The sequence below is a fragment of the Hyalella azteca genome, unplaced genomic scaffold (genome assembly GCF_000764305.2).
Source record: "Hyalella azteca isolate HAZT.00-mixed unplaced genomic scaffold, Hazt_2.0.2 contig12411, whole genome shotgun sequence".
In the NCBI taxonomy this organism is placed as follows: Eukaryota; Metazoa; Arthropoda; class Malacostraca; order Amphipoda; family Hyalellidae; genus Hyalella; species Hyalella azteca.
The window spans coordinates 27,268-88,530 of NW_025942371.1; the positions used below are offsets into that span (position 1 = coordinate 27,268).

The window sequence follows — 61,263 nt, forward strand, 5'->3', positions numbered from 1 at the left end:
ATACAACCGAAGTACAAATAACAAAGGCTTACGTAAATTTCTTGACATATTGGGTAATATTTCAGAGTTAAAACAAAGTTATTCCTACTAGAAATTCGTGAAGTACTTCTAGCTGACGTTTCAAGTCAATGAACTTGGGAAAAACCAGCAAAATACACGCCTTTTATGATGCAGTTTAATACTAAACGTTTGCAAATTCTCAAAAATTAACTTGCGAAACGTCGCAGCTAAAACTTGACACGCAACGGCACAACGCGCCAATAATGTTAAAATCTTTCGTTAAAGCATTGAAAAAACAAATGACTTTCATTTACCTTAAATTGAAAAAATTTATTGAAAAAGCACAAAGTTTCGTAAGAAATTATTGTGAGGGAACATAACTAAACAAATCCAAATGAACGGTCGATCAACGCGCATCCATAATATGAACAAATTTTATACGCGCGCTCCAAGAAATTCATTATAATACGAGTATCAAACATAACAAAAACCGTCAATCATTACCCAATATTCAACGCCACGCATTCAATACTCACAAAAAACTCTCAATTTAGACTTTTAATAAAAGTTTATTTTCCAGGCGATAACAATTGGTGAGGCGAAAGTCTTGACTATGCTTTCAATTTATTTTCTCGAGAACAGGTGCTTCTAGAATTGTAATGTAACAGCCTAGTCCAGTAACAGTACAACTAATAGAAAAAGTCTGCATGCCATACGTCGAAAATAGCATCTTATGAACCAAACCTTTCTTACTCAGCCAGCGCATCGCGTATGAAGTGAACTGGCGAGAAATATCACCGATACTATAAGCGTAATTATATCAAAATTCTGAAATAATTCTCGTTCGTAGACAGAAGATAATGAGCAAGAAATAAGCTGGGGGCTCTACATGCAACACACTCGAGAGTTGAGTGGAGGACGCGTACGAAGTTAGTATTGCATTAGACATTAGTGTCGGCTTCGTTTCTCTAGATTATACAGCAAAATTGAGTTTTGCGAGTAACAACAGTTGAACTTTTGAGGCTGTTTTAATCCATATTTTTTTCAGTTAGGTGGAAGAAATTGTCATTTCATTTAATCAAGGAAACATGAAATATAAAATTATTGTTCTGTCAAGAAAAGGCATTTTGATTTCGGCATCTGACTTGCCTAGAACAAAAAAAAATTAGATCAGTACTCACTGCAGTGAGTGACAGAGAGCGCATTTTCTCGTCCGTCCGTGAAGTCACGGACGGACGGACATGGCGAGCACAATAACGCCTTTTTCCCATAAATGAGTAGATGCAAAAAATGAGAAAATGAGCATAAATGAGAAAATGCGCAAAGCGACAGCATTGGCACTATCATAACAGTTATACCTTTCAGTCGGACGATTACGCAGCTATCCTGACTTGTATTTTGTTCAGAAGAGCCTTTGAGAAGTACACATGTAAATAAATGCGACTAGTTGAGGATAATTAGATAATCAGTGAAGCATTAACGGACTAAAAGCTCGTGTTACGTAAATATTAGGTGACGTAGCAGAGATACGAAGTAGTGATGGTACCATATTGGTGTTTCGAAACATCGGACACATGCAGGCGCTGGTGTCTCAAAACACTCGAGTTCAGCGTCATTTGAGGGTATCTAAAAACTTCAGTAAAGGAAAATGCAGCCGGGTACAAGTTATCAGAGGGCATTAAAATGTTTTTATTAGTTATATGCTCCATACAACATATACAGGGAGCGAAGCTTTCTGTTGAAGTGCAGATCAACTGTCCACAAAGACAGAAATCATACAACGAAACTAAACGTAAGTAAACCTTAAATCTACCTCAAGATCGGCATTGAGTAACTTACAAAGAAAATAAATGGCAATCTATCCTTCATCTTATCGAATGAATCATTTTCTCGTCTCGCAGGAAGCACGAGAAGCAGCCATGCTTAAAAACCCATTGTTGGACGATCATTTAGTACAAAAACGTGTAGCTGTCAGAATGATATATAATAAAGATTATATAATTCTCAATAGCAGAGTAAAATAAAACATTCGAGTGAATCTCATAAGGAAAAGAAGGGAACATTTCGCCACAAAGCCAAGAAATAAAATGTTAATAAATTGGTGAACACCGTCTGTGACTAAAAGACTTATTCCATAAATATCAACTAATCGAATGTTCCTTGATGCATTTCAACAAACTATATCCCATGCATTAAAGAAACTGCATTTCCTCATTGAGCCCACATCTTAAGAAATAACAGACATCAAACTACTCCATACCAAACCTGGTTAACACCACCGTATAACCTGTAATCAATGACCTTTTTCAAATTAGCTTTAATAGCTAATAAACCGTAACGTAGCCAAACGTAGCCGAAAGTTTCCCCAGATGTTTATGCGAAAAAGAACAAATTTCTTTCCACTTTAATACAAAGCTTCAGTAGAAGATGAAAAAGCTTCATCATGACGAAATTTCCATCATCGCGCAATTTCCATTAACACGCTATTTCCATTAACACGTTATTTCCATTAACACGTTATTTCCATTAACACGCAATTTCCATTATCACGCAATTTCCAGAATTAACATCGGAATATCACTCCACTATAATAGGTCAGCTCGATAATTACTACCAGACTAGCTATTATGGGGGATTGGTAGTAAATGGCTATCGTGTAATTATGAACGACCAATAATCTTCACCATTGCACATACATCACGCGTCACTACTCTATAGTGAAACATAAATTCAAGGAAGTAATTAGAAGTAATGAGCGGACACTCGTCAGTGAACAACAATCTTCCTACACCTGTTCGCTGGCGGTAGGCCGAGCATTAAAGATCAAAGAATTAGCACAAGTGACAACATATCCACGTTCTGAACAGCCCCCACCCACTCAGAAAAATGAATAGCTTATATTGTCCAAATAGTGACCCGAATTCATACTCACATCACGAGCATAGAGAGGACGTAGCACTCTAATGCTCATTTGCCGGGCTAAACTGGGTCAGGATGACTCACACTAGGGCTAAAATTGCTTGGATATTTGGACAAATCCTCATTCATTACTCTACGTGCACAACATGGAACTCCTGATGGGACACCTCATCAAGCATGACAATAATCTTGTCACTATATAGGGAGAATTAAACTGAAGTTTAAAAAACCCCCGACGAAAAAGTAAAACCAATAGTCAATCAAGTCAGGCAATAAAAGGAGGATAAGAGTAAGCAGAGCAGATAGCTACAAGCAGTCTGCCTCTGGAAGTATTTTTCACGTTAGAAAATAGTGTGTTAAGGCATTTTACAAAAAGAACATTGTTCGCAAGCCCAATACACAATGAGGCTCGCACATAAGATATTAAGAGGAATTTCGTATGACAAATTTACATTAGTTCATGGAAGAAAGTGGAGCCCCGGACACTGGGCTCGAACACAGATCATTATGGGATGCAATGGTGTGAATAATAAAAACTATTGGGTCAACTAGACGCAATTGCCATTAGTAACATATGGCAATAATGTATCAATGAATATATTTACTCGTGGTACCCAGCAGAATTAGTACACACGGGACTTTCGGCATTGATTTGAAAGGGGAGCCGATGTAGGCGGTGTGGAGAGCGTTCGATGACGTGCAGAAGGTGAGGAAGAGGGGCTCTTCATGGCGTCTAAACCATGTCAGGATGAGCGGCTGACATCTCAGGAGCGATGCTGTCATCTGAAAAGTATTATAAAGATTGTAAAAAATGCCGACTTAAACTTAACTTTGAGTAAGATGTGATAAGGAGCTTTCAACGATCATATATAATGCACAGAAAAATTTTAAGGAGAGCTAAAAATTAATTTCAATAATACCAAAGGATGAGAATAATTTGTTCAACGAAGTGTAAACTTTGAAACCTATGCAACAAAATGTAGTATAAAAGCTGACGTGAAAGAATCCGTTACACTTGTGAAGATATTTAGATATCTCAATGCAAAACCAGAAACCCAAGTGAAAATATTCAAAAACCATTCGACTTCGACTGCATCTACAAGCCAGTTATGACATTTAATTCATATCTTTATAGTAGGTCAACATTGTAAGATGATTTGTCAATACTTTTACTGACCTGATCTTTCAAATGATTAGATAATCGGCGAATAAAACGCTATAGAGGCTACATACAAGATATTTGGACTAAATACCGCTATACCTGAGGCGGGAGGATCAACCTGCAGAACCACAGCGCTAGAAGGACCGCTGGCTGGAGCCACGTAAGGCTCGACGTCGCTTCTATCTCTGTTCTTCTTGCTCTTCTTCTTTTTGACGCTGCGCGTGACCGAGACAACCTTCAGCTGATCGTCCAAACACTCGTCAGCTGCGGGCTGCATTGCGGCCGCAGCCATGGCGGCTTCAGCATCACTTGCATAAACGTGACCGTCAGCAGAGGCATTGATATCGCTGTCAGCAGATGAGTGGACATAACCATCGGCCGCCCCGTGGACTGTCGCAATATCAGCACTCGCACGCCTGCTGCTGTCCGAGCTGACGGCTACTACTCCATCTTCGCTGACATCATCGTCAGATAGACGCCCGTACCTGTAGAGAATTGCAATAAATACCCACTGAAAGGCTAATACATACGCATAAAACGATGACAAGAAAGTAATGAAAGTTCAAAGTTCACTAATTTTGATGGTGGCACGCGTAGATTAGCCACAAGGCAAGAAATGATGTTCACGGCAAACTCAATCAACAGCTACTTGAAATTGTGTATTTATACAACTTTTGTAGGGTGAACTAACACAAAAATAAGTGGGGAATAACACGCAAGTCAGATTTATTTGGAGATACTGAATGATAATCTTGACACTGAATATTGACATTATTAACATGACAATCTAAAATTACAAATAAATTACTTAAGACGTTGAGAATTACTTAAAACTTCGAGAAGATTTGAGTAATAATGCTAGGCCGCCCGGCGTTTGTCAGTGTTTTAATTTATAGCTTTAATTTTTATAGGAAAAGTTTGCGAGATGCCTAGATTCTTCTGACACATTCCAGTTCCAAGCTAATATTTTCCATTTCACCCACCGATTCACCCAATGTAAAATATTACAACTAGCGAATCGCTTCTCTCAAAAATTTTATTAACATTAATACTTACAGGTAAATAAAATTTCATTCCCCCACTACCTCTGAAATCTTGATTTATCACCCTCAGTTTGAGCAGCAGTGCATCATGATATAATACAGCTCACCGCTGGTGACGCCTGGGATTGTTTTCTCGAGCCAGGCGGGTGGCCCTGGCAAAGGGGTTCTCTCTGTTGTTGGCAAAGGTGCCGGACGACACCTGGGTGGCTTGCTGGAGCAGAGGAGCCCTTTCGGTCACGTGGTCCAGATCCTCGTCATCGGAGTCGTCTAGAGGCTCCCCCGCAGTCCGCACTTTCTGTTTGCAAACCGGACACACACGACGTCGTTTGGTCAGCCATGGGTCGATGCAGCGGCTGTGGTACGCTGGAATATCAGATGCAATTAATTTAGTTAGATTAAAATTCAAACAGAACTATTCAAGTGCACGTGCCCAGCAAACATTCAATACATTGAAAATGAAATTATTAACACCAGTACTAGGGACATGTTAGCAGAAGATGCCTTATAGAAAAAACAAATTGAGGGTCAAAAAGGAAGCTACACATTGAGAAGAAGTGGATTTGAAAATATTCAGATGAACATTATTGAGTTTTTAAAAGAGTAAATTTGAATATGTTTCATATAACTGATACTAATAACATAAGATAGAGAAAGTAGTGAGCTTTTAGTAGAAAAATTATTCTCTACCAAAGCGGTCAGTAGAGGGTAGTATAACACAATGTGATCAGACAAACAACACATGAAGGTATAGGTATATAATGCATGCATGAAAATATAATGGAAAAACTCCCAAGATAAGAGGCACTGCACGTAAGAGTTCCTGAGGTAATAATCACAGAACACGAAAGTTCTTACGGTAAAAACCACTGACCACGAAAGTTCTTACGGTAAAAACCACTGACCACGAGATTTTCCACGGACACAACCACTGATCACGAGATTTCCCACGGTAAACACCACTGACCACCAGATTTCCATCAGTGACAACAACTGACCACAAGATTTCCCACGGTAACAACCACTGATCACGAGACTTCCCACGGTAACAACCACTGACCACGAGATTTTCCATGGTAACAACCACTAATCACGAGATTTCCCACGGTAACAACCACTGACCACAAGATTTTCCACGGTAACAACCACTGACCACAAGATTTTCCACGGTAACAGCCCACAAGATTTTCCATGGTAACAACCACTAATCACGAGATTTCCCACGGTAACAACCACTGACCACAAGATTTTCCACGGTAACAACCACTGACCACAAGATTTTCCACGGTAACAACCACTGACCATAAGATTTTCCACGGTAACAACCACTGACCACCATATTTCCATCAGTAACAACCACTGACCACAAGATTTCCCACGGTAACAACCACTAACCACAAGATTTTCCACAGTAACAACCACTGACTACAAGATTTTCCACGGTAACAACCACTGACCATAAGATTTTCCACGGTAACAACCACTGACCATAAGATTTTCCACGGTAACAACCACTGACCACCATATTTCCATCAGTAACAACAACTGACCACAAGATTTTCCACGGTAACAACCACTGACCACAAGATTTCCCACGGTAACTACCACTGATCACGAGACTTCCCACGGTAACAACCACTGACCACAAGAGTTACCACGGTAAGAACCACTGACCACAAGATTTTCCACAGTAACAACCACTGACCACCAGATTTCCATCAGTAACAACAACTGACTACAAGATTTTCCATGGTAACAACCACTAATCACGAAATTACCCACGGTAACAACAACTGACCACAAGATTTTCCACGGTAACAACCACTGACCACAAGATTTCCCAAGGTAACAACCACTGACCACAAGAGTTAACACGGTAACAACCACCGACCACGAGTTACCACGGTAACAACCACTGACCACGAGAGTTCCCACGATAACAACCACTGACCACGAGAGTTCCCACGGTAACAACCACTGACCACGAGAGTTCCCACGGTAACAACCACAGACCACGAGATTTCCCATGGTAACAACCACAAACAACAAGTGCAGGTAAGGTGAGCAGCACTAACCGTGGTTGCAAGGCAATATTCTGAGCTTATCGCCGTCCAGGTAGTCGTCGAGGCATATGGCGCACATGTCGTAGGTGTCCACCCCAGCCTTGAACTTGTGCAGAGGGAGGCGACGGAGGGCGCGCCATGACAGACGGTGACGCATGCTGCGCCGGTAGTCCCGTACACACTTCACAATCTGAACAAAGAAGGGTTTAATTAAGATAAATAATTTAATTACAGTAATTTAATCAAAGTAATTTAATCAGATCAATTAAAATAAATGGATATGATTAGAGGATGTAGAGTGAGAATCAATAACAATTCATAGCAAAAATTTTTTTAAGCTCTTTAAATAAATTAGCATACGAATCAAAACTTATTTTATGCTCTGCAGAAATAAATGCACATTACTACTATTATCCTTTCACATCTAAGGGCATGGAATAACTTGTTAATTTATGAGCTGATAGGAGAGATACACATGAAAGACTTACCATGCAAAGAAGCATGCCTACAAAGCACACAGCTACGGTGATGGCGAACGGCAGAAGATAACTTTCAATGTCAGGTAAATCGGCGCTGATGATCACACCAAACCTGAAAAAATATCAACAAGTATGAGTAGATATAAATTACCAGTTTCACTACAGGAATCTCAAAACTTAAGTCTTAAACTGATTGAAGAATTGTTTGTTGAAAAATTGATTGTTTAGTGTAATGAACAATACATGTATGCAGAAGCTGTTATTTCAGTTACCTTCTATAGTTGAGGAACAGCAACTCGAGGGTATCACCATCAGATTGCCCAATAAACACCGATGGGATTGTGATGTTCTCTGCATCCTTATCACTAGCATTCATGGGTTCTGCCATTACATGTGAGGAGTACATTAATCATAAATAAATGCAAAGTGGGGTAATCTTCAGTAAATCGTATATAACTGCAAAATATCAAGATGTCAAAACATTTTCAAGATGAAGCATTTCTGGCGGAATTAAAAAGAGCTAACAAATCACAATTAATAATTGCATAAAATAAATTCCAATTATTTAGGTACTCACCTATGTCATCTGATCCAATATTCATGACAATGACAGCAGCAAATCCAGCATTCTGTGCATTCTGAACCTTCTCAGCAAAAGTGCAATTTCTTCGGTGAATGAGCACAACCCAGTGGGCATAGGCAGGGGAGATGTTGTCAGGGAAAATCGGGGGCCCTTTGATAGCCTGACAAGCATCGGGTGGGTGGGCCTTCACAAGCAAGCCCTGAAGAATTGCATCAAGAAATGAGACAAAGAATATTATACTCTCTTGAACAGAAAATTTACATCCTGGTTGAGTACGGAAATGAAGAAAGAGCTTGATTTCTTCAATCAAGTAAAGATAAGAATACAAGAAATAATGTGTTAGCTGCCTAGATAACTCATCATATGTATTTGGTCACTTAAAATCTCCACAATGGCTTAAAATCTCCACCAGAAAGACACACACCAACCTCCATTTTGTGTTTGTTGCTACATTATCATGCATTTGAATGAAATTTTTAATGCGGAATACAAATTTAACCATCTTTCCATGTTTTTCTTGAAAGGAGGAAGTAGCAATACCTATTTAATTAATTAAAGTGATTTGATGAAATAGAAGTACCCCGTAAATTGAATCTGGATAGCTACGTACCCTCAACATTTGCATCTTTAAATAGAAGTTACATACCGGTATACAATTTTGTTAAGTGTAGTGACAGTATTTTGTAAATTTTTCAACTGCGATTTACTCCTTGAATAAGCAAAATTTTCAAAAATCCACAGGAGAATATATATATTAGAATAGTTCATACTTTCTGGTAATGGAATGAGATATTTAAATTTTTGCATACAGTACCTATATTGATGTTTGCCCATAAACGGGTTGTGATGGGTAGTACGGTATAGCTGAATCAAGACACAACTGCAGGGATGTAAAATTATTCCTACACCTTGCTAAATATTGATCAATAACTTCAACAAACAATCCAGAGGCTAATTTGAAACCAGAACCTATCTATTCCAAGCTCTTACAAGAAAATAATGGAACATTTTTTAGAAAACCTCTTGATTTGCAGGCAGTTTTATCTCATCAATTACAAAAATATAATGCAAAGTTATATTGAATCCTTGACAGTAAAGATGATTGTGAGATACATACATTAACTGCTTTCTCAGTGAGAGAATAAACAAACCTTGAGACCAATGAAAGAAAGTTCTGGTCCAAAAATAGATGCCATGTCAGCCATGACATCATTTGTCTTGTTGAGGATTCGGTCAACTACCACAACCTCAGCCTTGACATGGGGCACAATAACCCATGACAGCCACTGAAAAATATTTACCATGAAAAATTTTAGAAATAAATACAATCTTATAACAAAGACAAAATTACTGCATTGAATGTTATATATTAAATAAAATAAAGTTGTACAAATATTTCTATGTAGGAGTTGCACATGAATTTTATGTCATACAATGGTCACATTATGCTATCTTTTATAGAAAGAACTCTAATAAAATTGGATAACTGTAGCTATTCAGTGTAGACTTGTATAGAAGCCTATAAGATGAAGATTATAATTTTTTTGGCATTATGAAGATTTTATTCAACAGAAGGACGACTAATCCAGGAATAGAAACAGATTAGTATTAATTAAGAAAGAGTGTAAAGGTGGAAGTTGGGCATTGGACAAAATAAAATCATACTCACCAGCAGTGCTGCAGCTGTTCTTGATAAAAATGTCATTTTTGCTGTCCCTTACATAAGGCCTTGAGCCTTCACCTCAAAATTAACAAGCAATCTGCAGCCCTATTAAAGCTTAAAATACTACAGCTGATTTCTAACAAATAAAAATCAATATAGTATTCATTAGTAATTAGAGTAATCTTGGTATAGCTGCTGAATTGCTCTTGAGGTACCGTACAAGTCGGTACAACATTTCTACAAAATGTTGGAGGACTGTCCCTTATTACCCTGCCTGTCCTTTTTTGCCCTGTTTGACGGTATTCAATCACTTTCTGCACCCTGGCCTTTGTCTTGCATGAAAAAAGAAAAACCACACATTCTTGCCTGAAATTTTACAAAATTGCCCATAAAACTATAGTTTGTATCTGCAAGACTGCAATTTTTAAAAAATCCTATATTGATTTATGTATAATATTCTAGATTCCTAGATCGAATGTAGAATTTCAAACATAATTCTACTAAGATTTAATCATAAGTTTCAAGTTTCGACTTTCATCAGGCTATTCAACCTGGCATATTTGGCATTATTTAACAACAATTGTAGATAAAACAGATTGTTTCACAGGTGATTTCAAGAAATTGCATGCAAATATGTACCATTATTTTAAATTTTTTTACAAAAGTAAAAAGCCAAGAGCCATAGGATGATAGGCACGATTAAAATTAAACATAAGCACAAGTATTTTTCTTATTTACAGGTGGCATTTGCCCCATTCTCCAGTTAGGTAGGCAGCAGTGACCCACTGTGCAGAGAGTGAACGAAGATTTAAAGACCTACGGCGACGCATTATCGGCAAAATTTTCATTTACATGATGTAAAAAATGTGATCATTAAAGGGTTAATGACAGCCTTGCAGAAAAAAGGTAGAATGACTCATTATGACTGTGACAGACAATCAGATACCTATCAATAATCAGACTTCGGACAGCACTTTTATTTTTTGGTATTTTTGCATTAACAAAAGCAGACAGCAACACTAAAAGCAACATGAAATAAATGTGGTGGCAACTGGCAACTGCCACCTGGCATACTATGAAACTAATACATCATTTATACATGCTTTATTCAATATTGCTAGGTAAGTTATTAATGTAACAGGAAATAGATGTTCCATTCTATCAAACAGATGATGACGCTAAAGGTTGAATACGTTGTTCAAATGAATTGATTTGTAGGTATATGCTTTCAAGTTACGAAATACAGGATTGTCGTGTCAGTATTTAATGGTCGCTCTTCACAAAGTCAAAACGGCGTTTTTTGGCTATGCAGTCGACTGCCTGGCCTCTTGTTTTTTCGTCCACTTGAATAGAATACAATACTGAATACACTAATACTAATACAATTATTACAGTAAAAATTTTGACGACTCATTAGAACTGTAATCAGAGGCTTCAGGAGTTTTAGCCCTTTGTGTTGCATTAACGCTTAGACATGTTGACAACAAAGACAGAATCTTGCCACCCTTACCCCCAAAACTCCAACCTTCAAACCCCTAATCACGACAGACCCCACTCTATGACGCACTTCATTTCCGGATCAGTCCGTCGGACAAGAAATCACCGGACAATTTCAATCCAATACCATTCCAATACGTTTATATTTAGAATTATTTATTTTGAATGGAATTTTGGCACCCTCAAATCTAAAATTTCATACCTGAAATAAACTAGTGATTCAATAGCTTATGATTTACCATGCAATGTCGACTGAGCGAGTTGAGTTAGGATGGAGCAACGAGTTTCCGGTTCAAATTCCCATTAGGATTTGAAATTCTATATCTAAAAACGAAGAGACACTAGTTTTTGCTTAATCACCGCCGAAGGCATAATTCCTACTTTTTTATACATCTCCATCATTCGAGAATGAAGCAGGGGATGAGGATATTGAGCTTTGCTTTTCGATCGTCGTTGCCTTTGGTGATTTGTAATCCCGCTCGTGGTTTCCAAACTGCTTCAAGCATATAAAAGATCATTAAAATCATGTGAGGTAGACATAATAAAAAAAACACTGCACTTACTGGTCTCAACTCCGTTTTCTACCGGGAAAGCGTGCACCGCATTTAAAGAATTACCATTTTTGATTAAATGGGCCACATTTTACGAGCACTCCTGAGTAGTGATTACAAAATTGTTCGTAATCGAGTACCTACCACTTGTAAATCCCTTTAGTATGTGCCATCCGGTATTGTAATACTGAATGTCATTAATAATAGATATTAGCGGCTAATATACCTCATTGTTTGCATTATGCATGATTTACACTGCAAATAATTTGTGTTATAAGAGTTTTTATTACGGTATAAATTTAACGACTGACCGCTGGGATAAGGTGGTTACATGCGGCAAAAGTTGTATATCTTCACCAGAGCATCTTATGTCAGTCAGGTAATAAAGATTTATGCGAAGTATAAGAAAACTAACTAAAAATCTTCCACAAACCAATAATATTCGTGTGCCACCTGAACAGCCTTCGCAGGCGCTAGCGATATTCGCACCCGCGTCTAAAAACCAATGCTTTTGGGAAGGGATCAGTGTTGATGAAAACCTCATCCTCTTAGGCCATCTCAAATTTAGAATTATATGAGTGAAAAAATTGGATCATTTTGATTTTATTCGCACAAATTTATAACTCACATAACTCTCTCATGAATCACATAACTCGGATAACTCTCTCATGAATCAAGGAATAAAGTGAAAATAAAAGGAATAGAGAACTGCGCCTTTTTTTAGCTCACCTGAGGAATTATTTTATTCAGCATGCCACATACAAAATCATATGAAATTTTCGAATTCTTCTTAATATAGTTGAACAAACTTAATAACCCACTAAATATTAATATTATTATATTGAGACAGCTATTTTCTAAGCCAAAACTTTCAATTTATTGGAGAATCCAAATTTTTACTTCTTCTCTGACCCGAAATTTGCTGTGTCAGAACCATCCAAATAATTGGACTGCGTATTTAAGAGAAATCCCAATTGAATCTACAACATCAGGATGAATATAAGGCTTACGACAGTTTTTTTATGATATACCTTATTAAGAAGAGACGCATTACATCTGTTCATAATGGCTTCAATCATAAATGTCGCCACGTAATTTCATTGGACAAAAATGCTTCGATTACCTAAAAGTGCAACAAATCTTTTCTTGCATTCAAAAAGATTTATTTATAGATTACTTGATGCAATGAATATGTAAAATGAATTCTACTAACGACTCGGTAACTGTTTGAATCCAGTTGATATATGAAGAATTTTAGTTATGAAATTATTTTTATGTCTGTGCATCGAACATTCACTGTTGTGAATGCACATTCCATGCTGCAGGTGAATGCACATCCGACACAATAAAATCGTTGATAACAAATCGTTCAAATTTATTTTATTTTTTTTTGTTCGGAGCAACTTTGTAGTAAATTACATCAAATTTCAGGAAGATTATAAGACAAAATCAAGATCTGTTTGCCTGAAGAAATCTTTTCGCACTTTTCCAAGGTAAGTCCGCGTTCTTTCAGCATCAAAAGGTGAGGGACAAGACTTTCGTTCGGCGTGAGCGAGGTAGCAGGAGGTCCCATCGTAAGGGGTGTCCCTGTAGGTCGGGCTGATGCTGTGCGACAGCGAAGACCTTCGACTTAGACTTCGGATTCCGTTTGGTACGTTGAGATCCCGTGGCGTTGCGTCATTTTGGAAAGTGACGTCACTGGTTGAAGCTCTTCGGCTCAGAGATTTGCTGTTAGGTGTTCGTGTTTGATGGTTTACTGTCTTCCTGATGCAGTGTAAAAATAACCAACGGTTCACGTCATCTGTCGACTCTGCGATAATGTGTAAGTGGTGGTCGAGAACTTCGCGCTCTCCATCTGGGTTTATGATGGTTACTTGGTTGTGGAAAAGGTGACCCGTCATGTTGTTAAAATCAATCTTTTTCAGAGACAATGGGAGACCCGCTGGACTCCTTTTAGTGACAAGTAAACGAGAGATAGCCTTAGTGTTTTCGACAAATTCATCGATGAGATACAGCTTTAAATGGGCACCATAATATGCCAGCAGCTTATGAAACTCCAAGTACAATCTTACGTTCCCGTATGGATCGAAAGAGTCCTCGCATCTGTCTTCCTCTAAGTACAAGACAGGGAAACTGAACTGTGGCAGTGAGTTTTGGTTGAGATGATGTATTGCCCTGGGCGTGAGACGTCCCAGGTCGTGGCAGTGAAGGGCTTCTTCGACGTGCAGGGAGCACCCGACTCGCCACCACCGCTTGACCAATCCCGCGCCGCTGCCTCCCGACGCGGACAGTTGGTCATCCTGGTCCGCGAAGATCATCGGAGCTGCTTCCAAACTCTGTCGGGTGTGGAGAATTGTCAATTCTCTAGTTTTCCACAATAATAACATAAATAAGTAGTAAAAGAATAATTTTCGATGTTAAATAAAAAATATGAATTTTCAAGATAAATACAATGGCTCGAATATCACCTAATCTTGAAACAGAGTTGTGTGCAAGTGAACTAGTTATAATATGTTCGATAAAAAATTCAATAGGCAATTGATCAATCAACGATTCCTTTTAAGATTTTAGCAGCGTTACAACTTCAGTCATAAATAAAGGAAACTTACTAAAAATGTAGGGACTTGCTTGCAGAACACAGCAATGGTGATTACATGAAGTAATCACTCTTTGAGATGGAAATGTGGTTTCCAAGCTGCTATTTTAGTTGCTTTACTTTAATGTATGATTATATGCGGAACCTGAAAAAGATGAATAATTTGTTTAAATTGGTATTAATATATTTTTATTCCCTACACAATATAAATAGAAAATATATAAGTGCGGGGTAATTAAAAATGTAAATTGCCATATGATTAAAAGAAATTGTTTTCGTATATGAGTAGATTCTGTTCGTTGCCAGATTCCATACGTCGATTGAATATGAATGCACGAACGCGGGAACTAGAAATTCATTCTAATTCGTACGCACATGATCGATCAGAGCAATAAATGAAAATTGAAAATATTAATAATATATGAATGTGAAAATATTAATCGTAATTGCTTTCAATGCGACCTCTTATCTTATTATCTGATCTTTTAGCGATTGATTTATTGGAAATTAAGAGTTCGGTGATGAGTTTGTTCAGCAGCGGCCAAGTTTTAATTAGTTCAGTACTGATTGAATTTGTGTTGAAATAAACTTGTAGCAATGAAAACATTTTCTTTCACTTTAGAGGTAATTCAGCAATACTCAATGTGCGTGAAAAATCGTATATATTACTAGACGAAATCTCGGATTGATTTTTTTCCCTTGTAAGAAGCCTAAAAAACTTAGGGCCCATTACATGTGTAAAGGTCATACGAACTCAAACAGGAGAGTAGAAAAAAAAACTCACGCTTGCGGTCAACTCGGGACTTGCAGTGATTTTATTAACATTTAAGTGAGCAGTACCACTCGATATTTTTAATTGAAAACTGAGATAAGGTAGTGGAACCATTTCCATGTAGTAGAACCAACATATGTTCGGTGATGGAAATAAATCAACATGGACACAAATGCTGAATGGAAGCTCTCATATAAATATGTCCTTTATGACAAGGATTAACCAAAAAAATATAAGTTTCGCTAGTGTTACGAGTTTTAACGAACCACGTAAAAATTCTTCTGTCGTAATGTTTACATAAACATAAAGCATAAGCGTAATCATAAAATTAATATTCTGTTAAGTGTGCAGTAAGTTCGCGTTCCTTGATCATAGCTATTCTCCCAGGAGATTCATTTGCTTCTGATGAAATAAAACAAAGTGCAATTAGTGGGGAAATTCATATCGTAAATCGGCGGAGAAAAATAGAAGTCCAATTAATAGGAACTCAAGAATTTACGAAGAAAAAACTCTAAAGCAACGACATCGTTAAGTAACTGTGGAGAAATACTCTAAAATTTGTGGAGAAATACTATAGGTCCAAAGCAACGACATCGTTAAGTAACTGCGCACGATGTGTTGTGCTAAATTGCGCAACACGAAACCTTGATATTGCGGTATAAATGAATAAAACTTGTGAATAGACTCTTTAATTTTTCAATTGAACGTAAAAACAATTTATCCAAAATTAACCGCGTATTATGAAACAATGTTTTTTAATTATCGCCTGGAACCATCACAGGAGCTATTTGATAAAATGCAATAATACTAGACACTGCACACTTGCGACTGTGATACCGTGCACATCAACTGCTAGCTCAGTACTATACGTAGTGAAAGTGAGTCGTCATTCATCGATCATACAGCATTGTTAATGTGTAGTCACGACAACCACCTCCGGGAGGGGGGCCTTCATGGCGGGGCATGAATGCAATTGCATGAATTGTATAAACGTAATGGCATGAATCGTATGAATGCAATGGCATGAATCGTATGAATGCAATGGCATTAATCGAATGAATGCATTGGCATTAATTCTATGAATGCAATGACATGAATCGTATGAATGGAATGGCATGAATCGTATGAATGGAATGGCATGAATCGAATGAATGCAATGGCATGAATCGTATGAATGGAATGGCATGAATCGAATGAATGCAATGACATGAATCGAATGAATGCAATGACATGAATCGTATGAATGCAGTGGCATGAATCGTATGACTGCAATGACATGAATCGTATGAATGCAATGGCATGAATCGTATGAATGCAATGGCATGAATCGTATGACTGCAATGACATGAATCGTATGACTGCAATGACATGAATCGTATGAATGCAATGGCATGAATCGTATGACTGCAATGACATGAATCGTATGAATGCAATGGCATGAATCGTATGAATGCAATGAACAGATGCAAGACTAGTTTCATCAATATTTTTAATTCATGACCGAAATGTAATCTAGGTTAATAAGGTAAATTGTTTACTAATGCAAATAAAGTAATATTGCAGTGTATTTCAAGTCGAAGCTATCGGGAGGTAGATGAAATGATGGGAACATGAGTATAAAGTCAATTCACGGAATGAATATTTGAACGCGTGAAAATATCTGTTGATGATACTTGTATTAATTGAAATATGTATTTAAATTAATACAGGTATCAATTGAAATATAATAATGTGATATTATTTTTTGTAACCCATAAAAATAGGTTAAAACAGAAGCGAAAAGTTTCCCATCGTACCGTTATTTAACTCCATAAAATTATTATAAAATTCGTTGCGCATACGTATCTCGAAACATTACAAACAAGGAATTGTTGAATACACTCAAGCTCAGATAATATAATTCATCAACATCATCCTAGGCCTCACTGTACTCACCACCTTCCCTCTCTGCTCTCCCCTCGACTCTCCAGGTGTCCAGTGACCAGCCCAGGTTTTTTTCCCCTCAGCTACACCGGAATGCTCTCGAGCGTCGCGCCTCTGGGCCCTGCGATTACAAGCCACGCTCTATGGAGCTTAGCCTGCCGCTGTCCCAGCCCTGAAATATCAAACGCGACGCATGCATCACTTCGCTTTTCGGCCAGTCTCGCCACATTTGAATATCTGGACTCTATACCTGATTGAGCGTCCATGATACACATAAACACACATATGGGCTAATGAAACTTTAACTTATGTTAGGAACGGAGCAAAATTAAGACGAATTTTTATCAGAAAATAAAATAAATGAGAAGTGGTTAGGCAGTTCGATAGATATAAAGTTAAATAATTATCGATAATATCAGAAGAATGTTGAGTGCATTAGTGGTTGGAATTATCTAGTGTGAAATAACTCGAATGAGTATTGATAACCACAAACCAATTTTGCTCACTAAATATTGTAAACTCGTTTCCATTTTTCGCAAAGACTATCTAGCAAGTGATTAAGAAAAAAAAACTGCTAGCTATGAATTTCCACGAATAAAATAATTCTGACATGAGAACAAACTGTCAATGCGTTTTTGCTATAAACCTCGACAAGGCTGGCAAGTTTGCCAGTAATATTCTTAGTAGATCTGAGATTTAGAGCATCTCGGGGGTCTTATTAATATTCAAAGACTATGATACGCGCGTTTAAGAAGCTTTTGAAGAGATCCCGAGCACTGCCGGAGCCTCGCCAATATGCCAGGGCTATGCATCCAGCCCAACGATTTATAAATTTAGTCCTGCAAGCCATAAAAGTTAATGCCCATACTGGTGGTGTATAAAATTTACGCGCACACTGAAGGTTTATCGAAATTTGCTCCATAATGAAAGCGGACGCACTTTACGAGCGCCGAGGCGTTCGTTAAGTTGATGAAGCCCGGAGAAAAAGAATAGAGGGAGGTAGTGGAGGGGGGAGTGAAACAGGGTTAATTAATAAGATGGGGGAAGGATGGTGGAAAAAATAGTATTACAATATTATATGGTAAATAATGAGGGAACTAATGAATGTTTCATGAGTAGTAGGAATAATTCAGGTTAAACCGTATGAATATTTTCAGTGAAGGAGCTCTGTTGAAACCTGCGAGTACCAAAAGAAGTGTTTGAAAATTCGAGGAATGACTTGGGAGTCCTTAACATGCACTGAAGACAACTGATAGTCTGAATTAGCACCAAAGAAAAACCGGCTTGTATTTTTGCAGCAGCAAAGCTAAGTAACGAGCAGTATCAAATCTTGAATTGTTCTGCACCCGATCTAAGTTCGCAATCCCGGTGCTAGCAAAATGTTAAACTCTTCTGCGTGATCTGAATTCAATATAATAATTTTAAAATAATAATTTTAATATAATAATTTATCAGTCGTCAAGGATACGAAACTGATTTACACTAATTATTTTCTGTATTTCACTCAAATCTTCACGCTCCCCAAAAGTTGACCAGCGAATTAATTATCGTCGCTTTCAATGTTAAGTTTTATCATCGTGAAAATCTATTTCTATTCGAAAGAAGAGTTACCGGCGGTAAACTGGCAACGAAAATGCGTTGCATTCGAAAATGTGGAGCTCACAAATGAATATTGGACTACCAAAATATCTAACATAAGTTCAATGACCAAAAGTCCAATGACCAACCAAAAACGCAAACAAACGTAATCATTCAAGCAGTATATCTGTGCCAATTTTTATTCAGCGAGAATTTATTCGTGTGGACGTAATAAACGTCAGCGACATCAAAAATAACGCTTGTACACCAACATCAACAACTTTTCATTAACAGAAGGTACGAACAATTTTGCATCATATTTGCCTGGCTTTGGCTCAGTCTACTCAGGTTTCCGGATCCTACGTTTGCGCCGAGAGGATGCGCTTGAGCGAAGGGTAATCCAAGCTGACAGTTTGTCGCTGGCCAAACTTCTTGGGCAAACGAGGGTGGACATCCGAGGGTCGCTGTGCCTGCCTTGATCCTACCCTCAAAAGCATCTCACGATGATCCCTCCATCAACTTGTTATGAAGTTTGCAACGGCAGCTGGACATGCCGGCCTTTTGAACTCAGCGATGACCAGTTAGTTTTGAAGGGCTCGCTAGATCGCTGGATGGATCTTAGCAGACCTGCTTTTGAGATCGCAACAGATCAACTTATGAGATCGCAACAGATCTGTTTTGAGATCGCTACAGATCTACTTTTAAGATCGCAACAGATCTGCTTTTCAAGCTGCAACAGATCTGTTTTGAGATCACTACAGATCTGCTTTTAAGATCGCAACAGACTTGCTTTTCAGGCTGCAACAGATCTGTTTTGAGATCGCTACAGATCTGTTTTTGAGGTCGCAATAGATATGCTTCTCACTCTGTACTGAAGCTTCGTTGCATCGACTCACAGAACGGCTGCAGAGTTGCACAGTAAATACAGAAACGGGAACGTATGTACAAGAGTGTATATAACTCATGTACACTGTATACACTGTACACTGTGTACACTGTACACTCATGTACATTATTTGAGATCGCATGTACACTCATATACACTCATGTAGACTGTGTACACTGTACAGTGTACCTTCATGTACACTGTGTACACTGTACAGTATACACTGGACAGGCTAATGTTTAGTCATGTGATTACGGGCTGGTGGAAATAGTAACTCAATGAGATAATTAGAATTCGTTTTGAGATGTTGAATTCACACATAATGGAAATAAAAGGAAGAATTGTATAATTTACAGGCTTAAAAGAATGCATTTGGCCTCGGAAAAAATAGCTTCGTTATGGTCTAAACAAGATAAACAAGTGGAATAAATGAGAAAATTCTAATTCTTTTGAATTAAAATGTTTAAATTTTGAATTGTTTTATTCATTAACTGACGCAAATGGCAACAAAATAATCACGATTTACCTAAAGAATGCATCACAAATGGAACGCCAACATTCATATTATTTGACTCGAAGGCTGCAATTACGCTATCGTTGTCAGAGGCCATGAAAATACGTTCGATCAAACGATAATTATTGGAAATTACCAGATCAACAAATTTCTTCTTCATTTCTCAGACGATTGAGAACGATTGCTTGACTGACTTGTGGCACTAAATAATTTTAATTACAAACTACGCTCTGTTGGTAACAACATCCCATGTTGTGAACCAATTACTATATTTTATTCATATACTATATTTTATTCATTTTATTCATATAATAAACATTTTGTTACTTAAAATTAAATTCCAACAAAAAAAAGCCTCGAACATGGTAACTCTTGCAGCCATTGCGACACATCACATCTCTTGCTCTTCCTTATGACGGTTGACGCGATCGCTTCACGCTGGTCTAGCCGATGGTTTTGACAGCTGAGATGCACGAAGGCTCTTCCTGAGAGGAGCTTACCTGTGAGCCTGTTCAGCTTACGGCTCGCTAACTTCTTTTGCCGGCAAACAACATTAAAATATCCTAAGAGTTACAGGAACTTCTTATAAACAGTCGGACAACCGAGAGGGCGGAAGATCTAAAAAATATAACTCAGTACTCATTGCAGTGTGTGACAGAGAGCGCATTTTCTCATCGACGAAAACTTGAGGTCACGGACAGACGGACGGACAGACAGACAGACGGACGGACGGACGGGCATGACGAGCGCATTAGGGCATTTTCTCCACAAATGAGAAAATGCGCTAAAAACGTTCCTCGTTTCCTCGCAAACTGAACGCCCAAAAAGGGAACCTAAAAAAAGTAACGGCGGCACGCGCTGGGGACATTTGAAGAAAAACCGAGAAAAAAAGGATTTAGCGGAGTTGAGTTTGTGACGTAGACCACATGCGTCTTGTGGAACTGGCAGGCAAAATTACGATTTAATTTAGCCTCGTGTTTCACATCAAAGTTACTTGGGCAGAAAATGAAACTATGGATGATAAAAGTAGGTATACGCGCAGATACAATTTTTGAGTCATATTATGGCTGGAGAACCTAATTTTCCAAGTTCACTGCATTCGTATCTTTCTGTCAGAGCAGTCGGGTCGGTCGTATTAACACATCTATCTATAATCATCAATATATTGAAATTACCGACTAGGTTTACAGTATTATTCTGCTTCTATACATCACAATAAAAACTTGAGGTTTCAAACTTGATAACTTTGTTACGGCTATTGGATTATGGATAACAAAAAAAACTGTTTAGTGTTAAAAAAAGTGAGTGTGTCTGAACACAATAAACTCGGCTTGTTTCTAGACACCATTTCTGAGGTAGAAAAATTTTCGTGATAATATTGGTACACTGAATCTGTGGTATAAGACTCGAAATTAATACGAAAGTTTTTTAAAAAAATGCTTTGTCGAAAATATTTACTGATTAATAAAGATTGTGTTCATTATATTTTTTGATAAGCTTAAAGTAAGTAGCACAAATTTTCATTGAAGCAAGAACTTTAGAAAGTAATCCCGCCGTAATCAAACGACCCAAGTAAATCGAAACGTCATTCGTCCATCGAAATCTAGAAATTATGTTCAATTAAATTCCACCCATTTAGCCTGGCTTCAAAACCCATTTGTCAGGTGAGGACAAACTGAGACTGTGTGCCTAGACAGGCTGTAGCTCGTCTTGCAAGGAGGCTTTAAGCCAACACAGGATATGGCCATGGTTAACACGCCTGACTTGTGACCCATCTTAATCTGCATGCGTGTTTGCTAATAGACGCAACAAATGACGTCGTTAAGCATCAGCTTCCTTGCAAGACAACGCAATCGAGGGCTAAGTGTCACATGGAGACAGCGGCTGCCAAGTGTTATCTATAGCTGCCAGCCTCGATGATTTGTCTTTGGTCTCTGATGACGTTTCTTGGTCTCTGACTTTGGTCTCTGATGACACTTCTTGGTCTCTGTCTCTGGTCTCTGATAACGTTTCTCGGCGACTGTTGCTTTGTTACGGACATCTGTTTCAGTTACGTAAATTAGCTCCATCGGTCTTGGTAAGCCTGCCTCTTCTATAATAATTCTGATTAAGCATTTCCTGGCTGTCTGTGGTAAAAATTCATAAGAATTTTACCTGAAATCTTTGACTGGCTTTAATTTAGGCAACTGGCTTCATTTATGCATGCAATTTTGTCGGGCATTGCTCAGTAGGTATCTGCATGATATTGCCATTTTGGCTTTGACTGAGTGCACTAAACCTAAAATTTATGTATGTATATCCCGCGGCTTTCTCCTAAGAATCGGCGCGGCCTAAGACCATACTTGAATAGTCCATACTTGATCTAAGAGTTGATTATTCACGAGCTAAACAAGATTTTCACGACAACTTCAACATCCTCAGTGTTCGTAATTATTACGAATGAGGATCCTACAGCTCCCTAGGAGGAACGTGACTCTCAAGGTGGGCTGGGCTCTCCCCAGCAAACAAGCTTTGCCCAACACGGCATAGCAAAGACGACATTTGCTCTCCCAACAGCCCCTGCGCGGCGTCTGTAAACCGACACTACGGCTTCTCTTGTAGCAGATTTGGCACGGTCTTTAAGGGCCTTAGTGATGAGAGTATAGATCACGCGTCGCTCTCATTAAGACCTGGGCTGTTGACACTGCAAGACCTGTTGAGATCCGTTATACGTGCTAACTACTAATGCGAGTCCAAGGGGTCTAACTTGCCGCTACCAGCTTCTGTTGATCAGGATCTGGGCAGGCTTAGCGCTGTAGTAATTCTCAACGGCTCTTAAATAGGGCATCATGTCATAAAATAATGTCCTAATTTACATTAATGTTACAATTTTTAATAGCATTCATTAATCGAAAAGAAACGAAGCAAATTATCGCGCCAAATACTGTAAAGTTATTTAGTATGCTTATTGTTTGACATTGAAAGAAATATGAGGGGAAAGATCATCTAGATCAGAGCATGCTTTAAAAATTTTCGTCTGTTGAAACTTTGTCACTCAACATATTACTTTAAAAAAATGACAAAGTAAACAAATTTTGAAGGGAAAAATGATAATTGAAAGTCTCATCCGTCTCCCACATAGTCGATTTCTAGTTTTTATTCTCTATTCGCTTGCTCATTTGCATTAACCATCATCATCCCAATTATCTGATCCTCATCACAGTTATCCATCATTGTCCCAATTACGCATCATCATCCTAATTACCTGCTCTCATCATGACCAATGACATCCCCAAGACTAATTAGTTCTAATTAGAGCTAATTAGCACGTATTTATACTACCTCACTTATTTTATGTGTTTTTTTTTTCTAATTAAGATCACTTCATCTCTGAGATCGTCAAGGCATTCAAACACTTCAATTCAATTAATTTAATTGCAGCTTAATTAATTGCGCATGCACGGGCCTTTATTATGAAGGGAAGACATTAAAAATTTTTACATAATATTATACTTTGTGTAAGACGAAGTTAATTGACTTTAGATGCTAATAATAATTAAGAGAATATCATTCAACAGCAATCATAATTTTTACATGTGTGATGTGAACTTAACGCGCGTGCAGCTTTACTTTATATTAGCGAATGGCCTCATCATTAAAATAAATCAATGGGTTATTTTGGTACAAATTGTGAGACACACAAAAGGCGAGTAGAAAGCGGACACTGCACTACCTGATACGCCCTTTTGTCGGGCAAAACTGGGTCAGGATGACTCACTCAACAGCAAAAAATACATGGCTCTATAGGTAGTGACTCACTCATTTACCTGGGGCCATACTTTCAAAACTCGCTAAGTGAACGTAAGTACTTACGCTCTATTTTCTTGTCTATGATTGGTGGATTTTGCTTGAGAGGCCGTCAATGATTGGCTGATGAACTTACGGTCTCTTAACTTTTTTTGAAAGTATGGGTCCTGGAGGCACCTAAGCAGTCCAGCTCCAGGAATACTATTGATGAAACTGAAGAGTTCGCATTTGATGAACCTACAGAACATTTAAATAAAATGATATTTTATTTAAAAATTTTATTATTTCATTTAATTTCAGCATTAATGGTTTGAAGAAATAAATTTATCTTGCCATGGAACAGACCCCTTATTGTTGAAGTACTAATGAGTGTTTCCTTGATCTGTTTTCAGACTGTGCTAAAGTTGCCAGTTTTATTTATTATCGTTCTGGGAACAAAGGGTGATCATAAGATTCTATTTAAACTTGCAAAGAGAAGAAAGTATATTGTCTTGTGGTGGTTTGCTTGATAATGGATCCACGTCACAAGGCCTCATGTGCATTTCAAAAATCTTTAGTGTAGATGTTGAACTTTTCTCTTGAACCCAACTTTATCATTAATTTTCGTATTATTTTTCGTAATTACATTATTTTTATCAGTAGTTTTCGTAATTTTTCTCGTAGTTTAATAAAAAAGTTTGATATTAGAGCACGATCAAAATGTACGTAATTTTATGGTTGATATTGAGTTATAGTTGTGGTATCAACACATGGCGTTCTATTACTAGTGATAGTTGTGACTTATTGATCTATAATCGTGATAATCATAGACAGCCGCGTCTCTAATTGTTATAGATATCGTTACTACGGTGCAATTAATTGTTTTATAAGTTTTATAGAAGAAATTGACACATGTAGAATAGTAGAACTTGCGAATTTAAATAATTGAGATCGTCAAAAAATGATCGAAAACTGCCACAAAATATAATATTTTCGTTCTGAAATGTTCAGAATAAAAATCGCACACAAACGATGACGATTAAGTTGTTAACATTTTTAAAAATCTTAATGCGTTCAGAAGCGTTCCAGATAAAAAGCGCATTTGGACAATGATCTATAAAGTTGTTAAAATTTTCTAAAGTCTTTAAAAATTATTTAGTGAACGGATGTCGTCTTTTGATGCTCAGTTGCACCACGCATCTCGAGAACAAAGCCGACGTCTGCCACTAATGCTGATGAGACGTCGCGCTATAGACACGCTGAAAGAACAAGCTGCTATTACAGCTGTCAGATGCAGCGATAAATGCAGCTGTTATATTCAGCTGAATATCTGACATCTTCTGGAAATTGGTTTAATTGTTAGTGACAGCTTCAAAACGCAAAGGTTTTTTTTATAGATTTTCTGTCTTCATTTTAGCTGTGTGTATCGGGATCGGGAAATTTATGAACATTATAGATAAATATTGGATTACATGAACTTTATTATAGTCTCAGTAGTTATTATTTATGAATATTAAGCGATTAAAGGCGTTGCAAGGTAAAATTTGTCGTGCATCAAACCAAGAAAATTTACTTATTTCATTACCTATATCATAATTTTGTTTATATTGCTAATTAACCAAGAATTCACAAGCAACAAAAGTATAGAAATTTACAATATCTCCACCATTATGGTCTTTCAATGAACATGAAGCTTATTTTCGAAACTTTTTTTCGATGTAAACATAGTGAATTTACTTGCCATTTGCTTTGAAATTATACATTATATTTAAAGTTTATAAGTTTGAGTTTATAGCCTAAATCTGCGCGTAAAATGTACGGCATTTAATTTGCTGGCTGGAACGGCTGCAATTTAAATTATTTGCTGTGCCTGGGGTGCCTTGGGCGGACCTTGCGAGACACATAAAAAAGGGAGTAAGTGAATCATTAGTCGTAATTGAAAATTAGATAACAGTGTATTCCAGCTGTTTTTTTGTGTAAAATATATTGCTTCGGTTCGGTGTTAACAGAAATGATACAGGGCTTCTGAAAAAACAAAGCCCCTATGGGAAAGATAAGATGTAAATATATTTTTTAAAAGTAATAGATATTAGGGAAACAAAAAAGTGGAATGAACGCAAGGAAACTTCACAGGAGTTACAATAAACAGGTCGCCTGGATGAAAAAATTGAATTAATTATCAATTCTCGTCAGGCCCACACTTGCATCTTCACCGTCCATTCATTAAGAGGAGCGTACAGTAATTGGGGATTACTAAATGTCTGCCTGAGAGCAAAACTTTGAGAGGTTGCCGCCGATTCTGTTTGGCGGAGTAGCCGACGCACAGTCAAGCATAATTGAATCAAGAGCAGAACGACAACCTTAAACGACCCGACATGTTAGTGTGATATAGTGAACTGCGAAAGGGGTGAGGGTAAGGGGGTGAGGGTAAAGGGTGAGGGTAAGGGATAGAATTATCTATCGTAATGTATTATTCATCGTAAATAAATATACCAATAAATCTTTATTGGCAAATTTATTTACGACGGAATGATAGTTACTGCGAGAAATAAGTAGTTCTGTAGCTGTTGTGGGGTTTCTTATGACTGGTCCTGATGTTGTTTAGGGGATTTAAGGGGTTAAGATCACAATTGAGGTAGTTCTTAGGGTTGAAGGTTACTGTGGGAATTGGTGAGTGTTGAAAGATTTGGCTACGGGGATCGATGAGGGTTAGGGGAAGATTATTGGCAGTTGGTATGACCTCGATATGGAGTATGGTGGAACTTAGGATTCTGTATTTTGGGGGGGGCAGAGTTGCGTTTTTGAGAGTTACATCAGCCGTGAGGTTTGCTTAGGCGATTTACTCGTGAGGATTTGAGGTATTATTTTTTAACCGCAAGGTTCCGTGCCTCTGATCTTGGGAATAATTGGGTTCGAATCAACTGTGATGTTCTTTGACTTTTCATAGTCAAATTTCAAGCCGTTTAAGCGTCATGATTAAACGCCACTTCAATATCACAATTTTACGATGCCTCATTGACACAAATAACCTATTTCGAGTTGATTTCGTTCACTAACTTACTAAGAAAATTCCCAACCCAAGAACCCGCAAATTCAACGGTTAAGCATCACCTGACTAATTAAGATTTATGAGAAATTAGCCTTAATTTTTGGCTGTGAAAGCGTCAGCGATGAATGCCGGAGCTTTTGGCGCGGATTCTAGAGGATGCTGCTGCTGTGGTGCTAGTTCTGCTGGTGCTGGTGTTGCTGGTGCTGCACTACTGCTGCGGCTACTGCTGAGGCTACTGTTGCTGCTGCTGCGGTGACGAGCTCAGCAATAGAAGTCGCTTCAGTGCAGAAGCTCGCCGCTATCAAAGTTACTTCATTATGGCGGCTTACTGCACTGCTATTGAATTCATCTTTTCACCAGTTAATTAACTCTCAAGATTAGATGGAAGACCATTGTCTCCGCGGCCACGACAGGATCGCTAATATGAACCAACCTTTAGGGCTTCTCAGAGTTCTGAAGTGGGGCTAGAACTGGGCTCTGATTGAGTGGGCTTGGGACTGTGGCTGGACTTGGTCGATTATGGCGCAAGGGAATATGACTTTTTTATCTAAAATCATTATCGAATTTCATGTATCATTTCTAAAATAATGATCGAATTACATATATCATACCCTTCCTGCTGATGAGTTATGTTCATATACATATCTCATCATGCTAATCAATGGCATTACGTACCTAATAAACATTCTTCGGTCCTCATTATGGGTTCACAAACAGAAATATGTGTTCTTATGCAGAAATATGGGTTCACACAAAAATATGGGTTCACATACAGAAATATGGGCTCACATACAGAAAAATGGGTTCAGATACAGAAATATGGGTTTCCTAAAGAAATATGGGCTCACACAGATATATTGGTTAACATACAAAAATATGAGTTGACATACAAAAATGAGTTCACATATAGAAATATGGGTTGACATACAGATATATGGGTTCACATACAGAAATATGGGTTCATGTAAAGAAGTATGGGTTCATATACTGAAATATGGGTTCACATAAAGAAATATGGGTTTTTATACGGAAGTATGGGTTCACATACAGAAATATGGATTCATATACAAAAATGTGGGTTAACATTCAGAAATATGGGTTCACATTTAGAAATATGGGTTTATATACAGAAAAATGGTTTGACATACAGAAATATTGGTCGACATACAGAAATATGGGTTCACATACAGAAATGCAGAAATATGGGGTCACACACAGAAATATGGTTTCACATACAGAAATATGGGTTCACATTCAGAAATAGGTTTCACATACAGAAATATGAGTTCACATACAGAAATATGAGTTCACATACAGACATATGGGTTCAACAGAAATATTTCGTCATTGTCTCCAGGATCGGTTTTTTATATAAATCAGAAATTTTGTTTTTTTTGATCAATTGCGATGTGTGGCGTTTAAAGTCATTAGCAACGAAGTCGTTGCTCTTGTTTTGCTTATTAAGCATTTTTCTCTGGTTATTGCCACGCATTTCGTTCGATTAAAGTGGAAAAATACCGATAGAAAATAAATATAAAAAGACTATGTAAAGAGATTAGATAAGAGCAGTAACGTAGTTAAGTAGAGCAGTGGATTAATCAAATGAGAGGAGTAAAGAAATTGAATATTTCAGTAAGATAATTAAATACGAACAGTAAAGTAACTACATTTTGTTTAAACATTACAGTAATGTGATATTTTCTCGTATTGTAGACGAAGTGAAAGAAGATGGAATAAGGTAATATGTGTTGAATAATAATGATGTATTAATCAAAGATAACAGTCGAAAAATGCAACCGAGATACCTCAACCGAATGCAACCGAAATACTTCAACCGGAGTTGAGGTATTTGTAACGCTCGTGACAAGAACATCGCAGGATAGAATTCAATGAAATAATATTGTTAAATGAATAAAATTATTGTTAATAATATAATCAGATTTTTATTTTATATTCGTCAATTCCATGTTTCGTGAGACTGTTACGCCCAGTGACTTGTTACCGTTTAATCTTGCTCACATTATTATTATATTAAATAATATTATTCTCCACGCAATTCGATGTGTTGCCTTTCCCTATATCTCTAGCTTCTATTTTCCATCATATGATTTTACACCTTTCGCTCCAGACCCTCCACCTCATCTTACTTCTCACGATTTTATTCACCCACTCACAAGCCCCGGTCCCTCACCTTACCTCACATGTTTACCCACACCCCTTGCGCTCTCCCTACCTCTCTCATAACCCTCACAATAACGCACCCACATGCCTCACCCCTCTCCATGCCTTACAATAGAATAGAAGTGTCGGCACTGAAGAAATAGGCCCATGGCCTGTTGCCGATTCTTGAATTTTTCGTGACTTGATTCACAAGTGATCCAGTCTTTGGAACCCGATCTTTCCATAACTGACGATTGATTGAGGTCCGTAATTAGGTCACATTCTTATTGCCTGGTCCGTAATTTGATGGGCATTTTAAGACTGAACATATGCTCCTGCATAGCTTCGTCTAGCCTGTTCTTGAAGGCGTTCATATTCGGATCGTCAACGATGCTATCAGGGAGGCTGTTCCACATGTCGGTGACTCGAAGCGAGAAGAAATGTTGTCGCATGGATGTGTTAGTTTATAGCCGTGACCTCTGGTGTTGGTTCTTGTTTCAAATTCTAGTAATCCTTCTGGGACCTTGTATAAGCCATGAGTATACTTGTATGCTTCAATGAGTTCTCCACGTAGACGTCGATAACTGAGGCTTGGAAGCTTCATAATCTTTATTCTTCCCTCATAGGACTTGCCTTTCAGGACTTGCCTTCGGAATTATCCTTTTTCCACGTCTACTTGAACACTCTCTATTAAATTTTTGTCCTTTTCAAGTTTCAGTGACCACACGACGTTTCCAAACTCTAGGTTCGGGCGCTGGCGCGACAGCAACAAACAACTGCTTCATCGCTTCTGCATCTAGGAACTCGAAAGAGCGTCTGATCAGTCCAAGTTGTTTATTGACTTTATTAACTTGACCTTCAATATGCTTAAAAAATTTTAACTCATTGTCGATATAAACTCCTAAATCTTTTTCCATTGACGACTTCGACATCATCACTCTGTCGTTGCAACCGTGTCTACTCATACTAAATATAGGGAAGAGCGGTTGTAAAGGAAGCGCGAACCAACAGATTATATTGCAGTAGGTCACACGTTTTATCCTCATTATATTCGTAACTTCACTCCACTCAATCCTTTGATAAATCCCTCCATTCTCCTCCCCATGGACAGATCACCTACTCTCAGATCACATCACTCTACCCTCAAATCACTCTACCTTCACATCACTCTACTCTCGATTTACGTCATTCTACCCTCAGATCACATCACTCTTCCTTCACATCGCTCTACCCTCACATAACTCTATCCTCGCATAACTAAAACATCACATTACTCTACCCTCACATCCCTCTACCCTCATATCACTTTACCCTCAGATCACTCTACCCTCACATCACTCTACCCTCACCTAACTCTACCCTCAAATCACTCTACCCTCACATCACTCTACCCTCACATCACTCTACACTCACATCACTCTACCTTCACATCACTCTTCCCTCACATCATTCTACCATCATATCACTTTACCCTCGGATCACTCTACCCTCTCATCACTCTACCCTCACATCACTTTACCCTCACATCACTCTACCCTCACATCACTCTATCCTCACATCACTCTACCCTCACATCACTCTACCCTCACATCACTCTACCCTCACACCACTCAACCCTCGCACCACTCTACCCTCACATCACTCTACCCTCACCTCACTCTACCATCTCATCACTCTACCCTCACGTCATTCTATCCTCACCTCACTCTACCCTCGCATCACTCTACCCTCACATCACTCTACCCTCACCTAACTATACCCTCAAATCACTCTACCCTCACATCACTCTACCCTCACATCACTCTACCCTCACATGACTCTACCCTCACATCACTCTACCCTCACATCACTCTACCCTCAACCAATGCACGTCAGATCAAAGCTTGAGGCCCTGCAAAGCAGCCTAAGGAGGTAAGTAATGAGACAGCTCATTAAGCAATGATCTGTGAGAATGCGGGGATTTTTAAGTAGTATCCTTGTTTTATTATTTGCCTTGCAGAGCATGTAATGTCTAATTAGGCGCCAGCACGCATTTTTGCGGCGCACAATGACGCATTTTTTACGCATGCGATCTCTGAAAGGAGAACAGCTGATTGAAATCCCCGGATAATTAACGAAGAAGATGGGGGTCGATAATGACTGCGTGGTGGTGATGGGGGGGGGTGGGGGTGGTGGTTGTGGTGTGAGTGGTGATGATGTCCGGAGTGTTGTGGTGGTGAAGGTGATGTTGCAGATGTGGTAGGTAGAACAGTTTGCGTCTGGTGATGTTATTGTAGTGAAGATGTGATCAATAGAATTTAATCTGCATTTTAAACAAATGTTCAGATTTCAAGATCAAAGGTACACATTTCGTCGTTTGAAACCAGCGTCCTTTTATTCGAATTAATAATTTTCGTCTTATTTAAATTCCAGAGACACCAACATTTTGATACAAAACATGAAAGCCACCCTGTAGTGTACCTCATACGGATGAACATAAAAAGAACCTAGCCAAGCGTGTGTTAATAAAGTGGATTTTCTTCTCCTAACAACATCAAACACCGCCTCGAAACAATCCAAGTCTATGGAAATTATTTGTTCATTATATTTTATTCGAGATCAAACTAAATTTCTGGGCCGTACGTGCGTGTGTCAATACAAAAAATCTCTTTGGAACGCAAACTGCAAAATATAACAAAGAGACGAGCTCTGCACAAGAGACTGCACGTAATGAAGTTACCCTCAATAAACCACGTATTCATAATGTGAGGGTAAGGAGAGCCCTCGGTATCTCTGATACGAGATGCACAGTCTCTGACCTGGAGCCTGTCGAGTCACCGGCGGAGTTCAAAGTGATTCTTCACACTGTATTGTGAGGCGTGTTTGTGAGGGAAAATTGTGAGGGAAAGGGAGGGAGGATTGTGAGGGCAAGTGAGGGAGGATTGTGGGGGAGGATTGTGAGGGGAGGTGAGGGAAAATTGTGAAGGCAAGGGAGGGAGGATTGTGAGGGTAAGTGAGGGAGGATTGTAAGGGTAAGTAAGGAAAACTGTAAGAGAAAACTGTGAGGAAAAATGATTTGTAAACTGTAAGGGAAGATTGTGGCAGATGATTGTGATAAAGTTAACAAGGGGAGGTGAAGGATAAGTGTGAGAGAAAAGTGTGAGGGAAGATTTTCAGGGTAAACTTTGAGAGGGGATTGTGAGGAGGGACTCTGAGGGGAACACTGTGAGGGAAAACTGAAATGAAAAACGCCGTGTAAAAACGGAATGCATGGTCTCCTTTTAAATATTTATAGTTCAGGTGTCAATAATCAAATAAAAACATTTACTAATAAATTAATCATTACTGCGCTCGATTGTTCAATTAAACATAAAAGTGTTTAATGTCATTACCAATAGAAAAAAGGAAACAAAATTTGATTCCTCTTTTTAGATAAAATAAAATTTAAGGTCTTTCAGGTTTTAATTCATGACCAAACACCCCAATTGTACATGCGACTGCACGTTGTCAGCACTACACATATTTTGTACAACTGTGTTCACTGTACACTGTACAGTGAATGTAATTACAGTGCTGCTGCAGTAGCTGCAATAACAGTAGCACCAGCAGCACCAGTAGCAGCACCAGCAGCATTAATAATAATAATAATAATAATAATAATAATAATAATAATAATAATAATAATAATAATAATAATAATAACAATTTTGAAGACTTTGAAGACAGCACATGTCTGTCCAGTGCAGTGTATCGTTGACTTTGTAGTGCAATACCTCATTCTTATAATTGCGATAAGCACTACGAAATTACAATAATAATAAATATTTCATACACTAAAACATTTTAAATTAGACAAAGAGTATCTTTCTGGTATCCACTACCGAACCTGATCTCTAGCTTCAACCTAACTGTAGATAACAAATATATTACCTACAAACAAGTCTGTAACTCCAATCGCGAATATTTTTGACCGGGAAGCCTAATCCATTTTTGAGATAAACTGTTTCCTTTGCAAACAAGAATTTATCAAAAGGATAAAAATATTATCTATAACAAATCCCGGTGAATTAGTCATCAGGGATCATGGAATCCTTATCAGCAGTCGCTGGCTTCCGGTCCAGCGTAAATGCGTTCATGAAAAGCACCGTGTTACACTCACAGCAATGCGTGGGAATTTGTCAAAATATCCATGCAGTTATAGCCCTTTTGTGGGTCATTCTGACCAATTTTTAGCAGACGTATCAGTGTTTTAAATCTTTCAGCTGTTGGAAATGTGTAAATTTGAAGTGATGTTTTTAGTCCGCTTACTGCAGGTGCTGTGGATGAGAAAGTGTGTCAATATTGGGACAATATAACTCATTTTTTATTTTAGTGAACCTTATCTGACCTTATAGGATATACGTTGCATTAGGCGTGAATCCATGAACACGGGGATTGTTTTGGAGAACGTCACGAAATGATCGTTGTTGCGGTGATAGAAAAGTTGGATTTCATGATAGCGTTTGCTGTGCTACATATGACATGCAGCACTAGCGGGGTTTAAATTCTTAAAAGTTTTTAGAGTTTTAAAGTTGAAGTTTAAAGTTTTTACTACTTTTAAAGTTTCAAAAGTTTAAAGTAAAAGTTAAAGTAGTAGTTTTTAAGTAGTTTAAAGTATTTTTAAAGTTCTTTAAAGTTTTAAAACTTTTAGAACGTTTGTAAATAAAATATTGTCCTTCTGGTGCTTGTGTGTCATATATTAATTTAATTTATTTGCTAATTAACTAATTTAGTTCGATGTTGGCTCACGACTAACCTGATTGAATGAAATGTTTGGTTCGTGTTTTTGCTAGGAATCGTAATCTATATATTTAAACACAATTTTTCTTTGTTTCACATATTTTCGGATATTTTATGTATTTTAATAAGAAAATTCTGAAAATTCGCGCATTCACCATCCTTCACAACGACTACAATGTACACAAAATTTGTTATAATTTGGTTCTTATACAAATGAAGTGAATTAAGCGCAGGCAGCAAAAAAATTTTTTTTTTACGAAAGGCAAAAACTCCAAATAAAATCTACTGTGATTACCTATTAGTATTGGAAACTTAAATTTTAAAAACTACCCCTGAAGTGTCACGTGTTAAATAAATGCGGGATTAATAATATTCGCGTTAACAGATAGATTTTATTAAGAGATGCAGCGCGGGAAGTAGCAGTGCGATACATTGTTATTTTAGTCCGAGCACGGAATGAAGAAAACATAACCGTGCGCTGAAGAATACATAATTCAAGTGGTGCGAAACATAACAACTAGATATAAATAAATATATTTAACGTCTTAGATAACTTAAGAAGATGAAAATGTCAAAAACGCATGAAAAATGGACCAAAAGAGGCATAAAAATGCATAAAAAAGGCACAAAAAACATAAAAATGCATATAGAGATGCACGAAAAGAGGCATAAAGAGAGATATAAAAGTGGCATTAAAAAGGCATAAATAGAAGCATAAAAAGATTAAATTGCAAAGATTTGGTACGATTGATGTGTTCACTCTTCATGCCTGTCTTGGGCTGTGTTCAGAGTGTTCAGTTATTCAATTGTGCTGACTAATGCTGTAGTGTGGCAACTGTCGATGTGTGTTTAATTGTGTTTTGGTGTGTCATGTCGTAGAGCATATTTCTAAGGCAGATAAGACACCCACTTTCCTCCTACTGTTTGGTCTTGGTCTCAGGCACACTGTGCAGGGTTTTAACTCCTACTGTTTAAGGAAGACTGTGAGGAAAAACTGTTAGGAAGATTGTGAGGGAAAACTGTGAGAGGGGACTGTGAGGGGAGACTCTGAGGGGAAGATTGTGAGGGAAAACTGTTAGGGAAGACGCTGTGTAACAACGGAATGCATGATCTCCTTGTGAAGGTTTCGAGTTCAGGTATCATGAATCGAGATAACATTTACTAATAAATTAATTGTCTTTGCGCTCGCTTGTTCAAGTAAACATAAAAGTGTTTAATGTCAATATTCATAGAAAAAAAAACAGTACTCACTGCAGTGAGTGACAGAAAGCGCATTTTCTCGTCGACGAAAACGTGAAGTCACGGACGGATAGACAGACAGACGGACGGACGGACATGAGGAGCACAATAGGGCATTTTTCCATAAATGAAAAAATGCTCTAAAAAACAGAATGGATTCCTCTTATTCAATGAAATAAAATTTAAAGTGTTTCAGGTTTTAATTATGACCAAACGATCTCGTGTAGACTAAACGCCCCACCGTGTACACGTGAAATAAAACATACATGTGAGTACACTATGTCAGTACAACACATATTTCTTGCAGCTGTGTACACTGTACACTGTATAGTGAATGTATCTACACTGTTGCTGCAGTAGCTGCAATAACAGCTGCACCAGCAGCAGCAGCAGCAGCAGCAGCACCAGCAGCACCAGCAGCACCAGCAGCACCAGCAGCACCAGCAGCACCAGCAGCACCAGCAGCACCAGCAGCGAGGAAGTTCTATCACTGCAGTGATGGGTCGTCGCCAGAGATTTACTTAAGGAAAGGAAATTAAAGCAAGAGATTCTCTTGATATCGAGTCTCTGAGGGTGGTAGGAGTATGGGTGGGGAGGCAACAAAACCCTCATATTTTTCTGAGTATACACGTATTTTAGTGATCGAGATGGTAATGCTGGCAGCGTTTACATATGCTCGTCTACAGGTGGTTAGGTTCTCTAATGGGACTGAGGCTTCGACGGGTGTCTATTTAATGAAATAATAATTTTAAGTTCATTTCTTAGTTTAAAACATTTCTTCAAGTTTTAAAGAAATGAGCGAGATTTTTTTAGCGATAGTGACACATTTTTTGCCATCATGACATATGATCACACATGTGACCATATATTTATGTCATATATGTCATTATGACCTATGATCACTGAAAGAAATTAGTGAGACTTTGTCCAAAAAGTGATGCATTTTTTTTTGCCACCATAACTTAAGGTCACTTATATGGTCACTTATCCATAGATCAAGAAAAAATCATGATTCCCATAGTAAATTCGATGATTCATATTCGAGGCGAAGGTCGCAAATTTTTTCAAGTCTCCATTAACGATGTTTTCTTCGGTAATGATGACTAATGGAAGAATTTGTTTTTGTTGAAATTCAACAAATTCATCATCCATCTTTACTATTTTCAAAAAAAGATAATAAATTTTTTAACTTATGAATGTATGAATGAATATCTTTCAGGAATGAATACCCGAAATGAATAAGAAAACAGTGGAGAAGTCTTAGCGACATGACCAGAACATTTGCTCCTTTAAAAATAAATAATAATAGTAATAATAATAATAAAAATAATAATAATAATAATTTGGAAGACTTGCCGTACTATAAAAACTAGCTGAAGCACATGTCTGTCCAGTGTAGTGCACCGTTGACATTGTAGTGCAATATATCATTTTTATAATTGCAATAAGTATTACTAAACTATAATAATTATAAATGTTTCATGCACTCAACATTTTAAATTGAACAAAAAGCAGCTCTCTGATATCCACCACCGAACCTGATCTCTAACTTCAACCTAACTGTAGATAACAAATGTGTTACCTACAAACAAATCTATAACTACAATCACCAATATTTTTGACCGGGAAGCCTAATCCATTTTTGAGATAAACTGTGTCCTTTGCAAACAAGAATTTATCAAAAGGATCAACAAATTATCTATAACAAATCCCGGTGAATTAGTCATCAGGGATCATGGAATCCTTATCAGCAGTCGCTGGCTTCCGGTCCAGCGTAAGTGCGTTCATGATAAGCACCGTNAGCAGTGCAATACATCGTTATTTTAGTACGAACACGGAATGAAGAAAACATAACCGTGCGCTGAAGAATACATAATTTAAGTGGTGCAAAACATAACAACTAGATATTAAATAAAATATATTTAACGCCCTAGATAACTTAACAAGATGAAAATATTGAAAACTGTAAAAGAGGCTTAAAAAATGCACAAAAACAGGCATAAAAAGAGGAAAGATAGGAGACAAAAGAGAGGAATAATAGAGGCATAAAATGACGCAAACAAACTTAAAAAAACATATAAAGATGCACGAAAAGAGGCATAAAAATAGGCATAAAAAGAGACATAAAAGAGGTATAAAGAGAGACATAAAAAGATTTATAAAAAGCGGCACACCAATAGGCATAAATAGATGCATAAATAGAGGCATAAAAAGAGTAAATTGCGAAAATTTGGTACGATTAACGTGTTCACTGTTCAGGCGTGTCTTGGGCTGTGTTGAGGTTTGTTTAATTGTGTTTTAGTGTGTCATGCCGTAGTGCGCAGTTCTAAGGCACACAAGGCCCATTTTCTCCAACTGTTTGGTCTTGGTCTCAGGCACACTGTGCAGGGTTTTAACTCCTACTGTTTGGTCTTGGTCTCAGGCACACTGTGCAGGGTTTTAACTCCTACTGTTTGGTCTTGGTCTCAGGCACACTGTGCAGGGTTTTAAGGCACACATGTCGCTTATGGCACATGGAGGTGCAGCATTTCTCATCCTCGGCGCAGTAGCCGTCAGAGGCACACATCACAGCGCCGTCCCCCAGCTTGCTGAGCTCCTCGCCGCCCGACAGCGTGCGGCCCGCCTGGGGTTTGTTATAATTGTTTTTTACATAATATAATCATGTAAATATATCAGTTTACACCACTAGGAGTCTTTAGTATGGGGGAATATCAGGAGTCTTTAGTATGTGGGAATATCAGGAGCCACTAGCATGGAAGAATATTAGTTATATTTCTTATTGAGGATTATTATTGACTTCTAAATATGGGGGAATATCAGGAGCCTTAGTATGGGGGTTAGAGGCCTTTAGGTTAGTTTTTGCCTAAACAATAATTTACTAATCGTCTATTCAATTATACCGCCGTATTACTATACTGCACTGCAGCTCTACCAAACTATAATGCTACCATAATTCCATGTACTATCATACTACTTCGCCACCATAACACTACACCACAGCATCACACTACCACTCTGCCACACGCAGCACGCACCTTCCTGGCCTTAAGGCTGAGGTAGATGTTGTCGCCCTTGCACAGCTGCTCGAGCTCGCTGGGGCAGCGCCCCCCGTGAGGGTCGTGGTCGCCGGGCANTGGGGGAATATCAGGAGCTCTTAGTATGGGGGAATATCAGGAGCTCTTAGTATGGGGGAATATCAGGAGCTCTTAGTATGGGGGAATATCAGGAGCTCTTAGTATGGGGGAATATCAGGAGCTCTTAGTATGGGGGAATATCAGGAGCTCTTAGTATGGGGGAATATCAGGAGCTCTTAGTATGGGGGAATATCAGGAGCTCTTAGTATGGGGGAATATCAGGAGCTCTTAGTATGGGGGAATATCAGGAGCTCTTAGTATGGGGGAATATCAGGAGCTCTTAGTATGGGGGAATATCAGGAGCTCTTAGTATGGGGGAATATCAGGAGCTCTTAGTATGGGGGAATATCAGGAGCTCTTAGTATGGGGGAATATCAGGAGCTCTTAGTATGGGGGAATATCAGGAGCTCTTAGTATGGGGGAATATCAGGAGCTCTTAGTATGGGGGAATATCAGGAGCTCTTAGTATGGGGGAATATCAGGAGCTCTTAGTATGGGGGAATATCAGGAGCTCTTAGTATGGGGGAATATCAGGAGCTCTTAGTTTGGGGGAATATCAGGAGCTCTTAGTATGGGGGAATATCTGGAGCCTTTAGTATGGGGAATATCAGGAGCCTTTAGTAAGGGGGTTAGAGGCCTTTAGTTCAGTTTTGGCCTAAACAATAATTTACTAATCGTCTATTCAATTATACCGCCGTATTACTATACTACACTGCAGCTCTACCAAACTACAATGCTACCATAATTCCATGTACAATCATACTACTTCACTACCATAACACTATACCACAGCATCACACTACCACTCTACCACACTACCATGCTACCATACTACCATGCGCTATCATACTTCACTACCAAACACTACACCACAGCTTCATACTACCACTCTACCATTCTTCCATGTACTATCATCATACTACTTCACTGCCATAACACTATACCACAGCATCACACTACCACACTACTATGCTACCGTACTACCATCTACTATCATATTATTTCACTACCATAACACTACACCACAGCATCACACTACCACACTACCACTCTACCATTCTTCCATGTATGTACTATCATACTACTTTACTACAATAACACTATACCACAGCATCACACTACCACTCTACCACACTACCAAGCTACTATATGCTACTACATTACTATGCACTACCATAACACTACACCACAGCATCACACTACCACTCTACTACACTACCATGCTGCCATACTTCCATGTACTATATTACTACTTAATTACCATAACACTACACCACAGCACCACACTACTACTCTACCACACAGCACGCACCTTCCTGGCCTTAAGGCTGAGGTAGATGTTGTCGCCCTTGTAGATGTTGTAGTATCATACTACTGCACTACCACAACCCTATACCACAGCACCACTACCACACTACCACATTACCACACCGCAGCACGCACCTTCCTGGCCTTAAGGCTGAGGTAGACGTTGTCGCCCTTGTAGATGTTGTAGTATCATACTACTTCACCACCATAACACTACACCACAGCACCACACTACCACTCTACCACACCACAGCACGCACCTTCCTGGCCTTAAGGCTGAGGTAGATGTTGTCGCCCTTGTAGATGTTGTAGTATCATACCATTTCACTACCATAACACTATACCCCAGCACCAAACTACCACTCTACCACACCACAGCACGCACCTTCCTGGCCTTAAGGCTGAGGTAGATGTTGTCGCCCTTGCACAGCTGCTCGAGCTCGCTGGGGCAGCGCCCCCCGTGAGGGTCGTGGTCCCCGGGCACTGAACACATGAAATAAATTCAATTCATTAATTAAATAGACAACGAATTGATAAATAAATCGTTATAAGTTGAGTGTCTTTTCTGAAATCGAGTAATTAGTGAATAAATAATAATAAATTGAATGCCTTTATTGAAATCAAGTTTGGCGGTGGACATGGATTAAAGTGAAGGACATCGAAGTCGCTAAAGACGTGAGGGTTTAGTTTAAGTAATTATTATTTACGGTAATGAAGAAAAATGAATGTGCGAGGTGAAGATTGATTAATTAAAATTAATAAATTGAATTTAAATTATTGTTTAATTATTGATTTGTCGAATTGGAGCCGAGCAGCACAATAGAATACAATGATCAAGAAAACTCATTTTATCTAAAGTTATATGACACAAGTTGCGTTTTCAGATAATGTATTTCTTTTATGAAGTAACAGGAACTAAATTTTTCTATAATAGTGGCACGTCAACTGTCTAGGTGAAACAATCAGGAATTTTTGGTTAAAGGGAATACCGTATGATCATTTTTCAAACATTGAAATAGCTGAATACCTCGGGGACTTATAATAGGCTGAAATACTCACTCTATTGGAGAACTACAGTCCACCGTCCCTGCCAGTCCACGTACGAAGGCAGCATTAACAGTCGAACTTTCGTCAGAATAATAAGCAATTTATTGCTCGATATTCTACTGCTGAAGGCCTTTGAAGCGCTCAGTTAAGGTTTTAGTATAGTTTTTTTTTAATTTTTATTGCTCAATTTAAAGCCAATAACAATTTAAATTTTCGGCAGTTTGTTGAGAATTATAATGTTGAATATTTCTCGAAAAGTCGTAAGTCGCTCTGAAAATTATTTCCTAACATCATATACATATTTGATAATTTTTAACGGCCAACAAATTTTTCGAGAATCCATAAATTACTTTGAAAAAAAAAATCAAATGTATTACGTATAAGACAGTTTATCAAGTTTCGAGGCGTGTCATGGATGACAATAGTCAGGTAATCAGTAAACAATAGTCAGGTTAGTCAGTCAACATTCAGTCAAGACTGTCCCTTATATTCTCACTTACATACATACAAAGTTTACAGCACTGAACAAAAACTAAAGTTAATGCACACACTACAAAGTCACTGTACCCGCTCTGTTAATGTAGAAAGTGTATCATAAACTTTGTAACATCTTGGAGGAATCATGAAATTTTCACGACTTTGAATAGTTTGAAAAAAAAACATTTTTATCGCGCGTGTTACAACATTTTACATTTTGGAGTTTAAAACCATAAACTGGAAAATATTTAGCAAACCCGAGCTTATTGTTATGCACGTAAACGTCATAATAAAGTGAATGAACGTTGAGTTCCTTCACACGGAGATAAAAAATACCTTATATTTATTTCTTCACTGATTATATAAGGCAGGAAATTGGTTATCTTCTTACTTAAATTATGACGTTCATTGTCTGTATCGATGATGATGTCAACCATAGGCATGAAAACGTTATACTTGTGTATTAAAGCAGCTGTAAATATTTTTAGTAAGCACAATGGTAACTCTAAAATATAACAAAAACAAAGAGAAAATATTAAAGTAAGGAAACTTTCCTTGGAGGTGGTCTGGCGCCCGTCAACTTTTGGCGCACGAACGTTGATCAAGTGTATAAGTCCAGGTCTTAACCGCCCAAAACGGTTTAAATTTATTAACCTAACCAACTTAACAAGTAATTACCTAGATAATTATATATGTTTTTTCAACAAAGAGGACTACTAATGAAATATTTGATTGTTTGCTCTAACGAATATCTCATTACAAATAAATAGATAAGGGAATTTATTTCCATCCATCATTACTTTTGTACACTTATTGGCCTCTGGGAGAGCATTAAGTTTCAAATGTCAGTAAAATTCTTACACATTTAGCAACAATGAGTTTAATCCATTTTCCTTACCATTACCAGTAATAGTAAAGGAAATAATACGAGAATAATAGTGATAATAATAATAATAATAATAACACTGTGAACAAAAAAGAACAAGTGAAGAGGAAAGACTCAATTTGGGTGATCATGTTTATGTAAATTTCCACATTGGCTTGTAATAATTTTCAGTTGAAAACCAAACCAAAAATGAAAACATTGTTGTTAGCTCAGGTATTCAGTAATATCTTCTGTCCGAATAATTTCATTATTATGCGGAGGATTTAATTCGTAAATTCATGTACTTGAGCATTGCATGTTAATTCCGTAATATATTAAATCACGAAGTATAACGATCAACAGCCTTAACGAACGATTCAATGGCAGTTTTTATTGTCGCAAGTCCGTCAGCATCAATAACGGCTTGCGTGTTGTCGTCCCTCTCTGTCCGACCCTCTCCGTTTTTAACAGGGATCGATATTAAGAACAAGTCTTCTATATGGCGATTGTCCCGAGGGTCAAAGGCCCCCGAGCCTGGCACCAGCATTGGGGTCCAGTCTGAGGTAGGAGGTACCGGGGACTTGAGAGGCCGGCGAGTCCCAACTGGTCGTTTACGAGTTGCTTGAGTCCTCATGTTGGCCTCGAGTTCGAGGGCGAGCCGATCTATGAGGAAATTTTTGTAGGTCATGACGGTGTATGGCTCGCGCTTGCTTCGTCTGTAAGCAACCGCAACTCTGTCGGCCGCCGGACATCGGCATTCTTCGTTGTTGCGGAAGGCGCTTGGTCGCGCCAAGCATGGACATATTTTTTCTAGTATTACAATCTGCTCTGCGATGGACTTGGGCTTGGCATGTTCAATTAAATTTAAAGGACTGTCAATTAGTACGGAGCCATCTGCTGGTGTACTGGAGACCTGCTGTGGCACTCCGGGTTGGGATGAACCCTCTCCAAATAGGTCGTTCAAAGCAAAGTCCAAGTTTTTTTCTGACAAGTACTTTTTGAATGCTTCAAGGGTTTTTCCTTGAAGGGATGGGATGTGTGGGCGAGGAGTTTCTCTATTTTTTGGAATGTAAATAGGAGTCTTGCTCGAATTCTTCCCAGTGTGGGATACATTTTCGCTCTGGAAAGTTTTGAATCCCGTGTTGCGAACAAACTTTGGTCCGTCAGTTTCTTGGATTATTTGGTCTCCAATGAAAATTGGATTGAAGTCATCCTTATCAAAGAATGGAATGTCTTCGGGGAAAGAAAGAGGCCTCTTATGGGCAGAAGTCTTACTGAGGTTCTTCTTGTTTTCCAAGCCTAAGGTAGTTTCTCGTTTCGAATGATTTTCGACGGACTTTTTCACATTCTTATTCACGGGAAGTTCATCTGACGAATTAGCCAATGGTAGATTAACAGTTAAAGTCTTCTTCTCTCCGACCACCACGCCGAGATCTACATCACCAGCAGCACGTGCTGAGTTTCCTATGTTGAGCGTTACTTCTTGGATTCCTTTGTAGCGAGAATTGACTTCACCAATATTCAGTACTACTTCGGGCGAAGACTTATCCTCAGAGATTCCAGTGGACCCTTTATTCCCTGACAAAGCAACGGGGTTTATTTTGGAAAGCGGTAGATGAGGAGGCGAGAGATGCTCAGGGGTATGCGAATGGAATTTTTGCGTGGTGTGATGACTTTCTAGAGGGAGAAGCGTTGGTGGTGGGCGAAATTGAGACGAAACGGAAGCTGGATGAGGTGAGGATTGCAGTTTCACTGAAGTGGGATGTGAAGTGGGGGAAGGAAAAGGTAGAGGAGCTTGATGTGGTTGATGTGGTGGAGAAGGAGGGCTTCGCAGGTGTATGTGCTGGTTGCCTTCAGCATCAGTGTATGAGAAAGTTTCTGTGTGGGAGAAGTGTGTTGGAGAGTGGAACTGATGAATATTCTTTGGGGGACCATGCAGATTATGCAAACCAGACTCATGTTTCGCATTGTTATGATTATTATGCTGAACAGTGTCATGCAAGTCTTTATGAAGATGATTATGATGACCAGGTCCATTATTGTCACGAGTTTGTCGTCCACTGGAGTCGTGATCATTGCTGTGAGGCTGCGAAGAAACGAATTTGGTGTGACTTTTGAAACCACCTTGCGAGGTTGACTGGCTCACAGGAGGCTGCTGAAGAAGAACGGTCTCGCCTTTCAGTTTAGAAGTGAATTCGCTGGGTTTTAAATCAATTTCTCCCGCTGACTGGACTGGGTTTTGGTTGGGAAAAGTTGAGAACAGCGAGGAAGGACTCTGAAAATTGAAGTTTGAGGAAGGGAAACTCGTTAGGCTTCTGAAAGAGTTGGATGAACCAAAATTTGGTGAGATGGGCCCAAATGAAGATCTTAATAGAGGATGTATTTGGTGGATTGGTTGGGTCAAACCATTCTGGAATGAAAGACCAAAATTGTTGGAATTACCTGTTGTAAGTCGAGAACTTTGACTGAATGGCAAGCTGTTGAAGTTAGAGAGGGAGGAGATTGGTGATGTGGATATACCATTAAAACTGGAAAATGGAGAGATGGGAGACAATGGTAAGGCATTAAACCCGGAGCTGGACGATAGTGGTGATGATGGCAGTCTATTAAAACCAGAGACGGATGATAGTGGCGATGATGGCAGTCTATTAAAACCAGAGACGGATGATAGTGGCGATGATGGCAGTCTATTAGAAGCAGAGACTGATGATATTGGCGATGATGCCAAGCTGTTAAAGCCAGAGATGGATGATAGTGGCGATGATTGCAAGCTATTTAAGCCAGATACGGATGATAGTGGCGATGATGGCAGTCTAGTGGAAGCAGAGACTGATGATAGCGGCGACGATGCCAAGCTGTTAAAGCCAGAGATGGATGATAGTGCCGATGATCGCAAGCTGTTTAAACCAGAGACGGATGATAGTGGCGATGATTGCAAGCTATTAAAACCAGAGACGGATGATAGTGGCGATGATTGCAAGCCATTAGAAGCAGAGACTGATGATAGTGGCGATGATGCCAAGCTGTTAAAACCAGATAAAGATGATAGTGGCGATGAAAGAACGTTGTTGAAACCCGAGGTAGACGATAGCGATGACAGGGGCAACCTATTGAAACTATTGAAGCCAGAAAAAGAGGGTATGGACGACGAAGGCCGATTGTTGATACTGGAGAACGAAGAGGGTGACAAGCTGTTGAATCCAGTAATGGATGATGCTTGTGAAAGGGAAGGCAAACTATTGAAATTGGAGGAAATTGAAGAAATTGCAGGATGACGTCTTAAGCGAAGACCTGGGTCTCTAGGAGGTTGTAGGTGAGGATTAATTGCCTTGGTAATACTGTCATCAACAAAAACGCCATTATTTTGGCTTGGAAAATTTCTTGGAAAGTCAAAAGGAGACACGAAACCATTAGATAGCGGAGAGGGCGGGAAAATTGAAAACGACTTTTCGATCGTATCATTCAATTGAATGTCAGTTAAACTTTGCATCATGGGTGCGTACGGCAGAGGTGGAGGAACGTTGAAAAATTCTCGCTGTTGGTTGAGAAGATGAGGCATTTGGAGTGGCGCAAAGAGTCCGTTGTTCCAATTTCCCAGAAAAGGTGTAAGTGCGTGTGAATGGTTGGCAGTAGCTGGGATTGTTCCGATGTCCTCTTCATCAAACGTACCCAAAGCTGACAAAGCATTTTCACCTGGTGTTTTATCGCTGAAAATTCCAGCTGAATAAGGTAAACTGTTTATACTTCCATAGCTCAGTGGATGAGGTGGAATAAAATTACCTGGTCCCACGGGTGGAAAATTGTTGAAAGGTTGAGGAAGAAATTGACCATTCGAAGACCCCGATAACTGAGGTAAGATGTCATCCAACCGTGGCAGGTCTTTGAGCTTTACTGAAATGTTCTCAACTTCTAGGCCAGAACTGGTCGAAGGTTTTGTAGAGAAAAAGTCATCAGGTAGAGAGGAGGACGAAAAAGACGGCATACTTTGTAGAGCAGCTAAACCATTTTCTTTTCTCCTCTTTGAAGATTTTGTTTTAGTTCTACGTCCTTTCGCTGACCGTTCGGAGGCTTCAACAGGAATTGGATTGCCTTCTGCCTCTCTCTTGGTACGCTTGCTTCTTATTTTAATTTCTTTTGCTGGATCTTCTAGGATATCCAGGCTCCTGCTTTTGGTGATGGCTTGTTGGCTACGGTAAATACTCTTCTTAACCTGTGCGTAGGTTTTCTTTGTCATTTTAGCCTGATGTCCAGTAGATCGTCCATCGTCAGTCGTAGCGTCATCTTTGTCGGCGGAGACGTCGCGCGGTCCCGACTTACTGGTCAGGCTGCCGTCGTCGCAGCAGTAGACGCTGCCGCCGTAGGCGCAGTAGTAGCGGCAGCTGCTTGACACGTTGTACTTCGCCCCGTCTGTGAAATTAGAATTATTATAAAAATATTCTATTTCAATTTGGTTTCTTGTACGAACGAAAAGGAATTGTGTCACAGAGAACAGAAAAAGAAATAAAAAATCAATTCAAAATTTTCTTGAGCGCCCTGAAACAACAAAGGTCGGTGAACTTGACAACACAACTGCACAATGTGCAGTGTTGTGCACATATTAGGAAATAATTCTGAAATGTGTTATAAATGATAACAAATCAATCAAAAAAGCTAATACCAAACATTGGTGTGGCTCAAATCAACCTCAACTTTCTTGGAGCCATAAAAATCAATTCTGAACGAAACATGAAAATAAATAACGTCAATGAAAGTTCATATATGTGAATAATTTTGAAATTATGAAACGTTCAAAGCATACGGCATCTCCCTGAAAGTACGGCACTCCATGTTTTATCTCTGAAAACATATAGGTAGGCTGGATTAAAGAAATAATATGAAAGAATAATTGTGCATAAAAAATAGCTATGTTTTAGTTACACTTTCACAGTGATATGTAATATAATTGTCAATTCCGATCAGCGAATAACCATATGATTCCTTACCTACTGTAAATTAGTGATATCTTATACGCGTTGTTGAGTACCGTAGAAATGTTCACAATTCTACATGAAGTCTAAATTTCCCGAGCTTTAGGCTTTTCGTGCCTATATTTGTACAGAGATTATTTGGTTTGGAGACTCACATCACGTGTTAGTTATTAATTAACTACCTTTAATTTATTGCGAGGTCATAGGCTCCATGTATTCGGAAAGTCTAAAGAAATTTTCACGTGTTAAAATTGTTAATACTTCAATAAAAAATAAAATAAAATAAAATTAAAAGCCTTTAGTTATTATGTTTGATATGCATAATTAAATTTCTACTGAGGAAAACTCATCAACCAATTTCGTTTTTCTTAAGTATCAGATTTGATTCTTCTTAGTATAAAAATACTCTTTTTTACACCGATGAAAATATCGGTTTTGAAGCAGATGGCATGAGAGATATAGCAGAAATTTCTGCAAATAAATCAAAATTATTTGTCAGTACGGTAGTTTCATGAGCATCTTAATTGGCATAAATAAATAGAATATTAATTGACATTATGTAAATTATTTATATTATCATGCAAGGCATGTAGTTTTAGGAATCATGTATCCGATATATGAAAAATGAATGTAATGTAGTTAAGCCGCTCAAAATGTACACCAAGAGCCTTTTTTCATATAGATGAGAAGTAAGAGGATAAGAGAGGATAAAAATGTAAGAGGTAGGATAAGATGTAGGATTAGACCACGCACCTTGCGTTCCATGTTCGGTCACCAACACCTTTACAGCACCATCATCACCAGAGCCATCACCATCATCACCAGGGTTAGCACCATCATCACCAGAGTTAGCACCATCATCACCAGGGTTAGGACCATCATCGCCAGGGTTAGGACCACCGTAACCACCAGTCGTGGTAGCCGCAGTGGTGATATGTTGGTTGTCACAGCAGTGGTAGGTGTTGGTTGCTATGTTCTTGCAGAAATACCTACAGGCGTATGAGCTCTGCAGCAGCAGCAGAGCTAGCAGAGTGAACTGCAGAGTAGCCATGATGCTGGACAGGTTCAACTGCACTCGTAGTTCTGCAAAAAATAAGCGATTATTTTTAAACGAATGAAACTCCGCAAAAAATTTAAATTAATGAAATATCACGAAACATTCACCAGCAAACTTTTGTTTTTCTCGGATTTTTAATAAATTTCTTCAAGTTTAAATTCATAGATTACTTATACTACTGATATAATTGAAGTAAAGTAACGCAAGTGCTAAAAAATGATGAATGAGTATGTTGTTATCTCAACATCGCATAGTCGTGTTACTTGTAGCGTCGCGTCGCACGCCATGCAATGTTACTTTCAACTTCGTATTGCACAATTGCGTATTTCGTCGCGCATCTCAACGGCGCCCGGCCGCCGAGCTCTGGCCAAACTTCCGTCCTTTGTTCCGCGTTTTAGGAGCCGCGCCTCATAAGCAACAATCTCTCACTGAGGTAAAGCGTTGCTGGCAACAATCTCACACTGAGGTAAAGCGTAACTGGCAACAATCTCTCACTGAGGTAAACCGTCACCGACAACAATCTCTCACTGAGGTAAAGCGTCACCGGCAACAATCTCTCGCAGAGGTAAAGCGTCACCGGCAACAATCTCTCACTGAGGTAAAGCGTCACTGGCAACAATCTCTCGCTGAGGTAAAGCGTCACCGACAACAATCTCTCACTGAGGTAAAGCGTCACTGGGAACAATCTTTCACTGAGGTAAAGCGTCACCAACAACAATCTCTCACTAAGGTAAAGTGTCGCCTGCAACAATCTCTCACTGAGGTAAAGCGTGGCCGGCAACAATCTCTCACTGAGGTAAAGCGTGGCCGGCAACAATCTCTCACTGAGGTAAAGCGTCGCCTGCAACAATCTCTCACTGAGGTTAAGCGTCACCGAGCGATTGTCACCGGTTACGTCACATAGGCAAAAGAATTTCTTCGTGTCGGATCGTTATAAAGCAAGAACGTGAAACGCGTAAATGCACTCTCTTTGAAAAATATAATGTTGAAAAAAATAATAAATTGTTTATAGCGAAAAATTATGAAAGGAGTCAATAAATTGCTCATAACCGCGGAATGGGAAACAATGCATTTAATTTAATTCATATTGTATATTTTTTATGATATCAGATGTCTCGCTCTTTAATCCGTATAGCCTTTCTTTACGCATTAATATAGCAGTAATAATATTGCTCAGGTTGTCTAATTATGTACATTGGTTAGTCTCATTTGTACATGGTACACAGTCATATAAATTCAAGTCACAATATAATGATTAAATTGAAATGATAACTAAATTATTTCGAATTCAAGCACCAATAATGAATTTTTTTTACACGCTAATAGAACTGCCACCAGTTTCTTCGTGGCTACAGTCAGTTTATGAAGGTCATCTTCTGAATCCTGAAAATCAATGAAATTAGACTTTGCGAGCATCAGATCTCAGCAGGGCTGGGGAAATTTGTATTATATTGTTATTGAATTTTGCAATCTCGATACCAATAACAGTTTTTAGAATTTTTATTATCGTAAAAATCTTCGCTCGTGAGCTCGTCCTGGTCATGGGTGTATCCTGGTATGGGTGTGTTAAGACTAACTTCTTGTCTGTATTTGGTGAAATAACCTCATTTTATTTTGGTTGATGAAGTTTTTAGGTAAAATTTTTCGACAATGAAAACTCGTTGCTCAGAATTTAGCTGCATTGTAGGGGGAATCTTCATGTTATAAATTTAATAAGCTTTAACTATGAAATATATAAATAACTTTGGTAACATAGATACCAAATAGAACTTGAAGTTATACTCTTTCATCTTGCTTTTATTTCATCTTTCTATGTTTAATACTTTTTGAGTTATAAGCCTTTACCTTTAGCAACTTTTTTGGGGTTACCCTGTATGATCACATCGCCTTCCGGTGACCATGCAGGAGTGACCATCCGGTCATCATGTTATATTTATAGCGACGACTCACCTCCTGTTCCGTTTCTTTGTGCTTACTTGTCAGAATATTTAATAACAGTTAAAACTTAAACGATAACGTGTACAATGTATATGGACTAAAAATAATTATTTTCTCAATGATTTAGTTGATTCGTGGTTAAATGCCGATCGGAAGATAATGGGCTGAGGCTATCGTGTGCGTGAACTATTTTTAAAGCAAAAAAATTGTGGGAATTATACAAGAAATAAATATGATATTCATTTGAAAAATAATTTGAGCCGTATTACCCGTTGAGAAGTCTATTTAATTTGGAGTAAATGTGTTGATAATTCGTAGCAATCAATGTTTATTTAATGTTGTATACGTAAAGTTCCTCTAGGAGAGTAAAAAATCATTCAAGATAAACGTAATTCATGGAACTTCTCATATATATACCGACTATAGAGTTAAGTAATCATCGGTACCCGACCTCGAGCTTGGATATGATTTCTTATAAATGTTGCAATGGAACCATCAATAATTATATTATTCAAGTCCCTTAGACATCAAAGAGTAAGACTTCGCCCAAATAACGAAAAACTTATTTTACTTATGAGGGTCATTCTAACTCAGTGTAACCTGCCAAAACGACCACTTTCTGCTGGTGCTTTGGTAAGAAAGTATTGAATATTTTGATGATTTTAATCAATTTTTCTGAATATTCCTGAAGCAAAAAAAGCCGGCGGGGGACTAGTCGGTCACCGACACGGACCACTGCACAGGAAATGGAGTGTCATTGTTGGCTCAGTCTTCACGCTGCACCTATCGTCCGCAAAACGAATATCATCTTGCATAGCAGAGCAGCCGATGTAGTGCGTGCGGAGACTAAGAGAAATGGAAGAATCATTGTTCAAATAGAAATACACTCTTTAGCCTTGTGATATTTTTTCTGATACGTAGCACTGATAAGTCATTTTTCGGACTTTTTTTTATTAAAATTTGACTCATTTTTATCTAAGTCTGACTCATTTTGAACAAATTCTAACTCTTTTTTAATAAAGGTTGAGTCATTTCTAACAATCTTTGACTCATTTTTAACATATTCTAATTCATCTTATAACAAAGGTTGACTCATTTTTAATAATGTCTGACTGACTTTAAACAAAATAACTTCACTTCTTGCTGTTTGTTTTTTGTTTGTCTGCTACAAACCTTATAATCGATATTTAACACACTTTTACCTCTCTAATCGATCTGAAATTTTGCACACTGGCGTAACGTCATAGACAATGCATGAATCATTTGATAGAATAAAAAATTTTAAAATTTTAAATTTTTTGTTGAATATTAAAAAAATTTAAAAATTAATTTATTTTAATATATGAAAATAAATTTAGAAATTCGTTGTAATTTTAAACGCATAATATTTTCATATTAAATCTGACTGATTTTTGACAAAAATTGATTTATTTTCAATGTCTGACTTATTTTTAACAAAGTCCAACTCTTTTATAACAAATTCCGACACCATTTTATCAAAGTTTGACTCGTTTTTAATAAAGTCTGACTCATTATCAACAAAGTTTGACTCATTTTTAACAAAGTCCGACTCTTTTATAACAAATTTCAAAGCAATTTTATCAAAGTTTGACTCATTATCAACAAAGTTTGACCCATTTTCAACAAAGTTTGACTCATTATCAACAAAGTTTGACTCATTATCAACAAAGTCTGACTGGCTGAGTGCGCACAACACATATCCAACTGAAAAGTGTTGTATGTTTTTACAGCGGCGTCGGAGCGTGCAGCAGGATCGATATTTTCTCAAGCCGGATTCGCAACCGCGCGCGTTTTTTCTTCATATGAAATCTTATAAGATTTCACTCTCACACTTGAGGTGAAGGGCACGTGCTCGTTCTAAATATGGTTATTTTAATGAGTTTGATAATGTATAAAATTTTTACTTTATTAAAATTTAAACAGGAGATGTTTATTTCGTATGCCTCTGAGGTTTTTTAACCACAGATTCAACGTTGAATTTGATCGTAAGGTCCAAAGCTTTCATACTCATTTCAATATCACCTCATGCAATAATTCATCTATGTTCCTATATATGAATTAAAGAAAAAAATATATAGGTATAGACCCCAATCAATACTTTATTTTACAGAATTATTGCCTGCTACGTATTTGGGTTTATAATACTCCTCGAAATACAAATATCCGACACCTATTTCTTTTCCGAATTTTTGTTTTACAATTTCTAGTGATTTTTAACGATTTTTCCTCCATCCTGTTCCTTACACCGGGCTCTCCTATCAAGAGACTCCCCCACGTACACGCACCCCCAACCTATCTTCTCCCTAACTAGCGCACAGATATTGCATCACGATTGGTATCTTGATTTAAATACTTTTTATTGTTTATGATAACATTGTAAATAATTATTATATGTCGATTGTGCATGTAATATGTAGGTTATTGCTGTTGCTGCATATGAAGATTTTTGGTTAGGAATTAAAATAGGGTTTGGAAGTTAAACAGTTGAAAAATATAACTCAGTACTCACTGCAGTGAGTGACAGAGAGCGCATTTTCTCGCCGACGAAAACGTGAAGTCACGGACGGACAGACAGACGGACAGACAGACGGACGGACAGACAGACGGACAGACTGACAGACAGACGGACGGACATGGTGAGCACAATAGGGCATTTTTTCCATAAATGGGAAAATGCGCTAAAAAGACACGAATCTAAAACAGATTTTTTTTAACACGAATTCAGAACTAAAATTTTGTTTGCGACATCAATTGAAAATCAAGAAAACAGCATGAAGTGTGGTTGGCACATCATTAATAAAAGATGCTATAGAGTAAAATTGCTCAATTTATCATGCTGTTAGCCTGACCAAGTAAGTATGAGTCCAATGCAAAACAACTTGTAATTTACAACTTTCCTTGGTCACGTGACACTGAAGGTGAAAGTATTATACTTGCATGTCCTGCTGAGTCATCGTTCTGGGCGAGTTTTTTCTTTAAATGAATTTTGATGAGAATTCTTTCACGTGAATTTATCGATGCGACATAACGATGCTCCACACTTCAAATTCTGCGGCCGACTTTCCAGTTCACGACATTGCACTTCTAAGTATCCTGAACTCATAAATGAAATTCTGAGAAGGTAAATTTTAATGTACATTTTGCCAGAATTTAAGGATCAAAATACAGCTCATAGTCCATGTATCAAATGCAATGAAATCGGCAGAGTTTTCAGGAATAATATTAAAATTTTGTTTCATCAACAAATGACAACTGGAATGGCTATCAAGGCGTAAAATTTCAAAATTTTGCATAATTTAGTTTCAAAATCGCCTGCTTGATTCACAATAAAATTGTACTGATTTTTCCGGCAGCAGAAGAAATGTCAACTCACAGCTTATGTCCAATAATTTGCACTTATTTAATAAAAATGTCTATTTGAATTTATATAGATAATAAACCAATCAGACTAAAGATTCATAACTGAAAGTGAAGCCTTGTTGAGGAAATTGAAAGCCCGGGGACCATCTTGAAGACCGGTTAGAAATCGGACCGCGCGTCGCCCACTGACATTTATAATAGAGCAATATTTGGACATAAACTTTAATGTTATTTTGAGGTTTGATCTCTACTAAAGGATGTTTTGGATGTTTTGATCAACATGGACGTTTTAAATCGAAAATGGTTGCTCTTATTGGTGCCTAATTCATCTAAATTCAAGAATTTAATTCAGAAGTGGAATTTAAGATTTCAAGTCATGTGTGAGCAATTTTTATACGAGGAAATTCGGACATACTATTAATATATAATATTAATAGTCGCTGAAAATGAATGGAATTGAACTTCGAATATAAGCAAAATTATTTATAAATACCGTATGTGCATGTTATTTATATTCATGGAGTTCGAAGAAAGCATATAAATATGCGCGCGCAGCTTGAAAAATCCAAATTTCAACACCAGTGAAAAATGCTCGTACGTGTATGCGTCCTTGACAGGCGTGAGCACATGCCAAAGTTAAAGTCCTCCAGGCAGATGACGTTGAAACAAAGTTGATTCGGAGTTGATTCTGCTAATGCCTAAAAAAAATTAAATTAAAGTCAGATGTCATGAGTGAGGTTGGTCGCTGTGAATCATATGTGATACTTTGAGACACTTTAGTCAATGACAGCTTGAGACACGGCAACGTACGACACTTTTGAGATGAATTATGTATTGTACAAGGAAAACACACTAGGAGCACACATGCAAAACTAAAAATGGAAAACTCAGATAGAGGGATAGCAAAATAAAAAAACTTAAGTGAGAAAATTCTCAAGATTATTTGACTCAGACGCTTGAGTCATCCAAGAAAAACAAGGTTTGCAAAATTGAGCGACTTTAGAAAAAACACTTTGGAAATTTTTAAGCCGTTTACAGAAAGCAATAGAAAAGGAAATTTAAGACATTTATGTAAGACGCTTGACGACTTGCGACTCCGAAAAAAGACATCCCACCAGAAAATCACTTGGTGTACGATTTAATTAAGAATCATGAAATTTACACTTTTATGATGAAATTTCATTCATCGAGAAGCAAGAATGCACGTGTCAGTATAACTAAAAATAGATATTAGGAGTGAAAACTCAAGACACTTAGATCGCAGAAAAATGAACATTGCTGTTTGATGCAGAATATTAAAAAAAATTAATTTAATACATTTTGAGGGCTAGAGAAGCTCGGAGATGGCGTGTTGGAGGTCATACGGTCACTGACATAAGAGTCGCCACTCAACAGCTACTGCACATAACTCGCCGCTAGTCAATAAAAACCCTATAGTATTCACCAAAACTACGATGTCTAGGGTTTAATTACAGCATAATGCCTACCAAGCGCTTTTTGTTTTGCTAAAAGTTGTGGTTTAGTTTTCTTAATAAAATAGATTTTTTTTATCGCGACGTTAGAGTGTATGGCACTCAAGCGGCATTGACGTTAGACTAAGAATTATGAACGAAAAAAGCTAACTACTTATAAGGCGTTGCAGTCACTGCGATACCAAACGAACATATTTCGGGTACACGCTATTTCGTCGTGACCGTTCTGAGAATCAAGAATTATTAATTGCGGACATTTTAGTTAATTACCTTGTATATAAGCAGGTAAAAATAGATTTTTATTATTTTAAGCTAATATTCTAATATTCTATAACAGATACGTCGATGACATCTTTTTTAATTTTCAAATACCCTTCTCATGTCAAAACAATCTTTGTTTTCCTATACTTGCAACATAATTCCATTAAATTTACCATAGAGCTTGAATCTTATTTTAATAGTTTGTTATTTCTCGACTGTAATGTTACTAAATCTAATGGCCGTTTTCAGACTTCTGTGTTCTGAAAGCCGACATTCACCGGTCTAAGTACCAGCTTCTTTAGCTTCTGTTCATTCCGATTCCAGTTGAATGGTCTTTAAGCATTATTACACAGAGGCTTTCGTATTGTTCTACATACCATGCTATGCACACTGAATTGGAAATTCTGCCCAATATTTCCTCATTTAATGGATTTCCGGCAAGTTTGTTGTTTACCCAAATCAAGAAATTCATGTCAAAGCGATACAGTGAGGTTGCGCCCGAGTGCGATACTAGGAACGTTGTTTATTCTAGATACAAAGGTATAATCCCTGTTCATGCGCGATCGTGCCTAGTTTATCAATATTGTTGTGCACGATGTTCATCTGCGTACGTCGGGATGACGTCACGCAATCTTTATTCTAGGTCACAGAGCATAAGGGCAGGATTTGAAGCACAGGACAGTTGCTATGTTCCTGTATATGAAAGTGATTTTAAGATGTTAGCTTCCACCTCCAGTACTTCAGATCAGCGTATTTTAGAATCCTTATAAATTTTTTAACTTAGTCCCAGTTTGAATTCAACTTTTAGCTCCTATATATCATCATGAAATTGTGAGTAGATAGTTTTTTTTATCGTGCTTTGTCTTTTATTTGAGTATTCAGGTTTTATTTTCAATTTCGTGATTTTCACGAAACCGAAACTTGTGATCCTATCTGCACATACTATACTAACTTGTGATTCTACCTGCATTATACAATTTTCGTACTGACGATGGAGATGATCTCTGAATCGTTTTATATAAAGATATAATGAACGTTTGCATAATTTTTTTTGCTTATAAATTTCTAGTTAATTTGCGATTCAAGCAAACAAGTGACATAAATACTTTCACACGTATCAAAATGAAAAAAAATTGGAATAATCAATTGTAAAGCATGTAAAGTAAAATGAATACAATGGTTTGATGAAAATGTTTCCTTGCAGTACTTTGAACACTTGTGTAAAGTCGGAGACAATGCATGAATCAATTGACAGAATAAATAAATTTGAAATTTTAATTTTTTAATATAAAAAAATTTAATATTTGAAAATAAAGTTAGAAATTCATTGTACATGTGTAACATCGGAGACACTGGATTCTTTAGAAGAGTTGTCTTTAAAACGCAATTTTTAAACGCAATTTTTTATGGTAAACTTTAATTATTCACAGTCCCGATACATAAAAAAATATTGACGTTTGTGCATAAAAACGTAGTAAGACATAAAATTAAACTCGTGTGTGTAAGGGATGTCGAACGCGTGCCACAAAAACTATTGCGATGATGGAACTGACAAATTTCTAATGGAAATCGCGCGCACTGTTCGAACCCAAGCGCGGTTTGACATTTACATCTCAATGTCTATCATATAGATTCAATAGCGTAGAACGCTTGGTTCTAGCGACTCAGGGTTTGATATGACATTCAACGAGTCATGGTTTTGACTGTTATCAACAAGAGTATGGCAGTCTTGTGGGTAGAATTGCTATAAGGTAAGATACTATAAGACAAGCTTCTACTGTTATATGTATAGAGACGGATCTTGGGCTGACCTCTAATAACATGTATACTAAGATTAAGTTCGAACTGGTACTTAAGTGGCCAATTATATGTCTTTAAGAGAATATATTTATTTTCTCTAAAGGTCCAAGATTTGTATGAGATCCAAGTTCTTCTGCGGTAGTTATCAATTAATTACCTAATTAAAAAACGACTGAAACCAAACAGCTGAAATTAATAGAGTTGTTCCGCAAATGAAAAATTAATAATCACCCCTGGTTTGTTTGAGGTTCAAGTTAGTTTACGATAGTATTTTTTAATTAGGTATTTAGCTCAATTCATGGTGTATATAACATGGTTAATCATGTCTCAAAAACGACTGAGCGCACATAGCTGAAATTAATAGAGCTTCCTTGGAGATGAAGAGTGGCACTATACAGGGAAGAGTGACGCCATAGAGTGTGGAAACACACTCTGTTGGAGTGTTTAGAGCGGCAGCCGATTGAAGAGTGTCACTATAGAGTGTGCAGGTTCACTCTATTTGAGTGTTTAGAGTGGCTCCAGAGGAAAGAGTGTCACTATAGAGTGTGCAGGTACACTCTATTAGAGTGTTTAGAGCGGCAGCCGATTGAAGAGTGTCACTATAGAGTGTGCAGGTACACTCTATTTGAGTGTTTAAAGCGGTGGCAGAGGGAGAATGTGCAGGTACACTCTATTTGAGTGTTTAGAGCGGTGGCAGAGGGAGAGTGTCACTATAGTGTGCAAGTACACTCTATTTGAGTGTCTAGAGCGGTGGCAGAGGGAGAGTGTCACTATAGTGTGCAAGTACACTCTATTTGAGTGTCTAGAGCGGTGGCAGAGGGAAGAGTGTCACTATAGAGTGTGCTGGTACACTCTATTAGAGTGTTTAGAGCGGCGGCAGAGGGAAGAGTGTCACTATAGAGTGTGCAGGTACACTCTATTAGAGTGTTTAGAGCGGTGGCAGAGGGAGAGTGAAAGTGTGAGTTGTCAAGACAAGGTCGCTGCTGCTGGAGCTGTCGGTGCGAGAGCTGAGGCTGTCGCTGATATTACCAGTGCACAAAATGCAATAATCAATAGGCTAATGTGATGATTTTTTGCAGGAATGTTCAATGAAAAAATGTAAAATATGAATTTCTGTTCTTGTTAAATATTTTTGGAAAGAAAGGTGCGTTTCTGAGAAATTGAAAATTTCGAGGAATATATAATATAAGTATACATAATATATAATTGTGTAGCAGGAACGTTAATAATAAAACTACGTTAAAAACATTATCTGAAAATGAATGTAAAATAGAAATCTATATTTAGGCATAAATTCCTTGAATAAATATAGAAAAAACATTTATTATAAAAAAAGAAAACAAAAAACCAGGTCGCCGCGTAAAATTGAAAGTAATAGGCAATTTTGACGTTGATTGTTACATTAGCCATAATGATCAAGAACAAGGGAATGAAGTAAAGAGAAGAGAAAGTAAAAAGTGTCATAATGCATCCAAATTGCATCGCTAATTGTGATAGAAATCGATGCAATTGCAGAGCAAAATCCTGCCATGCAGTGCACTTGTTATGTGCTATCTTTATCTCGTTATCTAAAATGAATTAAGATTAGGTGGATAGTTAGAGAAAGAAAGTGAACGTTATAGTCATAATTGCTGTGACTAATATATGCTCGAGAATAAGGACGGGTAATCTATGAAAAAAATTGAATGTTCTCTTATCAACGAAATTTTTAGTCAATCACAGTATATACATTATGAAAAATCATCTCGAAGTTGCTTGCAATTTAGCATTAATTATAGCATTAAATGAATTGTAAAGCTGGATATAGTCACAAATTTTATCAATATTGGCTGGATTTTATCAATATTGTGGCTATTGGCCACAGAGCTGGATATAGATTTTATAGTCACATACATAATTTCTGCATTGTTTATCTATACATCAGAGACCTTTTCTTTTCCCCAAATCCAAACTTGGATGCTTGCAGATTTCAATTTTATATAAATCGATTTTCTACAAACAATCGAAAAAAAATTGAAATAGATTTCACGAGATCTGGTAAGCTGTTATACTTGATCGCTTAAACGATCGTTGGCAACACGATTTGCAAACACAGTTACAATGAAGCCATGGGAGCTAGAGTACGAAAACGCAAGTGATTATAAATGGTATTTGAGAGACTATCATTTGTCCAGAAGATTTGCTTCAACAGGAAACTAGTAAGTTATGTAAAAATGCAGACTATTGCTCATGAGCTAGTAAATTTAAACTAGCATGAAGGCTATTCTTCTTAGAATGAGCCACACTCAAAAACAAAGCAGGATTATACTGCATAAAAAAAACGGTTCGGTAAAATCTTTGCTCTTAGATTGATTTTATGTCAAACTGTTTTTATTAAAACGTTTTGTGTTGCTGGAATTACGAGAGCAATTACGGAAGAGTGTAATTATAGACCTGCTTCAAACGTACATCTGTCCGTAACTAGATTTGTTAGCTGTACATGAATTTTTAAGATTCGTTTGCTGTACACGAATTCGCAAGATTAATGTGCTGTACATGAATTCCTGACATTTGGTTGCTGTGCATGAATTCGTTAGATTCGTGGGCCCAACACGAATTTGTGAAATTCGTGTGATGTACACGTCTTCGTAACATTTGTGTATTTAACACGAGCTCGTTAGATTCGTGTTTCGTGCACGAATTAATAATTTTTTGCTGCATACGAATCTGTAAGATCCGTTTACTGTACACGAATTCGTAAGATTCGTGTGCTGTACAACAATGCACGAATGCTGCGTCGCGTTTTTATGGACTTACGTTCAACGCAAAATCTACTCCTGACTCTGCGCCCAACCTCAGAGAGTAAGCTGTGTAAATCAGTGAATGAAAATGGCTTTACACAGCTGAATGAATGATTATGAAATTAAATGAATAATTATGAAATGAAATGAATGATTAGGGAATTTAATGACATTGTTTCAAAAGGTTTCTAGTACAAATAAAAAATTATGCACATTATGATTTGCAAAAAAATTAGATACATATTTTACTTCATAACTCGTTTACATTCTGTGATACCTGATATATTTTCATTTCTTAAACCCATATCTAACAAGCATAGCATCAATTAAACTACAAATTAAAAAATATATATTTTGCGAGGAATCTAAATGGTAACTGCTCGTGACAGTCAGACATCAAAGTCGCATTTTGTACCCTGGAACCTTATATCGACAACTAATTAGAAGAAAAAAAACGTTCCTGCAACGAGAAATAAAATAACTCACTGGATAGTCGCAGGCGTATTCACTTGTACAGGGAGAGAGACGTGCGGCTCCCACGACGTCCAGCGGCTGACTGGCGGGTCAGGCGGTTGACTTAACGACCCTATGCGGTGCTGCTGGTGTAGCTGCAGCTGTTGTGGTGCTGCTGGTGTAGCTGCAGCTGTTGTGGTGCTGCTGGTGTAGCTGCAGCTGTTGTGGTGCTGCTGGTGTAGCTGCAGCTGTAGTGCAGCTGTAGCTGCTATAGCCTCCACAGTAATGGAGTCGTAAAGTTCCAGCATTTAGTACGGACGCTATTTATGTGCGATTGTTAATGAGATCTTAATGATTGTTTGCGCTGGTTGTGTGTGATTGCATGGCTTGCTTATATCATGACAGAAAATTTAATTGTTGAGAAAGCTGGCAATGCAGGAAGTATGGCAGGTCTATGAGCGCGTGTTATATAATAACATTTTTATTTGATAGGACTTTTATTTAATTTTGTGGGCCTTTAAGCTGAAATAGATGTTGCAAGTGTTGGAGCCAGTCTTTGTTACAAGAGCAACTGACGCAATGATTGTAGTGGCTCTAGGCAATAAATGTTACAACAATCGACTGTACAAGTGTAGCAGCAACAAGCGACTGTACAAGTGTAGCAGCAACAAGCGACTGTACAAGTGAAGCAGCAACATGCGACTGTACAAGTGTAGCAGCAACATGCGACTGTACAAGTGTAGCAGCAACAAGCGACTGTAAAAAAATAGCAGCAACGACCGATTGCAACAACCAAAGCAGTAAAACATAAGAAGCATGAAATTAATTTTACAAACGATAAAATTTACTAATTCATTCACAATAATTGGTGTTTAATAATTAATTCCCTTATAATTAGTGCAGAATAATTAGTGCAGAATGCGGACGAAGAGAAAGAAGGAAGCGCAACGGTTGCGTGTCAAGGCCGCTGTGCTGCGTAGGCTGGCCTGATCGATTGGTTAGTTATCATGTATGACTAATGAGCCCAGCATGTATGACTAATGAGCCCAGCATGTATGACTAATGAGCCCAGCATGTATGACTAATGAGCCCAGCATGTATGACTAATGAGCCCAGCATGTATGAC

The 61,263-nt window shown here is 37.9% G+C and overlaps 3 protein-coding genes across 5 annotated transcripts; all 3 read right to left on the reverse strand.

The window, feature by feature from the left end:
- Positions 1-1,639: 1,639 nt before the first annotated feature.
- On the reverse strand, positions 1,640-10,163 carry LOC108666654 (E3 ubiquitin-protein ligase RNF13). Its single transcript, XM_018153571.2, has 9 exons — positions 9,916-10,163; positions 9,398-9,532; positions 8,241-8,445; positions 7,936-8,044; positions 7,673-7,775; positions 7,197-7,374; positions 5,232-5,487; positions 4,181-4,566; positions 1,640-3,702 (listed from the first exon to the last, which is right to left on the reverse strand). The coding sequence occupies exons 1-9, from the start codon at positions 9,949-9,951 to the stop codon at positions 3,653-3,655; spliced, it is 1,458 nt and encodes a 485-aa protein (XP_018009060.1). The 5' UTR covers positions 9,952-10,163; the 3' UTR covers positions 1,640-3,652.
- A 2,493-nt stretch (positions 10,164-12,656) lies between these two features.
- On the reverse strand, positions 12,657-14,688 carry LOC108666652. The gene is made up of 2 exons (XM_018153564.2): positions 14,567-14,688; positions 12,657-14,293 (listed from the first exon to the last, which is right to left on the reverse strand). The coding sequence occupies exon 2, from the start codon at positions 14,273-14,275 to the stop codon at positions 13,394-13,396; it is 882 nt and encodes a 293-aa protein (XP_018009053.1). The 5' UTR covers positions 14,276-14,293; positions 14,567-14,688; the 3' UTR covers positions 12,657-13,393.
- Positions 14,689-34,336: 19,648 nt separating this feature from the next.
- LOC108666653 lies at positions 34,337-60,231 on the reverse strand. 3 transcript variants are annotated; one of them, XM_047883269.1, is made up of 6 exons: positions 60,171-60,231; positions 47,749-48,078; positions 46,346-46,435; positions 38,233-38,330; positions 37,644-37,820; positions 34,337-34,922 (listed from the first exon to the last, which is right to left on the reverse strand). In XM_047883269.1, the coding sequence occupies exons 2-5, from the start codon at positions 48,044-48,046 to the stop codon at positions 37,644-37,646; spliced, it is 663 nt and encodes a 220-aa protein (XP_047739225.1). In that variant the 5' UTR covers positions 48,047-48,078; positions 60,171-60,231; the 3' UTR covers positions 34,337-34,922. The 3 variants fall into 3 exon arrangements, with proteins under 3 accessions (XP_047739225.1, XP_018009054.2, XP_018009058.1); XM_018153565.2 differs by lacking the exon at positions 34,337-34,922 and having other exon boundaries at positions 37,608-37,820; XM_018153569.2 differs by lacking the exons at positions 34,337-34,922; positions 38,233-38,330 and adding an exon at positions 40,025-40,122 and having other exon boundaries at positions 37,608-37,820.
- Between the last annotated feature and the right edge of the window lie 1,032 nt (positions 60,232-61,263).

Coding starts and splice junctions, on each gene's coding strand:
- LOC108666654 (XM_018153571.2), bottom strand. CDS start 9,951: ATGACATTTTTATCAAGAACAGCTGCAGCACTGCTG. Junction 8,045..8,240: donor TATTGGATCAGATGACATAG/GTGAGTACCTAA, acceptor ATGTAATGGCAG/AACCCATGAATGCTAGTGAT. Junction 7,375..7,672: donor TAGGCATGCTTCTTTGCATG/GTAAGTCTTTCA, acceptor TTCTTTGTTCAG/ATTGTGAAGTGTGTACGGGA.
- LOC108666652 (XM_018153564.2), bottom strand. CDS start 14,275: ATGATCTTCGCGGACCAGGATGACCAACTGTCCGCGTCGGGAGGCAGC.
- LOC108666653 (XM_047883269.1), bottom strand. CDS start 48,046: ATGGCTACTCTGCAGTTCACTCTGCTAGCTCTGCTGCTGCTGCAGAGC. Junction 46,436..47,748: donor GACCGAACATGGAACGCAAG/GTGCGTGGTCTA, acceptor CTAATTTCACAG/ACGGGGCGAAGTACAACGTG. Junction 37,821..38,232: donor TCAGCCTTAAGGCCAGGAAG/GTGCGTGCTGCG, acceptor AACAAACCCCAG/GCGGGCCGCACGCTGTCGGG.